Source organism: Lineus longissimus, chromosome 9 (genome assembly GCF_910592395.1).
Source record: "Lineus longissimus chromosome 9, tnLinLong1.2, whole genome shotgun sequence".
Lineage (NCBI taxonomy): Eukaryota > Metazoa > Nemertea > Pilidiophora > Heteronemertea > Lineidae > Lineus > Lineus longissimus.
Window position 1 is genome coordinate 14,495,929 of NC_088316.1, and position 50,608 is coordinate 14,546,536.

A 50,608-nucleotide genomic window follows, 5' to 3' on the forward strand; every position below is an offset into this window, starting at 1 on the left:
TGTTGTAGATCAATTATTCAAAACCTATTGTCGTTCTGTATATTTTTCCTATATGCGTACTTTTCAACACATCTTGCTTGCGGTTCGATCAATTTATTTCTGCTGTTTGAATTCCAGAAGGTCTCGTTCGTAAGGAAGACACTATTCCAAAGACAATTTTATTTCTCGGAATGTACAGTTGAATCTTCTAAAAGTACATGTAAGCGCAAATGGTTTAACATAAGTAATTTTTCATAAGCTCGTGTATTTGTCATTGTTATTAAGACTACATGAGGATTCAAAAAGGATTTTGTAGAGATATAAATTATGGTCACAAGACTATTACAATAAAATGATAACAGTCAGGAAGTGAACCTTTTTTTGAAGAATATAATTAGCAGAGCGTAGTTTCGATCTACGGACCTCTGGGTTATGGGCCCAGCACGCTTCCACTGCGCCACTCTGCTTCTTGAATGAACTGTGAACACACAGTTGAATGGTTCCATCACAATCAAACGATAAGGATCACCTTCTTTACTGACAAACCAGTATGGTAAAATCAAGCTACATTGGGAGTCTAACTTACGTAATGAAAACACATTGGCTCTTTTAATTTAAAACAGGGTATAGCATTTTTCCGCATCTCTGGTCTGGTGACATCTCCCCTGAGACCCCTCCTCCATTGTCGCTAATGAATCGAGTACCTTGTCATACGCACTTCACCATCCAAGAGGCAGATTAAAATATCATTTCATTTGTCGGCCGTCCCAGGGCACGTCCTCGGCGGTAATATTCACCGCTTAGAGAGGATGTAGCTGATATCATACGGGTGGGTCAGCACGTGGACATGGATTCCCGCCTCAGATGATTTGGTTGTTGGCAGATTAAATGTCATGTCCAGTAGCGTGATTTATGGTCGCATCAAGCAGGTACATGAGGGACAGTTCCTGATACCTAAAGCACATTTGATACGTATATGTCCGTGATACTGGAACTTTATTCTCCGTTCTTTCAATATACTGTCACGCAGATGGCGAGTAACAATATAGGCCCCTACATGCAGGAGAATTAATTTTACCATCATTTGGTCGTTTTGCTACAATGCAAATCTCATTGGCAAAGGTTCTAGATTGGAGTAACATTCCCTCTTCTAATTGCACAAATCAGAACGACTCCGCATTGCCGCTTGTAACATAAAGAGATCTCCCAGCATACACCTCTCTTGGCTAATTGGCCCTGACACACCACAATTTGCACTACCTCTGTAATGGTCGGTTACCGCTCTTGCGTTATGGAGATAAACGGTAAGGACTATCATCTAGATAGCTTCTGATGCGAGCAGTTTTCTAAACGTTTGTCCCTGTCAGTGTGGGTTAGCCTCAAAGCAGCGGCAGCGGTTGGGTCCCGCAGGTTCGCTGTGGGGGCGAATTGCCCTGTCGCGTGCTCGGGCGTCGGAGGGCGGTGTAGGGACGCTTTAGGACCCCCTGTAAGCCCAAAGAACCCATTACGGAAAAAAGATCTGAAGAGTTTACGGACTAACATGCAAACCATAACCTTTAAGGTCATCTCGCATCTGCCTCGAGATTTTATGGTAAATCTTTCTCGGTAAATACTGTCGGAAGTAGTTGCTTTTTACCTATAGGTGTCACTTGTCATTTATCTTTAAGGGACATTTTCTTTAAGGTGTCGAAGAAATTAACGGTTTGAAGCAAGAACGCACTTGTTTGCTATGATTATTTACAATGTTCACTACGGTTTCTGAATTTTGCTTTGCGCTTGGCAATTAACTTTGTAATGATATTTTAAAAGCCGTGAGTCTCTCAGGGAAAAAAATCTTGTGCTTGAACTCTCTAATGAATATCCGCTGTATTGTTAAATGTAGTAAGCGGATTTGACATCATAATTAAGAGGAATAGCCCATTGTACAATACCAGCAAATGTTGATGTTGAGAGATTGCTAATTGGTATAGCTGTACGATTGCTTTAGTTAAGATGTTAGTTTAAATGGCGGTTTTAGTAAGGTTTTCAAATCAATGTTCAAAACTCACTCAATACTATAAACAAAATTCAATTCTCATTTTTTTGGAATTACTCCTGTGCGTGTTCATACAAAGTGTGATTTGTGGTGCGATCAGCAAAAAGCTATTATCAACTGAAGCTTTATCAACATTTTTGACTCGTGACAGGAATAAAGTCGAGAATGTTTTGGCAGTTTGTATTCAAATGAGAAATCCGTTTCACTTAGCTAGCCTAGCGTTGGATGGGAGGACACGTGAAGGAGTTCAAAGTCAATGATGCTGTCGTTTGAAGAGAATGGGAAATCAGTTCTTTCCCTAGTTCTTTGTGATAAATCATTATAGAGACAATAGGATGGTCGATTTTTAAAATTTTTCCAATGAAGAATGTATTTATAGCCGCTGCGTTGCATCATACTAACCATTGAATTACTCGAAAAGCGTAAATAAATGTACATTATCGTCAAAATATTTGCAAATGCGTCAGGTTCGAATGTTTTTTGTCCCAGAAATGAATTCAGCACCAGAAGGTAAATAACTCACTACAAACTGTCAACAGTGTTTCGTCGTCGTATAGATAGATGTAACCCCAAACCATTTTATAATAATGGCATATGCAATGGTTAAAATTTCAATTAAATCTCGCTAAATAACATTGAGAGGGTTAGCCGAAGGGTTTCATAAGAATATCAATAGATTGCTATCGATAGAAGCCATTATTGCTAAACTGTGTATGGTGCCGTTGGCTTGGGGCTGTGACTGGGGCCCGAATTTGTCAGGCAAGGGATGAGCACGGCTGATCTGATCCGGGATAGGGTTGGCTAGGTTTTCTCTTGAGGAAAATTAGTTATAACGTGAAAGGAGTTCGATGTAGGCAACCTAGGTATTAGACATCTGAAACAGCATTTTTTTAAAAATTAGACCAGGATGTATTTTAATATCACAAATCAAAAGGTGAAAGCAAAACTATTTACGCTCGCCTTGTATATTTTTGGTGAAAGTGATAAAACTATCAAAAGTAATAAAGCTAAGTTTAGCTCAGCACGCTTCTAACAGTAAAACTATGCCAATTATTAGCTGTTCATGGTGTTTTAATAACAGTTTAAAAATCAAAGGGAAAATATCATATGAACTTCTTTACATCCACTCCTCGTCCAAGTCCCATGAAAACATGATTTTTTTGGTCAAAAGCGTGCGCTTGTTAAGAATAAATCCGCAAACATGCTAATATCCATCCGTAGTACTCCCTTGAATTACATCTAATTTCTATTCCAATCGGAGCCCTCTCCGTTACTTATAATACGATGCCGTATCTGGCTCTCAGGCTGTACCACAGTACTTCGTGGTAATCCACAGTGTCTTCGATATATAATCGGGAAAACATTATCCATCACAGTTGCAATACCATGTGACGTCACTATCTACATCCTTGTACACTCCAGAAAGAAGATGTCACCAATAATCCCTTCACAGATGTCTACAAATATCGTTGGACTCCGTCTGATACCTTTCCGTGGTGCCATATTCTATGATTAAAGCATTTCAGACATCTCCTCATATAGTTCCCTAGCTCTCTGATTATTAATGTATCCAGTCGACTAACACACATTAGAGCCGTGTACTCGCTCACTTTCTCATAAATGTTTTAAAAGCGACCGGTTTCCATTTTCTAACTATTAAGCTAATAGCGTTTTGTAGTCTCGTACTCGAAGTGTACATCCACATGTACATGTACACGTATGGTCGAAACAAGTGAATATTCGACGAGGGTGAAACTCTACGTCTAATTCATTTCAGCAATGAGCCGTTCGTAGCCAATTTTCACAATCATAGTGATTACGTTTCGGTGATCTTAGAGGGTTCGCGAAATATCGTGTGATATTTGGATTAATGATGAAAGAGAGATCCTTAATTCGCTGTTACAGTATTACTCCATGACTTGTATTCAGTTCGTGTTAATGCTTTGTGACCAGACAGGATTTGACCGTAAGCGCTATCCCTTGCTAATAGTACAAGACAATAGAGAGTGGACATAACGTGTCTCAACTAAGAGGTTCGGGATCAGTTACTATTGTAAAAGTTACATTTGATGCGTGTTTGGATTATCTTTTCAGCAATGACAGTCCTAGTTTTAGGACTGCATCATTATGCTAAATCGATGCTTGTCACACATTTCTTAGTGGTTTCAAAAAGGCTCAACTATTGCGGATCGGTCAAACTCCGTACTGCATGTCATCCCCGAGACTCGTCCATTTATTTTTCCTCAAAATATTGTCCTTGAAATTTGAACAAGGTTGAACAAGTTGTTCAAATCGAGAAAGTCATAATATACAATTATCCAGGTGGAGGGACAATCAGCAAAACTTAACGCACATAGAGTAGAGTTTGTTATCAAATAATGAAATGATGAAATTGCTTCTTCAGAATGATGTAAGTGGGTCGCGTATATTAATAAAAACAATCAAAGTGGGTCGCATATATCAAGATGAACAATGATGACACAGGTGTAGAAATCTATTATAATGGTTTTATTAGCCTCTCAAATAGAGGAAGACCTGTGGATGACACTTGCAAATAAAAATGAAGTGTCCTCATCAAAGATACGCAACAAATCTATAGCTCCGATATGAGGCGAGCGAGCATTCTGTAATCTGTCCATGCAATGTATCACAATCACGTCTGCTCTAAACTCAAAGATAAACAGAACGCAGGTGGTATGATAACCGGAACAAATCATTGCCATTCAATGGAGAGGAGGAGGTTTGTGTCAAAACGGCAAGTAAATATTCCACTGATAATGAAGTGGGCAGCCCCAGGTATGACAAAAGCTCGACAATAGAGGGCGTATTCCGTGGTTTGAGATTTCGTATCGGAACCTATTCACCATCAAGTACCACTCGGGGTAACAATGCCCCCAGATTTACCAAAGTACTCCACGGAACAATAAAAGTACCCGAGCACGTGCGTAAACACTTGATGATCCAGTGGCTTGGGGACAGGGCTCGAGTAGAAAATTTGTGAGATAAGCTTACAATGTACTTTAGATGGACCTTCATAATGCTACAATAGCAAGACTAAAAAACCATTACTTCATCACGAAATATGAAGAAAAAAGATATCGCACTTTCATCATTCTATCTGACATTGGCGCTGATCTGCAACATGGGGAGGCTCTATTGGAAAAAATCTTTGCTGGCAAAACGCATTCTTCGAAACATGGGACTCAATGGAAGCACTGCGAGTGGCTTGCATCCCGACCATCGTCCAACAACCACATTCGTGGATCCACGAGTGTCAACAGGGCCGTTTTATGACCCAGTAGCATTGAAACGTTTTTATCTAATAAATCCCAACTATAGTATTTGCCCTGAATTGCAGCTGGATAACCTTTTGGCAAAATTTCATAATTCCTGCGGAATATTATGCTCCACACTGCCTTTCCGGTGATGACAACCAGCCTTCCAGTAGAGACGGAGGATGCTCCCGCGAGTCGCGTGCATTTAGACCATCTGCCAATTGTCTCCCAAGCGAGCTTATCACGGAAGGTGATAATATTTCAAAGTTACACTCATTAGGCCATTTCGTTCTCCTAATCAAGGCGGGTGCTGACTCTACTCACGGAAAATTGGAATTTTTATGAAATTAGTTTTTCATATAATGTTAGTTCTTTGGAAGTTGATCATGATGCGGTTTGTGTTACACGAACTGGTTTCATTGAAAAGCCTTGGGCGTGATTAAAATATTGAATTGGCGACCTTGCCATGTATGATTTTGTACTTATGTTTGAAGATCATGATACACTCGCTGTAAATTTTGGATGTCATAGTAGAATTTTATGATACCTGGAGAATCATGTCTCGCAACGTTTTCATTTTACATATTTACAGCCGTCTTTACAAATCAGATGATTTCCGCAAAAGGCAAAGGTACTGGGCGAGGAACGACGCATCATCCTTGCAGTGAAACCGAATTCCTCTGCAGGCCATGCTCCACTAAGAACAGCAAAGCAATGTCGGGAGGGATCTGGTTGGCGAATTCGATCGTTCGGCGCTTGGCTGTCCCTGTGTGTTGGCAAAAGTCATCACCCCTGACCCATAATCACATAGTCAAATTACTATCTAATATCAGAAACACAAGATCATTTAACGCCTAACAGTCATCCAATCAAACGTATCTGTTTCATACAAGTTTAGTGTTGATAGATTTAGGAAGACGGCTGAAATCATCAAATTTAGCAATAACAGTAGTTTGTGAAAGCGAATCTGTGGTTAGATGGTAATAACTAGTAATCAGAATGATTGCGGTGCAATATTGACGGGGTGAGTGGATTCGGTTTCGCGGGTCGCGATACTGATGTCAGTTTGGCCTTAAAGGGTGGCTAAGGGCGACATTTGTCGACGATAGAAGATGAAACCAACCTCATTAGCCATTTACGAAGCAATTTGAGCAAAGAAACGATTCGACAGAGATTTCAGACCTGGTAATGGTTTTCAGAGATAGATTGGTGCTTCTCACCAATGAATCACAGAAAAAGGAAGGATTCGCCGTCAATATTTCTTTCTAATTTTGTCAATTTTGATATTTTATACGGGCAGGCCTGGTTATATTAGGGGTCACGGCGAAATTGACAAACCAAAGCATCGAGTCCTCTAACTGAACAAGGGTGACGGGTTTCAGGTGATAAGACTGGGTTTCGTCCGGCCTGAGTATGGTGGTGTGTTCCTGCAATGAAAATAGCCATCTCGGTGAACGTTTTAACTTCAGCTTGCTGCCGCTTCCTCTAAGAAAGGTGTTGGCCCTCCACAGGCAAATATTCAGGAAGAACACAGTTGTCATACTACATATAAACCTTGATTACAAAACGCTATAGGCAAACAATTTGCAAATACTTTGACATGATGATAAATCGTAATTTATCATCAGTATCACATCTCATCAAATATGACACCTAATTGTAGTTTTAGATTTATTGAACTCGGATGCTGATTGACTATCGTCAGCCGACTGAGACGGAGCTTTTATGAACCAATAACCTAATTGAGATCTCTATTACCCGCGGAAATATGGCTCAACTTCTCTGCTTTTCAATGGGTCCGTTGTTGGTAACTGACTGCCAATGAATGGATCTCGCAAAACACGCCCAGTTATCAGTCGCATGAACATGTATGATGTCCCGAGCTTCTCAGTAGTAGCTCAGCTTAATCGATCTGATAACTTTGGAATCCTACATGTATCTTTATTTTAAGGAGCAATTTAGTGTACGTTAAATTGTTTTTTGAGTTCACATTTCCCACAGAAGAGTTGGCAGCATGATGTTGTAGTCCCTGCCAAGCTGGGAGGCCAATAAGTAGATGATTGGCGATGCTGAAGATACTGGTGACGATGATGATGATGATGACGACGACGACGACGACGATGATACAGATTCGACCAATCAACCAAAAAAGCATTATATTTGAATAATGATTGACAAAATAAATGACGGAATTTTGATAGAAAGAAAGTAAAATCAATAATTTCACTGACTGAATAAATTCACAGAAAAAAATCATTAAAATACGCTGGTGCACACCCAGAGGCCCAGCGAGACCACTAAATAGCCAAAACCACACGCTCATTCCCACCTTTCTCACCAAGACAAACACTAATTAAAACAAAGCTTGAACTTTGCCTGGGGAAAGAAGCAGCTTTAATGAACAAGCGAACACAAGTTGTAATCGCTTTAGCCCATTGTTTAGGGGCGACCTCCCTATTGTTGTTACGCCTCAAGCGTGGCGAGTGAAAGTGGGATTTCTATGGCGGCACGCGCTACCGTGGACTTGTTTTCTTTTGGGACAATGGCGCCGTATGCCCGGCGCAGGTAAACCTGCCCATGGGTCGCCCCGGAGGGGGCACCCCATTCAACCGGCTCGTGACAATGTTTGGGGTGTTAACCCAGCTTATGTTGCTGTTTCACAATTTGGCGTCCTCCTGATCCAACCATGCGGCACGCGCCGATATGAATGACGCTTAATTTACACGAAACCAAATTCCACCCGTCCACTCTCACCTCCGTCCAATCTCCATCACAGTGCGGCACCAGAAGGGGTTTTCCCACGTGGTTTCTTTATTTATCATGCGCACTGGAGTTTAGTCAAGTATCATTAAATTCTGCGGTGCTCGCCTGCGCATGCGCGCGTATTGGTCACGTGACGTGTTCGGAGAGAGAACAGGTGCAGGTTGCATTCATAGCAATGCCATACAAATCCAAACGCCGCCGTATCGGGTTATTAGTTGTAAGGCAAACACTGACAGGTTGACGTCGAAGGAGCAACGGGACGCGCAGTTTTTGACTAGGGAGTTTCACATAATTCGCAATCACGGATTTTATACAGGCAACAGGAAATATGATGAACTCCAAACAGCCTTTAGGCATACATCACGGAATGAACTCGAGTCCTATACCTGGGCGATATTCGCCACCTTATCGTCCGCCGGACCCAATGCGAAGGATGTCAAACCCTGGAGTTGGATTGGCGCTACACTACGAAAACGTTAGTTAATTTTTATTCATTTGCTCTTTTCTGGCACAGAGACCGTTTTTGGATAAATTTTTGATCAGGTTTGGCAATGGTAAAGTAAATACCTTAAATTATTTATACTCTATCCGCAGTTATTTATCTATCGTTTGGATTAGATGTTTTAAAAGTTTCATCATGCGCGAATGACAACACTTCATTGACACATCGTTCTTTTACACATTAAATTTTCAGTCCCTTATCCATTGCTGTGATCAAGCTGGGAAGAGGGACTTCAATAATTAATTCGTTTCACGAAACTGGGCAAAAGAATTCGATGGCATCTTTGAACAATGTATCCCTAGATATTTTAACTAACTATTTATTTCATTCGTACAATTGTAGCCTACATCAATTTCTGCTGGTAAATTTTAGTTTGACATTTGTGCCTTGCGTTAGCTGGCGTGCTCAGATAATGTGCAAAAGTTTTGCAATCTTACTAATTTTAGAATGGGAACTTTTATAATTGATTAATTGATCACATAAAATGATTTAAAATACGCGTTCATGGAATTAGCAAAGAATTTTTAACTTGTTAACTACATGTGTAATTTGGTGTTAGTTGATGAAATCGCAAACACAAAAGTTAAGCTTGTCATTTGTTACCCGGTTTGCTATCACCATTAAAATAACCAAATAATTGCATCATTCATTTAAGTTCAATTTTCTAATGTTTTGAATGAATAAAACTATTAGAATATAATAAAACATAATAAAGTTAGGATGTAGGATTTATTCTTAAGTGCGTGGGTATTAGATAGATTTGTTGAGAACAAAACGGTAAAACATGAATTTAGACTTCATACATTTAAATGCTTTTATAGTAACGACCTTTGTTATCAAATATGTTACTGCACGCCAATGAGAATTACATTTGAATTTCATATATGAATATGTCAACAATTAATAAAATGCGCAAAAAACATTCGATAAAAATTGAATTTCGCGTTCAAAACACGTAGAACAAAGTGCCTCAGCATAGACTTGTCAGATACTGAAGTAAATGTAATTTGAAAATAAACCATTTCGTATGCAACATCACTGCATACACTAAGTATAAATTCTAAGCCTACGTGGCCTTTGTTTGTTAGTGAAAATCCCTATGAATAAGTACAAAAAGCATCTCCCAATACAATTGAAAGCTTTTAACTGTGTGTATAAAAGGTACATGTATTATTGTTTGTAGACTATTGTATCTATTTGATGACAATGAAAGGGTAATTTCACTTAAATAAGGAAATCCTACTGGTGTACCCTCCTGCAGTTTTCGCCAGATCTGTCACCAGTTCTGTACTGTGTGTCCTTCCCCACATGTTGTAGTTGGATTGTAATTTCCGAATAACCGAGGAAAAACTATAATTTTCAAAGAAGACGCTTTTTATTCACATGCAACACAAGGAACGCTTTACCCTGGAAGCATATTCCAACATTTATAATATTTGACAAAATACTAAAATTCCATCTCTTAAGTTTTTCATTTTGGTGAAATAATTGTCTGACGAAATGATCAACAAGTATCTCAGTGATTTTCCGGCTTTTCCTAAATTCATCTATACCTAAAAGTGACCAAATATACACGGCCTACGTAGAACAGAAGCCTCCATCATTCCATTTGGGCCCAAATGGGATAACATATCACTTAATTAAATAGTTGCGCCGGATTCAACCATACCCAAACACAAAACTCTAAAAAAATACGCATCACCTCAAAAGAAAAAGTAATATTTGTCACGAAGGGTAACAAATATCAACGAAATTAATATACATTAATTCATCAGAGTTCCAGCACAGATTAATTCAAAGCTAAAAAACACCAAATTATAAACGTTACATTTAATCTCCAAAAGTATATATTTGGCAAGAATGTGATAACAAATATCATTGAATAAACTATAGCTCCATCAGCCATACCTTAGAAACACAAAATTATAATGTTACACACCATCTCAAAAGTCGTTATTTCGTTCACTAATGCCGAGCACCATTTTGCCTGCATGATCACTGTACATCTTATTGTTTCTGCGACACGTTATTTTTTCCCGGGATTCCCCCAGATTCCCCAAGAGGATTATCTAAGCAGATTAACACTGATCCAATTTCTTTCTGCTTAGCAATATGTTCCAACCAGGCCGGGTAAATCTAAAAATTGAGTAAATGTACACAAGTATGTACAGTATTCTGAGTGTTCTTAGGGTGGCATGTACGCTTCACACTGATGTTGTGGTGTTCCGTCTGCCTTGCGTACTTCAGATATTAAGACCAAGTTCTTTCGAGTTAATAATTTACATGTGTCCTGCTAGCAATTAGAAATTAACATCATGATGCATTAATGACCCAGGCACGCCAGCGCTAGGAAACTCGACATTATAGAACGTTTCTATATAAATATAGGCTACTTTTCACACAATCATCAAAGAAATTAATTTTCAGTTCGAATTTATTTAGTTTGACAATCTCAGATACACAAAATTCCACGAATGAACCTTGCCTTTAACGTTTCGTGGGCCAAACCGCGCAGGGGACGGGACACTGTGAATCACGCATTTAGTTGTCTCACCATTTTCGCGTTGAAATTGACGATAATAAGGTAATGCACTGGTAATTGTCTTCTGGGGAAGAGGACCCGTTTAAATGATGTTCTGGAGATGATTGATTGGGTGAAATTACTGATAGTTTCGCGACAGCTGGATCGTGTCCTAAAACAATAGAGTGCCATAAATGGGAAAAGATAGCGTCCATGTGCCCGGGGTCTTGTTGTTCAAAACAACTTAAGTCACAAACTTGGCGTTACCTTTCACTTGGCGTTATTTCCCAATGATCTTTCGCCAAATCAGAAACATCAACGAAATAATTTCAGCTAAATCGGACAGTATTGTTCTTCAGAATGGTACATACTAAACTTAGTCCAACGTTACCATGGAATTGAGCACAATAGAAAAGAAAATCAGTCGCATTTTTGCGTATTGTTTCTGTGTCATATATTTTACGTGCAGTTACAGATAACAGTGCCTATATATAACAGTAACAAAAATGTATTGATCACGCATTTTGTCATTGACTAGTGATGTAAAAATATGCTGCATCACAGGCAAAACCTTGCAAAAGCGTGACACCATGACGCCAAAAAATTGATAGTGAGTTTCTGTCGTCTCTTATGTCAATCAGGGGTTCACAAAATCATCAGACATTTCCGGTCCTTCTCTCATTTGGTCAACTGTTGACTGTCTCTTTGCAGGAGCTCTAATTAATTTATCTCATTGAGTCAGTGTGATTCAACTGTTTTTGGCTCATTCGTTTGATTCTGACGACTTCTCCTCCAAAACTATGTTGATTAAAATGCTGTTAAAAACCGTGTACGATAACTATCAACTTATCTGATGGTTACCTATTCTCCGGTATAATTAGGAACCATTCTACTGCTGAAATAGGTCTTGGATTGGCAAAGAGCTGTTTTGCCAAAATGTTGTCCAACCTCTGATTTTCTTAGAATGAATTAGACTAAACTCTCTCCCAGAATCTTCTTCTATTCAAATGTACATACCATGAGTTCAACCTGCGTGCGTTCCAGTGTAGTCTTAAATACGCTCGCTACTGCTTGTAGCACATTACCAAGTAATTACGTTGCCATACATCGTGGAGAGGTCCCACTAGAGACATCATCATCCGACAGGACGAAAGCCGTCTCCTTACTGTAGAACACCGCCAGACAATGGTGAAGGTTCTCATGAACATACGTGTGATGGTTGTATTGAGTTTGGCGTTGAAATCTTGTATTTTCTTATGCCGATTTATTAGCGATCTGCGACTATCATAAAGTCTTCAGTGGAGGACGGATAACGACAAATAACGCCGACGGATTGGCATGGTCTATTTTTCTTAGTTTTGGGCCAGTTACGTTAGAGATCATTCTACACTTCTGAAACAGTCATGTACCTATATAAGCATGGTCACTGGCACTACACGTAATACCTTAGTTACCAAACATCAATTTTCTCGTCTTATACCATGGTACTGTGCACCAAAACCGAACATTCATATTCTGAAGTTTCGAACATTTTTTTAAATGTTCGAAGGACAGGGCAGAGGGAACACACGTGCTGAAATCTCAAAATTGTTGGCAAATAAAATCAAATCTTTGCATCGTAAAAATATTGGTTTCAACTTCCTTGTTCGGATTAGCCTGGTTTATCGCATATTCCTGAATCTATCGACCTCTATCAACTGGCATTATCAGCCAAATACAGCTTCTCATACATTGGCCATTGATATCAAATAATGTTGCAGCGAAATCGATAAGGTACAAATAAAGGAGTTCAATATTCGATATACTGGATGGTTTCATCACACTCAAATATTCTTGAAAAAAATGATTGATGGAATTTTTTACCGGCAATGCTTTAGAAGGCCGTATTTGCCTATACATCGCTTTACATGAAATAGTAATTCGGTGTGGTGTTTGGGATCGGCAACACGTGCGGTTTGTGGATCTTCGTCACTACGTATACAGCATTTATACCGTCAATCCACCCGTTTTCTTGTATTCAAAAATTGTAAGTAACGCCTGGAAGTTGCAACTAAACCTTGATTGCATCGTGCTCAAAATATGTGTCCCCTATCTTTCCATTAGAAGTATGTATCAGCACTATTGCCTTTGAAAAACGATCGATCTATTCATACAAGCTGAAATTCAGAACAAGAATTGAATAATCTCGTCACATAGACCAGTACAGCTGCAAATCCAAACAAACACTGTAACCAATAGTCTACGTAGACTCGTTACAGCTTCCCGTTCATCTCGAGATCGCTCTTACCTAAGGGCTAATCACTTAATTGCGATAATGATGAAAAACCAGGACACACGACACCGGGTTTTGTCAAGGAATTATCCCCCCGACCCGAGGGAGGCTGATCTGAAGGTCTCCAGGTGCAGCTAGCCTAACGTTAGACACTGCTTAGCCACCCGACCATGATTCTCCGTGGATATTAGGCAGAAAGGTATTAATTGAAAACAATGGCTTTCGGGCGATTACAAATAGCTTTTACCAGTGTTGAGATGGACGGATTGTGTGGCTGTGGAATCCTTAGTTTGTGCACTGCTGGTAACGGTGGTTATAACATGGCTATCGCTACACTAGCCATTTTAATGATTGTTCTCGGATGCGTTGCTATCCGACAATCTGAGAAACGGTGTTAGACACGACGTAGGAGGGGTGCATACATCTGTTGTGTAAGAAATGAAATGAAAGTTGCAATCAACACTCTGAGGCCGTTCTGAAACAACATGTCGTAGAAAAACATTGTAGTTACAGTCAGACAGTTGTTGCTGATTGCGCTTGCCCAGGACATTTCCTTCTCATGGAGCCTCAGGTCGTTGAAAAACTCTACAAAGTTCTGTTCGACAACCTTTGTTTCAGTCAAACATTAGATTATATGGCTATCTTAAATGGGACCCTTCTTTTAACTGTTAAAACAGCCCTTAGCATTTCCGCATCAATCATCGGCATCGCCCCATCGTCACCCATGTCTCTTGAGCGTTGTACCAGAAGTTAGCATTCACATCCTAAGCATCCCCAGTCAACTTAACGGGTTAATAGTACACATGTACTGCGTCTGAACCCCATTTCATGATCTGAATGTAAACAGGACATCATAATCCGATTCCTTCGATGTAAATGTCACTTCAAATGACCAACATATGAAATTGTTTGTAGATTTTATTGTATCACAGGTTCCCTGAGGAATGGTGATATTTTCCATGGCCTCAGGTTGGAGAAATTGGTTGCGATATGAGTGCTTCAGCGCATGTTTAAACACCATGTACAGATGTGAAGAAGATGTATTAGCTTGATATAGATTTGCAGGTCGGAGTGGATGGAAGTTGAGCACATGGTCGACTCCTTTGATTTGTATCAAGTCAGTGAAACAGCAGGGTCTACCTGGTAAGGTTGGCTTCGACCAATACTTTCTCTTTCTTCTCGACGAAAGGGATTTCCATATACTTAGTTTCTCAGAAAATTGCAATTAAAATGATAACACCCCAAATTCGTTCAATATTTTACCAAGGCGACCATCTAAGGATGTGTATTGTCGATTTCAAAAGCATTTTAGTCATAAGAATGTTATGGGATTGAAGTCAGCCATTATGTTGATGTGGGACTGGACTCTATCTCAAATTGACAGACGAAAGGGTAGTAACTATTTTAATTGACATTTTAATCATTATTCAATTAGTAAGATTTATGTTCTGGGATACTAGTGACCTTGTACATGTACGCTGATCAACAGCTAATGTTAGGCGAGAATTTGATTTCTAAAACCCTGGAGAAAAATTCCGAAATACCAACCTCCCAAGGCAATTGAAAGGACCTTCAATACTGTAGACGAGATATTTATGTTAGTGAAAATATAGGGAACAATAGAGTTAAATAACACTATAAATTGCACGAGTGTCTCATCCATCAATTAACTTTGTCTTTGACTAACTAAATTGTCATAGTCTCGAATTGTCTCTCTCAGCTGATATGATTATAGTTTATTTCAAATCTATAAACTGTTCAATGTGGGTATTTGATCGTGTGTGTTTCGTAACGGATGTATACATTTGAGTCTGGTGTCGTTTCTCTAAGAACAAATCTAGTAATCTAACTCTATTTCACAGGCGGGCTATCTCTGGTTGATTTCCCTGTTTTACTTCCTGTGAGATATGCTGGAATACATCGAAATCTGTAAAGGGCCCATTTCTTTCCGATAACTTCAACCAATTAAAAGTTTGATTCGTTTATCGGCAAACATTCTTCGACTTTCATTGTTGTTACTGATGATAGACGGTAGCCGAATCTGTATTCATTGCTTTGTCATTCACCAATGAAACTATTAATAACTTCCAATACATTACATCAAATTGCCAATGTACAAAGTAAATATCAAAATGTTATACCTTTTTGGCCAATAATGACTAAGAAATTTGGTCAAATCTAATTTTGTAACAGAACTCATCTGATTTTGCAAATCCAATGGCAACATTCTCTTCGTACGTACATGCACTTGCATTGCAGACATGTACAGCATAGCGACTACCTCTTGATGTACATGAACATGCACATGTCCACAACCAATTCATAACATCTATAATGGATATTGAAATCGAACCCCGTCTCGTAACAGTTGTTATTTATTTATCACTCTTATGAATGCAAATGCAACTCGTCTCATATCGACTGAGGTGAACCCAAGCTCATTAATTTACAATGTCACGTCGTTCACCATGAGATGTAGTGAGATACAGAAGATGAAATGGCCTTGCACTGTTCCTTGACAGACACTCTTGAATGGTAATTGCGTATCGTACTTCTTGAGATAAATATATGGTAGACTGAAACGATGATAGCAGATGAAACATTCACCTTACTTTTTTTTAAAGAATAAAAGTGGCGAGTGTCTGGCTATTTCTATTGAAATACACTTTTTAAATTTCAAGTTAAAAAGCAATTTTGTAAGCGGGCAAATTATCAATAACTAGAACTACATGTAATATTGATAATCAATAACTAATTCTGATGATACTAATGATCAAAAGTGATGTAACAAGTCGTTTGTAATTCATTTCTTTCATTATTGGCGAAGAGTATAATTATATATCCATTGATCTGTGTAAAAACAAATCAACCTATGAACTTTTTAAATATTAAGTTTCGCTTTCTCACGTATTGTTATGGTTTCTGTCTATTTAGGACATGTATGGCTCAAGATTTGGTCCTGATGGCTGGGCAGTCGGCACACCCCAGAGCAGACACCGGCCTATTCAGGTAGATACCATTTTATATTTACAATCAAAGTCGTGACGTGTCGCTTTATGGATACTACGTATGTGAATATGTCTGTGACGTAATTAGATTGTGCGTATGTGATTCATTTTGTCGTCGAATTCAATTCAGTTTAAGTCCTTTTGTTCAATTCCACTTATTTTTATTCTCTTTATCAATAAAATGTGTTAAATTGTTACTCAGATATATCAAATTTATTAGATGTATCAAAAACTGTTATAAAAGATCATTGTCCCCATTCAATTTTTTCCTTATTTCTGCATAACAGTTTTTGATACACTTTTTGATGTACTTTGGGAAAGAATCATCAAACTAATTTTTCTACTTCACTTAAATTTCTAAAAATATCAAGTAAAACAATCAGTAATACGTCGGCAAACTATGCTAGGTACATGTATATAACTCTCTTTGATGTAAATCGTTTATGTTAATGAATAATTGATAGAATACAGTGCAAAATTATATCACCAATATTGCACTGAAAGCAGTTTTTACCTATGTAATACAAATGCATGTGTATCAGCTGAAGTACAATTAAATAATGGGATTTAGAAAGAAACCTCTTCATTGCTTTCGGTAGTAAATAATATATTAGCCAAATACAAATATTATTATAACTGGCCATTTTTCTAAAATATTGGTGCTCTAATTTAAACTTTTCCTCCTTCTTTTGAAAAATCTAATTTTATAAAAGAATTGTACAACTGGTGCCAGTACTCATGTCGAACTACTTTCAACTGACGCTTTAAAGTTCTTTGAAAGTTCTTAACAATTTTTGGAATGTCAATCGAAATTTTCCATCTTTTGATCCAAAAAAAGTTAGTATTACTGTTAAGTCCTCTATCATCAGGGCAACATCCGAGAGTCTCATACGCGATCATTACATATCCGACTTTCTGCTCGACCAGATACAGGGCCAGTCCAACATATAGTTATCAGCAGAGCGTAATCGATACAATGAGGGACAATTTCACCAGGTTTAATTACATTATTAGGTGTAAATAATTGGCAAAATGGCCACATGGATTGCATCTCGATTACAATGGCTACACACGCCACGTATCGACACAAATGGCATTAATTGCGAGCTTTGTCATAGTAAACAATTAAGCGGGGATCTTTTGTAATTACACATGTGTTTTGGTACGGAACGAGCGTCGACTAAAGTGGTTAAAAGATATTTGATACCGTTCAGGTTTTTTAGTTGAAATGTGCTGATTACATGTGTTTTACTATCTCTTGCTGAAAATTAGTTTAGCCAAATATTTATCTGCAATTTCGTTTTCGTTTTTTCTCAAATAGTTTTACTTTCATACGATCATGTAAATCCTTCACATATCTTAAGTATATTTGTTTTCGTGATAAACAGTTATCAACGTTTCGACATTTAACTTTTGTGTTATAATTATACACAGTCGCTGCTTTAGGGTAGAGCACCCGGGGTAGAGCAATCGCATCGATAAGAACATATCTTACAGAAAACAATTTTCGAATGAAAGGGTGCATAAGACATGACAGTACAGCTTCCACTGTTAGTCACATCACCTGCCCCTCTTCCGTACCGGACGCAGGTTAATCTAACCTTATGTCCTCGTATAGTGCTACACGGCGTTATCACTGTGCATTATGTGTCTTGTGTAGTGCTATACGACAGAATGACCACTAGACAATATAAGATCCATTCCGTTTCATCTCAAAGCCAGGACAATCCACTATTAATGTGCCATTACAAATTACTGGTGTGGATTTATCTATTTGCTATGTTGGGTGTAATAGAATTGAACTGCCTGTGTACGTTGCCAGCATGTAATTATCAAACATAAATTCAATAGTCAGACTAGTTAAGATCTCCAGCATTCTTAATTGATATTGATAGTAACAAAATTCTTTATATTACACGTATTATAATTTATCATTGGATGGTGGGATCCACTCTTTTTGCGGCAAAAACCAATAACATTGTTTGTAAAAAGATTTTTATGCGTTCTGAGAAATGTTCTAACTAAACGAACACAAGTAATACCACTCTTATCAATGTGGGCCTGAAATCAAAGGTTTATTGTTACGTAATATAAAGTGAAAACTTGCAAATAAAAAGTGAGACTTTAGATTTCGTGACAGCAGTTGTCTACTGCGTATGTCGATATGTTGTTGTGATGTATTTAGGAATGAATGAAAGTCAAAATTGAGAGACGAAAAGGCTTATTAAAGAGATCATAAAGTCGACACCTGATTCCCTTGTTTCAGCACAGTGTAGCATAAAACATGACATATTGGGACCATAGACGACCACCAGGCGGAACGGTTGAATATAGGGGTGGTACCGCCAAACTTACTGGTGGAAGACATGCTTCGCGCCATACCTCATTGCACAACAATGAAATGATGGGTCAAATATGATGCACACCCGGCTGGTGGTGGCGTGAAGGGTTGTCATTCAAAAGGCCATATGTCAATGAAAATCTATAAATTGTAGTTTGTCGTTCTTGCTGTTTTTTAGAATTGTCGTTGTCTTTAATGTTGTTAGAATATATTATTTTCAAAAACTTCTAAATGATGACGTTCTTTAGAATTACATTTCTAGCCAAACAGAGCACAGTTGTGGACTTTACGACTAGACGTATCCACAGTAGTCATTTATTTCATCAATTTAACTTGTTTTCAAGATAATATCTTATGGTTATCTCCTCCTATCATTTCAGAGCAACATATTTGGTGGTCTAGATGATAGTTTACTCGCGCGGGCAGAGGCCCTGGCGGCCGTCGACATCTCGAAGGCAAACTCGCCACCCTTAGTGAAGCCAGACAGTGTGTACTGTCATACGGACATGTCTGGCCATACAGCAGCTACCTCAAGGCCACAGATGGGACCCATCCACGGGTTCTCGTCCTCGGACTCTATGCTGGACCAAATGTCAGCTTCTATGCCCTTATCATCGATGACGGACCATCACAACAGCCTGGGCGGGATGCACCCGAACAATCACGGGGTTTCTCAGCCCCATCACATGTACCCACCGGCGTACTCTCACCCGGGTGCGAACACTATGAACGGGCACCATGGTTTACCTACTCACCATTCCATGCACCATACCATGCATGATCAGGAGTGTGACCCCAGGGAGCTTGAAGCATTCGCAGAAAGATTCAAACAGCGTCGGATAAAACTCGGGGTGACGCAAGCTGATGTTGGGTCAGCTTTAGGGAACTTGAAACTCCCGGGTGTGGGCTCCTTGAGCCAAAGTACAATCTGCCGATTCGAATCCTTGACTTTGAGCCATAATAATATGATAGCTTTGAAACCAGTGCTTCAGGCTTGGTTAGAAGAGGCTGAGAGAATTGCCAGAGAGAAAAAGACAAATCCGGATATGTTCCCGAATGCCGCAGAAAAGAAGCGGAAGCGTACGTCCATTGCAGCTCCGGAAAAACGGTCACTGGAAGCATACTTCGCAGTGCAACCACGGCCTTCAGGTGAAAAAATAGCACAAATTGCTGAGAAATTGGACTTGAAGAAAAACGTTGTGCGGGTATGGTTTTGCAATCAAAGACAGAAGCAAAAACGGATGAAGTTCTCTGCACAGCAGCATTGACTTTAGGAGGGACGGTGTTGTTGTATATATATGATGCTATGGACTTTGTATTATTATGTATAAAAGTGTGTGCAATATTTCGTCTTGGGCCATGTTCGGTTCAGGAGAACTCCAATTGTCCAAACATGTTCTACAGGTTCAGTGCTACCGGCTCCCCTCCATCGACCTACTACAAAAATCGGAGGCCCGGCCTGCCACCTAAGGTTTGTATACCTCTGTCGTTCAAATTAATTTACATGATTATACATTTACGTCATGACACTACGTTTGCATTTACTATAAAATACATAAGAATAGGCCTAAAGTCGTCTTGTGTATTTGGCATTTATTACATTTCTACGCCAAATGTATTTTAAAAGTTTTATAAATTTTTATATTTTGTGATACAGCCGGTTTGAATATCATCGACAAGCGAAATTTTTCCCGAGCCTGGTATCTGTCATGCCTTCCCAAGGGGCAGTAGTGTGCCTGGCATGGTCTACATCAAAGATTCGATGATCTCTTGAAACGTCATCTGTCACACACTAATAAGATTGATGTGACCATCAAATCATAACCAGAATGGCATAGTTGTATGGAAAACAATGGATTACATCCACAAAGCATGAACAGGCAACACATGCGGGCAAAACACTGACCACCACTTTGGAACTGCGTGGAAACAAACTGCTGCATAGTGAGACTGTCATTTTTCAGCCATTTTGTTCCTTGTGAACAATGCCAATATTGTTCTGGACTGACTATGTCTTGCATGACACTGAGCGCTTGACCAAATATAAAAAACACCATTTTATGGTTGAAACCGTAAGGCCAGCTCCAATTTTTATCTTTGAATGAAGTTAAATTCAGAAATGAATTGCCTGATATTGTATCAGCCCCAAACCATATTCTTAAATCGCTGGCAGCTACTTTTGCAAGGGCTGATATAACAGAAACAGAATGTCAGGCATATTAACCCAGTAATTGATATTTGTTATGTTATGATGTTCATCATTCCGGGAACCGATTGTTTACCAGTGTAAACATGTCGCTCATTGCAAAAATTCCCCTGAAATTAGTCTTTATCCTATATAAGATATGTTAAGAAAAGTATGCCTGCTAGATGCATTTTTCTTCCGAACACTCAACGTACACTAGCAATCACGTTTTCCATGTTTGTTGGTGCTTATTTTTAATCGCATAAACCCATCGACTTGTATTGTCTATGTCTCGTGAAGAAATGTCAACTTTTGCCAAGACTTTTGACAAAACTCGTCTGTTCAGTTGTACGTTCTCCGCCTGCCAAACAGCAGTAGATTCATCTTTCTAAATGTTATCATTCATCAAGATGCGGACCATCCACGGTCCACACGCAATTGGCCACTTGATGTTTATCACCAGCGACAACCTCCATTTTTTTCAAAATGTCCTACGTCTGTAATAAACTACTGCTGCCGGAGTCATCAGAGTAATCTATGAATTAACGTCACCCTTTTTAGAATTCCTTTTCGATGATATTCATACCAATTCGTGTACATGTATTTTGTTGATTAGTTTATTGTCTTTTGTAGTGTTAAGGGATTATGCAATGGTACTCATACGTGGTATAAACTTTATCGTTATGCTCATCCTGGAAATTAAATGCAATGGACATGTGCTTATTTTTCGTCAAGACAACCCATACCATTCATGAATGATTTTGTCTATTGGGTATTCGAAACATTTTATTATTCTTCCATTTTGAATAACGACCTATGTTTAATATGTCCTGAAATGTTCACACATCGCTGAGATGCTACTAAAAAGTGGGTTCCTCGGCAAGAGAAAAGTCAGCCAATCTGAGAATTTTTCCTCGATGTTGAAGGTATGAAGGATCAGGCAGTAAGGACATCACGAGCAATTAGCCGCATTGTCGTAGAGGGATGTCATGTTATGTAGGCCTGAATCCCAATCGGGAGGTAGAATACTCCCGATTGGGGTGTAAACAAACATTTAAATTGATATGCACAAAAAATACTTCAAAATTTTCTGTGTTGTTCGATCCTGTGGAATGTGTTGGTTAACCGTCATCAGGAAAACGTGCTTTACGCACTGAAAGGAAAAATTGAATATTTCCAATCAGTCAAATATTAGGAAAGTACGTGTAATCTACGTTTTCACTGGCAATATCAAGTTAGAACTCACGGATTTGTGGATTTCGCAAACAGGTGTAGAATCACCAATATACAAATTCAATCTACTAATAACATATCAAATCCAAATGGTTTCCAAAACCGATTTCCAGTCGATTCAAACCTTCATCCCTCCGTTGATTGGTCACTCATTCCAACGAACTCGAAAGCGACGTTTACTCAACAAACCACTCGCCTTTTGAGTTGGGTTCAAGCCACTATTCTGCTTAATCTCGTTGGCTTGTGTAAACTTCATGCAGATCATCAAAACTCCAAACTGTCTTCAAACAATGCAGGGTGTTCCTTGCCAATTTCATTGTTTCTGACAAACCCTGACAGGTGGATAGTTAACAGATTATCATCATGTATACATTTGCGAATATTGGCTTGTAATGCGATAGTGGTTTCAACAGTGTTCATATTACGTAAGAAGTGGTTTCAAAATTACGATATTTATTCAACCGTGTGCGAGATAAAATGTCTTGCAATAGAAAAATTACAGAAGATCAAAGTTTTATTTTTTACAGTATATGCGATAGTGTATGACACGCTTTAACATTCTGTACTGTTATACATTCCTGCAATGATATTTTGCGATAGACACATTAGTGTAACGTTCTAGTGTATAAGACGCACTTTTCTTTACATTGATGAGCAATTTTTGTCTATTTTAAAAAAGTTTAATGAACAGGGGTTCGAAAAGAAATTATTTGTTCTATCAAAAACTTCCGACCCGGATTGAAAAAGCTCCTGTTTTCTGCTGTTTTTAGTGAACATATTGTACAAACTATCGCTCAGTAAAGTAAACTATAAGTGCGCCTTATCCACACGAATTGCCAGTATGCCATAGTGCATAACTGAATACACTACGCAGGGTGCGCGTAACCGGAGAGGTTCGGCGGCATGAAATATTCAAGGAATCTTTACCACTAAAAAATTGATGACGACCACTCGGTGTAGTGCAACAATGTGTACTACGTTCCTAGTGGAAGCCATCAATACGGCCTGCGGTGGAGTTCCTTGGGTTCACACTGGGAGTTTTTTTTCGAATTTCACCATTTCCTAATTTTTTCAATAGGGAATGAGAACAAGGATCATTATGATAAATTGTAGCCTACGACATGCATATTGTCAAGAAATTGTTCCTCTCGATGAAGTCATTATCGCTGCTACGTGCTCCTCAGTGATGGAACGCCTTCTAACTTATAACGTATTGGAAATGTTGGCCAAAAAGCGTGCAATTTCTCTCTATCCTTTACTCTAAGAATTAATAAAGACTCTTTATATACTCTTGTTTAAACTGATTGAGGGCGATTTGGACAACTCTTTGTCAGATCATTGAACATTTAAATCCCAGTGTTTGCTTCTGAACTCCCTGCTCGGTCACTTTTTCATCCGTATTGTCTCCGTAGTTGCAATTTTTGCAACCATATTTTCGAAAGGTTGGTATATTTATGGTTTACATGATGAGCGAAACGTAACACAGTGATGTATTGGTGGTGACTTCGTAATCAATTGAGATTAACAAGTATTTATATGATATTACAGACCTTTCTTGGCATGACGTAATCAGTGACGTCAGAGATATATTCAGGATTTCGTTCATTTACATGTTCATGTTTAATTGGGCTAATGTGGTTTGTAAAGATAATTGAACTAGCGCTACAAAATATTTATTAAGTTCCATACATTTTTTTTTGTGTATTGATATATTTCAGTTGTGTTCAATGATCAATCAAATTCAAAGAAAATCTTTGACTATGTGCAAGTATTTGTTAGTTTATTGTGTTACAAATTACTGCTAATGTGATGAAATGATGTATACGACAAATTGAGTTGGGATGATGCTATTAGATAGTTCGCGCGTGAGAGTTACAATACCTTTCAGTAACAAATTGTAAAAGAGCAACATACGTTTATTTAATGCTGAACGTAGTGTATCAAACTGTACATTGTACCGGTACATCGTATCTAAGTTGATTGTGAACCTATAGGCAAGATTTAATGGGTTATCATTTACACTGAACGTAGTGTATCAAACTGTACATTGTACCGGTACATCGTATCTAAGTTGATTGTGAACCTATAGACAAGATTTGATGGGTTATGATTACACTATTCATGCTCACTGAGCAAAAATGCCCACCTTTGAAAAAGATTTTGTCCCATGTTACAAGATAGATTCAACATGTGATTCATTTGGACGTAATGGAATGAACATTCCAACAACAGCTTATTTGTGTTTAAACTAAAAATAAAAAAACACGACAAATTGTGAAAAGAAATCCTGGTGTGAATAAGCTTGCCAAGGTAGAGAGTGTTCATCAACCCTTCTCTCAGATTTCTTTGTGGTGTTGTCTTTAAGCAAAGTTATGTGTCACCAGCAGTATAATGTAGATCTTCTGAGAAAATGGTTATAAAACGTTGATATCATGATATGACATGCAGCTAAGTGGAGTCCATTCCACATCGCTGTCTATAATTTCTTCCTAAATCCAATCTTTAACGAATATATGATGAATTTGGTCTTCAAAGTACTTGGATAATTTTCAGTTTCATATCCCAGGAATGAGAGGACTTATTCAAGAATAGTAGGCTGCGACTAATCACAAATCAAATCATATGATATATTGGGCCTCATTGCATTACATATCACTTTAGATTCCAGCTCGATTTTCTAGCAATTTTCGACATCTTTTTGGCGACTTGTGGCAATTTCTTTATTCTTTCCTGCAAGGAGATGTGAGGTTTATTAGATTTCTGAGGATTTGGCGAAATGTATTTAATGTTCACAACAGAAGCATCCGGAGAACTCCCAATTCTTTCAATTGCGGTTAAAATGCACACAAACACTGGCTATCATTCGTCAGGCTGCACCATTCTTGTTCCACAACAAATACTCTAATTTCACTTTTAAAAAGTCACCATCAGATATTCATTTTGTGCCACTATCATGATGAACTTTTTACATGAATCAGTTTGCATGAGAAGTACCATATTTGGCGCTATGATTAATGGAATCAATCAAAGTTGCCTGGGCCAATACAGAACATCATACTTGTGCAAAGCATTATCTTTTGCAAATTATTGTCCATTAAAGCTTGGTGTGTCATGTTCCCAAGAATCTCCACAATATTCTCCAAATTTGGTTTGTCTGTCCTGACCACCGCCAAACTTTTAGAAATCTACCACATTCACCCTAGAAACGTCCAAGTTCCCCCACTTTGTCCAATTAGCAATTCGGGCCCCTGGTCATTATTAACCAATCAGAAGACATCTAACATGCTTGTTCGGCCCATGCCAGAACGACGCTTGATCGCCCTATGGATTAGGAAGCTCTCGATTGGTCAATACAGGCCAAGGGGCAAAATAACTTGCTGTATGACAGTGGCGAATGGAAGCGTAACAAGCGATCAGAGAAGAATCGCTTTACGGTATTCTACAAGTCGTTACATTACTGATTCTTGCTTGCATTTATAACGTCTCCTACCGATCTCCGTTTTACAAGTGTATATAATGTGAATACTGTGTATATTTATTTGAAATTTATATTTGAATATTTTGTACTTGTTTATTTATTGATTATCACAGGAATAGCATTTAACGTATCTCCTATGGCATAATACTCTTACATTGCGAGTCACACGAAACAAATTACATGTATCATTAATTTTTGTCACTTTCTTTTTTATGGAAGTCCTATGTATATGTTCTTACTGCGGAATTATTTATACAGTGCTTGGATATATGGCTATATTTCAAATTGGTCTGTGGAATGATTCCACCTTTTTTGTTATGTTATGACTGCACAGTGCATAAATGGCTTGGTTGATAGCTGGGAACATAATACACGTTCTAGTAATTTGACCAAGAAGGCTCGTGTAGGTGATAAATGTAGAAATTTGGCAGTGATCAGACCTCGCGTAAAACAAATAAGATAAGTTCAAGCTGATTCATCAAATGCATTATACTAGTTCTGGGTCAAAGCAGACCCGCCGGAATCCTTTGTCCAAACGATTTTGTAGGGCTTTTGTCAGGGCCTTTCACCCCATTATAATTATATCAGCCACTTTAGAGCCCGGCGAGCCCGTTGGCGCCCATAACTGGCACATTCAATTTGATGAACCGGTGTGAAGATATCGACAGATAAAAATGTTATGAGGCTTGTGGGTTGAAAATCAAACGACTGTTGAACACGGAACACGTATTTGATCATGACGCAGGCACTCTACCCAGCTGGATACAGCCGTGCAGTTTTTAATCGTTAAGAAATGGCAATTCTTTCGCGAATGTATATATATTTTCTCAAATTTAAAAAAGAGGCATGTTGTTCCACATGTTAAGTTACATTGGCCTTACATATTCGAGTTGTCTACTTTCCGCCATATCAAGATCAAAGAAGTCTGAGACTTTGGAAGTACATTGTAATACATGCATCATTTTATTCACCCTACCAAATATTGGTTGACGATAGTAGACTTCTACAAGATAAATCGTCTTCTTTTCAATGGCTATCGCTACTGTTGGCTGGTTGTTTCCTAATCTTTGTCACAAAATACTCGCCTTGAATCCTTTTTACTAGTCAGTAGTAGCGATTCTAAGGCTAATAGGGAAATGGCATTTTAATGAGGTTCTAAAACCCCTTTAAAACGCACGAGTACCAACCATCACGCCCTAGTACGGAAAAGTTAATGAACTATTTTATCACTGCACTTCCGAGTCCGACAAAATACCCTGTATTTCCTTCGTTCAGAGCTACGGTATCGTTCCGTGAATTGATAAAAATTACTCTATAATCGGAGTTCAAGGAAAATGTAATTTTTTTCTGATTCATGTAGTTCCAAGGTCACAACTGCCCTCGCTGAATTACAAATTTAGTAGTCTTGATTACAACATATACATTCAAGTAAGTTGATACCGGTGTAATATATGTCGGGTAGTGTTTCGGTTTGTCAGTGTTACCTCATTATAAAGTAAAGGCTGGAACACGAAATTGATGTCTACTAATTGTGAAGGAAGGGCATCTTCCCACCGTCCAGTTGGTAGGGAGATACGGAGAATATCAAAAATGTTACACGGGCTGAAGTCATAGTGTGGTGACTGCAGAGGTACATGTAGTTAAAGTTGCGTAATTGCGTATCTGAGAATTGATGGGGAATATACTTTTACAGAGTCATGTGTATTTTACTATGAAACGGAAATTTACTCGGAATGAGGACTCGAAATGAATGCATTTATTGTGATTTTATCATCAATGAAATGACCTTATAAATTGCTATGTCTGGTGCGCTTGGCAAGAGGCAATGGCCATATACGTAATTGAGAACACTGGAACAGCACTGTAGCTACGATGTTATATTTTGAGTGTGCATCCTTTATACAATGTATGTTGCATTTTTCAGTAAGGTCATGTTTACTTAACATCATGCTAACTTAAACAGTCACCTTAAATTATTCACGCCATTTTTATCAAACATTGCAACACTGAAGTAAATTGACACACTCGGTTTTAAAAGTCCATCGGAATCACAAATGAGAAAATTATTCCGTTAATTAATTGATTAATTTGATTAGTCAACAAAATGTGATTGTGATCTGAGCAGTAATCAACGCCATAAAAATCTTGATATATAGTGTCTCATCCTTACCAAAAAGTTATGTGCAGTTATACATGTGCATCAATGTCCATGCGATAATGTGCACTTGATGTCAGGTTGATGTACATCATGAGTGCATTTCGTGTACATACGATGTACAGTTAATGTACATACCATGTACCGCTAATGTACATGCGATATACAGAAGATGTAAAGCTAATTTACAGACGAGGGTCAGTTACTGTAATGCACAGTGATGTACATCCACCTTATCTCTTCTTAGGGTGCTGCAGACTATGTTCTAAGTAAATCTTCCAAATAACGAGACTGTAGTATCCTGGCCACAACTCATTCAAATGCAGTAAAAGTCAGTACAGCCTTGCATTATTTATGGAGTAGTAAAGTATGCCGAGGAACGAGGTAAATTATACAAGGATCTACTGTTCTCTTTCTAATTGTTTTTTACCGTTCATGCACATGATAATCTATGTTTTGCTTAGCACAAACCCTGTTTTGTTGGTCTTCTTAGAGCCGGCCTGCACCTCAATTTGGGCCAATCTTCCACAGTATGAAATAAACCAAGATGTTAAATATAAAAACACAGTTTTATCTATTTTGTTTTGTTGTGTTTTGATATAGGTTGTCGGAGTACAAAGGCTCAAGCCAGATTTGAACGGTGTCATATCTTTCGAAGTGGATCACAAAGAAAGATTTTTTCCTTGAGGCTAAAGGTGGTTTTAACTCAAGAAAATGCCGAACTGTATTGCAATTATTTTGCGGAACATCTATGCAGCCCAAGTATACATTCCTTTTGAACAGCATGTGTTGCATCATAAAGCACTGAAAATCATCACAAAAACGCTTAGAAAACAAATCACAAAAGCTATTTCTTCATAAAAACGTCCCCATTGATATATACGCGCATACAATAGTGTATTTATGCATTATATCATCCTCCAAACGATACTGTCATTATAGAAGATCTTTAATAGGCCTTTAGGATGCTAAGGCTGACGTGTCCTTCGTGATATGTTGGTTCAAGCACAATGGGCCTACTCTGCCTCAGGCAAAACTGATAGATAGTCAATTAGCTATTCACTTTAAGGATGTTAAAGCAAACTGCGTTCGAGACTCGAAGATTCCACAGTAGAGTGAAAAGAGCCCATAATAGGCTTGCATGAGTATAAGTAACTGTACCTTTGCGAATGTAACGAGTTTAGCAGCAGAAGAAATAGAGTGGAATCAACCGGGAAAAGAGTTATGAAGACCACCAATCCTCCCTCTCAAAAACATGGATACCAACTCCGAAGGAAATGAAACTCAAACTCAAAAGCATTAAATAAGGACCTCTGGCGACATCAACCAAATTCTCTCCCCATCATTGTACCGGCGGCTTGTAACAACGTTTATACATATATGCTATCCGAAGTACTGCCGAAACCATTCCCTCAATGTAGGCTACGTGCATCTCGCGTACATCTACTTGCGAATAGTAGTGGACTCGAGCAGCACTTATGTAGACATGCCTGCCTCCAGATTCGAGCAATTATAGTTACGATTCCCCTTGGGTCCAATATACCTCTATCATGACATGTCCGACCTCATCACGGTATGGCCTGTTCTCAACCACCCGACGTTTTGATGCTAAGGAATGGCAGATTAGGTATCCCGATTCAACTATGACGCGTATATTAGGCAATGGCTTGTGGCGAGAATACGGCGCACTGGGGTTGAATATGGACTCAGACAGGGTACTGGTAAGTTTAGCTCTGGTAAGTTTCGTTCGAATAATGCATGGCACTAAGAGTGAGGTGGATGAAGAGACTTGCATTGCTAAATTTACTGTCATCGTAAAACTATGCACAGCAAAATCTGCAACATGCTACCCACGAAATCATGTCCAAACTTGTTTGGGCTTTATATAAAGCCAAAAACCATGGGCGAATTTGATCTTTGATATAAAGGGGTTAACCGCTGCTTAAAAAACTTTCCAACATAAGGTCATTAATTTCCTCATGAAATGCACATCATGTGCACACATGCCATCACAAATCATGTGGGATAATACATTAATTAGTGAGACAATACTAGGACTGGTGGCACCCTGGCGCAGATAGGCGCCGAACACGACTGATTATCTCCCCGATGTCCCGCAGAACTGCTCCAGTTAGTCGCTAAATGGTTGATGACAAATGAAACCATTTTGTTTTTCGTTTGCGTTATGCTATATCATTCAGCGTGCTATGTATTTTATTACGTGTTGGAAGATGAGAATATATTTTTTCGACTAGACAACTGTTCGTATCACCAGAGTCTTTCAATAAATTTATTGATATGACTGTACGGAGCAGCCGGACACGTTGTATTGCCTGTACCTGCACACTGCTAGAAAAATTTCCAATGGCGTAGTAATCTGTAAAATTTGTCGCATTCCGAAATATTTTGGCACGAAAAAATCAGATCAGATTACTAGATAAACTTACCTCGCCCTTCCTTTTTAAATGCTCTGTAAATAATGTAATTGCACTCATTCGAATTCGCCAACGCACTTGGATGGACGATGTATTTTCATTTGGTGTATTCACTGTAATTTTCACATTCTAAGTTTATTTACAATCATTTCTATTGACGTTGGCATCTTATACCTCCAGCTACCAATTTGACAAAACGCATTCCGATTATTCTTGGCAATTTATCCAACCTATGCTTTTTAGAAAGGCCTAGAGCCATGTGCACTGTTTATCGAGATTTCTATTGTTATGTTCTTCATGAATAACGTTGCATTGCAGTTTCAAATTGAAAAACTAAAGAAAAGAGATAGGGGACACGTAGGCCTAAGTTTGCCGATGCTACAGAGCCTGCTTGGAGGGAAAACATTGCTAAAGAAAACCAGTTTTTCTATAAATGTTAACAGGTATAAATCATATAATAAGCCTAGTGTTTACTTTTCTTGAGCAACATTTATCTATCGTGGTGTTACATGTGCATACACAACATCAATGCCATATTTGATAAGTTTCATGTGTTTCTAATGAGTATTCATATCATATGATATTTATGATATGGTTAATAAGTTTCGTTTCAGTATGTAAACGATTTAATCCTTGCTTTTTCAGTAACGGTGATTTAACGTACAAGATCATGAGGGCAGCCATGGTATAATAATACATCAGACGCTTTGAACCTGTATATATAGACACAATCAAGTCCGCCTCCGCACACCCAATAAAGTTAAGATGACCTTAGGATGGTATACCTATATCTAGAATGGAGTCACTCCCTTGGCTTTTTAGGCCTACGTGAAAACTTAAAAACAAAATTATCACTCAGCCTAGCAAGCGCATGCAATAGAATTTTCATCGCACCATCCGTTTTAAAATGCCACGTAAACCTTTATAACATTCCATGAAAACGTCGCTTTCGGGTTCTTGTTTTCACAAAAAGCCCAAATAATGCTTCACGTTTATATTAGACAATAAAAACTCTTAGGGCTATGATGAGCGCTAGGAATAGAACGTATACATATGTACTTAGGTAAAAAATTCAAAAGAACAAATGAATGCCATAGAAAAGTATATACATTTGGATCAATAGAATCCATCGATTTGAAGCTGAATGCTTTTACATGGGAAAACATGGATGTGATCCATCTCTAGTTTACCAGAATCTGCTACATGTCTCATAAGAAGATAGCATTCAAGGATGCATGCCTCTCTTCGGCACCTTTAGTTGAAGTTGATGTGGTTAAAAGCCTACGTGTACATTTCGCCAGGCCCCAGTCCTCATCATTGAAAGATGAGCGTTTTTGAAAAATTCGCCATGTTAATCGTTTCTCAGAACGCCTGCGGATGCGGAGTGCAAGGAATAATGTGGTCGGGGATAGGAACGCTTGGAAGAACACGTATTTGATAATTGATAAGTTTACATTCGTATCCACATATATATATGGCACGTCCATAAATGTTAATTTGCGGTATTTTTGCTATAAATGTACATTGTATATGTCACATCGAGATTTATTCATTAGTGGTAAACACTGCGGGAATGCCAATTGGGGCGTGGGCACAAACTTTTCAAACCTTATAACTTATGGATCAGTGAATATTGCGTCGGCCCAACGACATTTTGAAGGAGAGGGCGGTGAAAAATTCTAAAAAGAGAACTGCTTATATATTCAAGTGCAACAGCAACGATTGACTGTTCGTTCGCCATGCGCAGACTGTCACTTGAATTACCACATGTCCTCGATTAGCACTGCAGAACCCTCTGCCTTATGACCGAAATGACCTTGACATTCGCCTAACCAAAAACCCCGTAGCGTCAGGGCCGGGAGAATCATACTTTAACCGATTGAAACAGACAATACAAAATTCAGACCATTAAATCATGTTTCAAAACATCTTAAATAGAAATACAATATAGATTAAGCTAAAACCTGGTTCCTAGCTAATTCTACCTTCTTCGTCGGAGATGCATCATTTGGGTTTCCCCGAGGGATGGGGAACGCATCTGCGCTGAACTACCCTCCAGACTCCTTAAGATAATTAATTAAGAACACGCGATGTATAAAGAGGTTGTGTGCGTGCGTTTCCCTTAAGCACAGCATGATATGCATTGTCTGAAAGATACTCTGGAATGCTTAATCCAAGTAATATGACCACTGATTCCGCTGGGAGGGCATCTTTTAAAAGCTATCGGGTATTGATAGGGAGGCTCCTTATTACCATTAGGAAAGATTACATTGATTTCGGTTTGGTTAAGCTTTCAAAGATTTCAGATCAGTCGGTAGTTTGTTGAGCTGGCCGCGTCGTGCACGGATGAAGCCTTCTTCATCGCCTGGTATTGCTAAGGTACAACATCAGCCTGTGTGACAAGACAGCATACATAGTCCCGACAAATTCTGATTGAATGAAATCTTTTTTGCACAAAATGTAAAAGCCTGCGAGGCATAGTTTCCTTTCACTTCCTCCATTTTCTATACATCAGCAAAATCTTAAAGAAAAAAAACAAAAAAGCCGAACTTCCAATAATATCCTAATATGGAACCCAGTAATATCTTCACAATAAAATACATGTATCAAATAATCTTAAATGTTGGATGTTGTTTTGGTACAAGTATATCGATGAGATACTGCAGCACGTCAGAATTTTCAATCCATTCTCGTTTATTCAAACACTTATGATTTTTTGTTTAATTAGTCACCATCAATATAATTGGAAACACCCTTAACTTGGTCAAAGAACGCACTTTTTCTCTTCGAAAACTTTGCAATACGTCAGAATTGTCAATTCCTTTTGCATCTATTCGAATATTTACAATCGAACTTTTTCTGCCGTTATAGATATGAAAATTATATCTAAGGAATTTCATATTGAACTGAATAGAATACATTATACATTGTATATTCTTCTTACGTCAGATTTAGCAGCGGAGCGAAAGTCTATAGAATGTCATTATATAAGGTTAGAAGATCGATAGTTTCAACTTTGCACTGATATGTTTTTTTCTTCAGATTGTTGGGTGGTTTTGTTCGTTAAGGCGACGTGTGATTTCAGAAGGACGTTCTGTTTGTTTGATATAATACTAGGAGACTTTGGAAATAAAGGTATTAGACAATTTAAAAATGTTTTAAACATTTTTTTCGCTCTCTCTCTCTCTCTCTGTGTGTATATTTGTTGAATTGAATCTACGTGTTACACTAAAATACGAACATTGTACTTTGCAGCCACAAAATCAAGCATAAGCACCATTTGCTAAGAAAGTGGCCAACTCTGTATCCCAAAATTCATCACCCCGCACGATTTGACTGAGATGCTTCATCACAAATTGGCAATTCGGTAGCCGAAAAACACTCCCCCTTTCAACTCTCGACAGAGCGGGACATGCTCGGGTGCTGTGTTGATATCTGTGCATAATTCATCCGACATGGAAGTTCCATTCGCCAATTTCATTAAGCTATTTACCCAGCATCACCAGAGTCTTTCTAAAAGGTATGAAACGTCGAGCTAATCTGATCAGGCGTGGTCTGTGATTGTCCAGGGTGCATGACACGTTTGAATTATGTATCTCATTGTCAATAGCTGAAAGAGTAACAATTCTCCAGTTGCATCACATGTAGCTTTATATTGTATTTTAGTATACAAGTATACATGTTAATACAATACAAAATAAAAATAAAAATTTGTGAATACTCAAAGTGTACTTTAGAGATGATGTCGTATGATCACCAAACTATTTTTTTTTGGGGGGGGGGGATATTACAAGTCAACACTGAGCGAATCAATCCAGTATCAAATAACCGCGGTCGCTGCACATGCGGGCTATTATTACGTTATACGGCAACTCATTCTCTGGTTTTGCCATAATTTACCACATCTTGTTGCAATCAAGTTCAGCCCTGACATAATTTAACGCGTCTCCAGAGAGCTCTCCCGCTCGCCCATTGCGGGATGACTAGTCACTTAATCTACTCGTTTAGCTCGTACCTTTCCCGTATAATTACGATTGGAGCGTTGAGACAAAGCCCGGGTACGCTCGGGGATGAAATCACAACGCGCTGCTGGTACTGTAGATTCCATTTTACTCTTTGGCGTGTTGTTCATTCTCTAACATTGCTTAAGCCAACGTTTGCCGGTGTGACAGCGGATATAGTCCCCCTGGAGTCATAGTCCGGTAGCATTGTATTTGACCAATTAAGCAGCATGATCTATTGTACCGCTAACCCTAACCAAAACATTTAGCAATGCGGGCTATTGTTACACGGACTATCAGCCCTAGGACTACTATCCCCGCCACACCGGTCCGACAGAGTCATAGAAAGACGCTCTCAGTGGTACTTCAACCATACATTCACAGAGCCGCATTGAGAAATAACCGTCCGTCTTAACAAGATGGGCCGAATTTACGAAGGGTGTTTAAGAGTTAGACGCGTGTAAATTCTACATAATCAGTTTCAGGGCCTAATGCAGTTTTCATGAAGAAACCCTGCAAGGCCCTGACTCTGTCTATTCAGACATTAAACGCTGTTTTAAGCTAAACACCCTTTGTAAATTCGGCATATTTCTACAGTTATTGTTTCGGATCCTAAGCTAAAATGGACTATCTGGTGAATCCGATTGCTACATTCTACGTACATGTACGCATCAATTACGTGCCATGTTATTTCCATCTTTAGCAATTATCAAAACCATACTGATCCAACAGGCAATGCATACATGCAAAAATATAAAAAAATTGATACACGGCAGGTACATGTACATAACCTAATGTACAGCTCTTCAAACCCATGCCAACTTGAAACGGACAATAGCCAGAACACCACTGCTCCAGTACAAATCGCGTACCTCAATCTCTCAACCCGATAATATGGTGATGAAAATTTGATAAGTATTGATGAAGCAATTGTGGTGACGGTCGGTGTCTCTCAAGACATCCTTCGCCGACCTCTCCGATTGCCGTCGGCACGGGCTCAGTCTGTTCAAGACGTTTGTCGGGGTCGGATTCGGTTCGTGTACACTGGCAACCTTGATGTACTGATGACATACTGTCTGTGTAAGGATCAATCGCTGTATTGGGATGGATCTTTCTATGAAGTACGCTGATTATTATTTTGTTTTTATTTCAACTTGTATCATTTTCTTGCGTTTATGGAAATTGTCGGAGAGTGTCCCGATTAAATTATTTTCATGAAATAGGCCCCGGTTGTCAGAAAGCGTGTCAGCACATAAAATTGTTTTGACCTGTCGTTTGCTGTACATCAGGATAAATGTACACGAAACAGCATGGTATAAAATGAATATTTCAGTGTGGCTTTTTTTTCGCGCTGCAGCGTCGTTCGATCCATCTATGCGCACCGGGTGCGATGACATTTCAAACTAGTTCCTGGCTTTTGTTGCATGTAAACCCTGTACCTGTCTAGTCAGTGTGGCCCTAAGGTACAAGTTTTCCACTCGAGGCAAAATACATTTTTTTATCTTAATTCATACACTCAACAGCACTTTGGAAAACAAGTTGCACAATGAACGAGGTACCATATTCATTTACAAGCAGAAAAATTTTATTTGTACCCACAAAATCCTTTTGTAAGAGAAAAAGCGATCTCTCAGTTTCAGTATACCATTACAACCAGATATAAGAGATATTCTAGGGTTCAAATCCCGGAGCTTTCTCTCAGTGATTTGCTCACGTTACGTTTTGTTGACAGCTGATGGCGTACCCCTTTAAAATGATCCTCATTTGATGACCCATGAGGACTATGGGGCTGCGAATGAGGGGGCAGGTGAACACAAGTTCAGTTCTGTGATTTCATAAGCGTGGGTGGATCTGTGTCGGCCGAGGTTGTAGACTGGTCGCACGAGGAGAAGCATTCATAAAAGAAACAAACATCTGACGTTCTGGATTAATCAGTTCCTTCTTCACAATCACGCCTTTAACAGTGTCGAGAAATGAGAGGCCGGCTCCAGCTGGACGCGGGTCATTGATGACCGCATGGCGTCCTTACTCAGACACTCCAAGGCACATCACTTGCCTTGACGCTGCGAATACCGATTGCATATCAGAAACCATTTAAGAGCTTCTCTGAGGTGGAAACGACTCGGAAACGATTACTAATGTTTACAAGGAATTATGTTACCAGAGCCGGAAAATCTGTATTGAACATAATGTAAAGATGTTCGATTTTTTTCGCTGCCGACTGAGTGTGCATTGAGTGTTTCGCTCGATTCGCCAATGAACGGGATAGGAGGTCCAATAGCCGAGACCCCGCAATTGTCAGCAGTGTTTTTACCTCCGAGATGCGGCAGAGGTTTTTTTCCGGATGATGTTTCTCATCTTGAACTTCATATCTTTCCCAGTGGGGGCTCCATGACAATTTTCTCCTTTTGGTAATTGCGCAATCGCGGCGATGATTCCATCCCTGATATATCAGGCGTCAGTTCTATAGTTGATTCAAATTTTGCTGGGTACACTTTATATGGCAATTTGGTGGGTGTTTCAAGTGATGATTTTTATCCCGGGGTTTCATATGCGTCGCATTCTGTCTATCTAGTCCCTCCTGATTTGTCAACGATAACGAAAAATGAGGACATGAAACAATAACAATAGTTTTGACAGTGCCTTGGGAAAAATAAATCCCGTATTCCTGGCGTCCGTAGTGCATTATGTCATCTCTGGGCGGCACTTGGTAAGGCGAGCCCGAGATGGATGGTTATCAAACACAGCCTGTTGGCACTTGATGGGTTCTCATGGCTAGCAGAGGCGGTGGGCATACGCTAGGTTGCCATGAACGTAGCACGGAAACACCGGCCATAGCTAGCATGTAAACTCTAACTTGCTCTTCGTTTATACTTCATTTTCGTCTCGTTGTGATTCTATAGTCTGTTTATCCCTACTTGATCAATAAAAACACAACATACGCCTAAGGTTTCTCGAATCTAGCAATTAATTACTCAACGATGCTACTATATGCCAGAACATTGAAGATTCTTGAACGTTCAAAATGAAACTTGGTTACATACGTCTCTGTATTGTCTTACATGTACATGTAGTACAAGCAATAAAATATTCTTATTCTCCAGATCGTGTTGTGTTATGAACAATTTGTAGAATTGCCGCTGCAGGAATTCTGTACGATTCTACAACATTCATGCAGTTTCTACGATTTTCCATAGCAAATTGCCAACCCAATAAAGTACTATATATAAGTTGACTCGTCAAGGCACTGTGTGTTTCATGGATGCAAAATTGATAAAGTGTACACGGTTTTGTAAGGATTTCGTTATTGGCACCATTAAAGAACATTATGGGTCTTATAATTTATTCACCCGTGTGTGCACTGCATGTACACGAATTGTGCACTCCGTGCATACAAATCGATGCCGGGCTGTGTACTGCAATTTACGTGTACATTTTTAATGCTGTCGTTTTCAGCCGTTTGATCTACATAAAATAATGATGGAGATTTTTATTGAAAAACACAACAATTTGATGAGGAATAACAACTCTATCAAAATTGTATCTGATACCTTAGAGAACCTGATACGTTTAGGATTTGGCCGTAGGGAATTGTGATTGATCTTAACCCTTTTAAAGTAGGGCCTCATTAGATGATCTCCCAAACGGAGTATTTTTCATAGCTTTTTAATTTTTCAATTTCAAATGTCGAACATGGCTGATCTTGGTAAGCTGAATCACGTGAGCAAACGTAACACAATCACATGTTGTCCATGATATTCTTCCAGATGAGAACAAGGGTTGCCATTTAAATGCGCAGACTATGTAATCCCAATTTGATGTTTACAATATCAGTACACAAACTGCGCTGTGAAAAGCCATCCAGAGAAACGAGGTTGTGATATCAAAACCGTGTTGATATAACAAAATGGCCGCAAAAGACTGAAGGTGTTTCTTGCCCTCGTCTGCTCAACCATGAGGGAGCGATTCTCGCGGTTGGATCACCATGAAGATGAAATACAGCCACACCTGGGTGCAGTTTATTAGAAGATGGAGATTTAATGGCGCAAAATACCCGCTCTTGAAATATTAACTTTTTTTCAATTTCCATTGGATGTGCGGACTGAGACGTGACCGGAGTTTCTATGATGGAATCTCCGCCGTTTTTTCGTCTTGATCCGCGGAGGATTTTGTGAGGGATGTTTTGAATATACAGTGGAAGAGTGATGTATGGAAGAGAATAAATGGTCCTGTGCTTTCTCGACACTAGGCCTATCTTAGAATATCTTTTTCCTGAGAACGTTGTGTCAATGTTTGTGCGGAAGGAATCGTTGAAGAGAAAAAAATTAGTCAGATACTTCCAATTCCTTGCACGATTTTTGCCTCATTTCTATCAACCAATCAGTTCTTCGCACAGTTGTTTATCTTGACTTTTCTACCAATCAAAAATCTTTTTGACTGTTAAAATGTTTCTGACATAATTGTGGCATATATATACTTGGAACTAATCAGACGGCCATCATGATTTCTTTCCTTCTTGGAAGGTGATGCATGTATAGTGATATTCTATTGTTATTTCCAGATCAGAAAAACACGAATAGTTCCATTTCTTTTCTCCACCTATACATTTCACGCGAGCCTATTTTTGTCTTATGATTTAATTAATCATCTTGACGGCCTGATCATTAATTTCTCTCCCCAGTTTGATGAATCATGCATGTCGGGTTAAGCATATGACTTCACAAATTGGGCGGAAGACACGAGGCTTGTATGAATCTTTAATAACGCCATCAAAATAATTGCTCCAGTGTACATATACAGTGCAAGTAGTCCATGTTCTTAGAATTAGTATTAAAGATAAGATGTCTCATGCATAATCATTTTTCGAGAACCAATCGTAGGCACATACACTATAAAAGGCTACGTCCCGGCGAAGAAAGATATTATATTTCAAAATTTCCAACGTCTTTAGAACACCGTCATGTGTTGGCATGACATAATTTATTGTCTTCAGCAGGGTTGTACAGTCATCGGTATAATATTATTTTCAAAAATTCAATAAAGAAATAATTGAAAGTAGAAATACAGTGTAATCAAGGCCATTGCAATACGCCCGTTCGTTCGAAAGTTTACGTATTCCTAGAAAAAGTACATGTACTCCGCAAAATAATAATCTGAGAATATTACCCACACCAGGCGCGTGCCAAAGAGGATTATAATGAACCTATACCAAATTTTGGCAGCTGTCCTATTCGCAACAGATGTATTACCGTCACCTCTGTTTTGTCATCGGCTGTAGCTTTAACTCGCGTCCAGTTTGCACGCAAAGGTTATGCGTGAGGTGACTAGGCGGACGCGATCTCTGTACCTGGCCCAGCCGGGAATGGGAAGACAATGAAAATTAATCAGAGATCGAAAGTTCAAATGTGTTGATCAATTCCCGTGACGTGAGACTGTAAGCCGTCAAATTTTCGAGTGGACACGGACCAGGAGGAAAACGCACCTATTCGCCTCCATGAGCCTCCTCATGTAGCGACAGACTCAATGCTGATCACTAATAACGATTTCCGCAAGTGTTGTGGGATGGTTTTGGACATGTCTAGGAAATTCTACAGTTACATTCAGTTTGGGTGTGATCTTCGTTATAGTCTGAAATCAGTGTGTACTTGAGTTTGTGAAGTTACAGTTTCATGGTGGCCAAATTCGCTGGGATATCTAATAATGTGACATCAGGGCTGAGGCGGAAGGTTGTGCACGGAACGACGGACAAAAACAACCAAAAGTACATTTGACTTGTAATTTTACAATTGCCGCCGACAATTAGCGAAATACACACAACACAAGAGAAAAAGCTGGATATATGATGATTGGTACAATGACCGGTATCGCTACGAAAACACACATTAATAATTAGCCGGGTAAATAAAACGACATTACGTTGGGGCCACGTCGCCATCTGTGGGTCTCCCATGGATTGCCGAGCTAAAAACAATGGCCTCGCATCATGAGCCGGACTCAGTATTTTCTTTGGACCTCACAGCTTAATTCAATCTTGGTCACTCAACCTTAGCACAACAGATGCAGAAACAACAAATGTTCTTGATGTTTTCATAGCAAGGCATTACAACGCGAGTAAATTCCTCCAAATCACCGCGCCCTGCGACTTCGAGTCGCTCGAAGCAGATGCCACTGGTTGGACCATATGTTGAGAACTGAAGTTCGCACGCGCATTGGCACGAGCTGGGCGCACGAGCCGTGTTGGCCCGCGACTCATTCTGCAGGCATGCGCACCCCGACTCGGTTGGTGCCCAGAGTTATTCATTCATGGTTTATGATACCTGCCACGCGACACCTCAAATATTACCCAATAAAACACTCTATTTGCAATTATTGAACATATGTCCGGTACTGGTTACGCCTGGTGACCAATATGATACATCAATGCAATCGAGAATCGGTTGGTTGAGTCGTTTCATTTTCCGACACAGATACAATGTGCTAAACAAACTATCTCTCCTCGGAACTATGGGGCACCAAAACTCGGCATTGCGTCGACCAGACAGCGTACATTACCGCAGATATTAGCGATATTACCTCCATATGGCCAGCCCAATTAGCGAGGTAAATGAAGCAGGTTGTCTAATTCCAATCACAACAGATAAGTTCAACCTTTTCAAGTCATAACCTAAAACTTCTGTCAGCGAACACCAAATTGATCAGCACTTCCTATTAGTAGATGGCCTGTCATCATAATACTGTCCTCGATTACAGTTGGGATATACAATGTATATTCCTTAGCTTTATCTTGTTATTTTATTCCAGAACTGCAGAGTTTAGAGGCTGTCACTTCCATTACCTTTAACATCTTGAAGACCGTGACTTGAGGTCTTCTTGTGAACCTTATCTTATCGCTCGGATCCATGGTAACATTTCTTCAAGGCCCTATACGACGAAGACGAGTGCTCACTTCGTTACTGGTCGTTTCTTCTTAACGTAAATGATACACAGCGGCCCAAAAGGACAGTGACTACTTCTGAAAAAGCCTACAGTCTCACATGCCACAATATCTCAGCAAACTGGTGCTTCGGCAAGAGTTAATGCGTACACGAAGGGTACCAGTTATGGTGGCATTCACGACCAATCATTCAAACACCTCGAAACTGAATTATTTATAAGATGCCGGTACTGGTGTGGGGTTTCAGCGCTTTCACTGTGTTAATAGAGCCGTATGATAGAGCGATGTGGTCTCCTAGTGCACCCTTAGCTAATGCTAACCCACCGGGGTGACGTGCTTGCTACAGCCTGATGAGGTGTTAAGGCGGCTTTGATTTCTACCATAAAGCATTTTACGAGTGTGATAGCGCAAATGGTATATTTGTACTATTTCCATTTTAAAAACAAGAATGCATGCAAGCGTTATCAAGCATGGATTTCCTTGTCAACCTTTGACATTTAACAAGCTTGCACTTAGCAATGATTGTTATTGAAAAGTCGTCGTTTTTTTAGTCCATCGTTCCATGGAGGTACTATATAAAACTTTTTTGGTTGTCCTCACTCCATTTCCTTGCTAGATTCCCAAAAACACACCTGGCCCTAACCCAGAAAAAAAGCTATTCCACGTTAATCCGTAGGAAAAACACACGATTTCCGAATTCTCCCCCACAGGTGACCACGGGCATAACAATGGCCCTAACGATGTAACCCAACAATGGTCCAGGCGTCCACACGCCATGCTGATACGCTTGACCACCGCCCGGATCGTGCCCATCTCGTGCCAGACTAACAATAATGGGAACGCGACAGAAATGTTGGGGTCGATTCTGATGTTTACAATTATGAATGATTGTTTAACTTCCGATAATTGAGTTAAATTAGAATTGGATAAATTGTTATGGGTAGGGTACTAATTGTGTGATGCCTGCCCGGTGGTCCATGGTCCCGGAGAACTCTCAGTATGGGCCGCTTGCCATCCAACAGTGAATGTCCCAGTATGGCCCAAACGACCGAAAAGGGGACTTGGTCGATCGAGGATTCTGCCATCGGGTTCATCGAATACAAAATGTTCATCGAATCAATACAAAATGTAACTTCATATTTCCCTTTATCTTGACCACCAAGGTTGCATCTAATCAAAGTTTAAATACCCGGCTACGTATCAAGGGAGTATAAGACCATGTGGTTCAGGATGATTTGTATTTTGCCCTTTTGGTGTCGCTAGAAAGATCTTTGAAGTAGGTGATCTCACAAGTACCCCCCACGTACCTCGGTTGCAGCGATTCCGTCCTCCCGGAGAGTCATAAAAACGCGTGACCGCAGCGCAGCGAGTGAAAACTTCTTTAATTGCACAGTGACGATCATCACTTGGCCGGCCATCCCGTATTAAGTTGGCAAAATGCACGCATCAAGCTTAATTAAGACGGTGTACCTCATCATAAACACGCAAACCTTTATCAACTTCAATGGGATGCAGAAAGGTAAAAATGAAGAGGGACAATGGCGGGGATCTCCTTAACGAGATTGATGATGTTGTATCCATTATGTTTAATTAATGTTGAGGAGGATTTTGAGAAGACACGCATCCCACCCGGGTCAGTCCAGCGGGCCGATTGTTCGGCGGCGCTGTTGCTTGAGCGGACATTTATTGTTGGCATGACCCGCCTTTCTCAACGAGACCTTGCCAGATACGTACAGTCAAAGCAAGATTATTCATTACAGTTTGTCTTTCGTGGGCCCCAGCAACATCAGTCCAATTCTTTACTGTTTCTTACTGAAGCGTTGGGGTGATAAGCTAACCATGTGAAGGAAAATTCAAGGAGTCTGTTGTTAAGACAACACAAAATACAATGCCGGATACACGACCGGAGAGGGGCTAATCAACAGACTGCCGATGAAAACTACATGTACTAGTGTCAAAGTTATCAAAAGGATAGTGATTTAAGAGCAAAATTCAACCCGTTTGAAAAGCACAGTGTTATATAGTTTGAAATGGCGGGATTGTTCCTTTGCGAAAGGAGTCAAATTATGCTTCCCGCCCGTTGCTGTCGTGTCAGTATGCGTCAGATAGAATCTCCATACCACCACTCGCCAAACAATGGACATGCAACTAACAATAACCAATTAACACTTGCTTCACGTTGAGCAATACGATACAATTTTCTGCATTTTATTGTATAATTGGTAGAATTGTCTGATCTGGTAGCTTGACTGATGCTCCCCGGTGATGTTGGCCACGCGCCGCCTTTATTACGCCAGAAACGTCGCTTGTTGCATATTATAGTCCATCTGCTTGATTGTCGAGGTCTTTTGTCATGTTTGTCAGTGATCATAATGAGAGACGATGCAGAGTAAACCTGCGATCCGTTTCAGGCAAACTAAGATAAACCCTAAAAAAGTGAAATTTCATTTCTTTTGCAGGCGAGTGACCTGTTTTGGTCCAAAGTAACGTGATAGGGAAGCTCCAGTGAAAGAATTGTGAACACTCCCCGTCTTCAATTGGGGAGAATGACTCCATGTGCGGGTACGGAGAACATCGGGCCCGGGAAACACTATACCACACGATCATCATGCACCATGCACCATCAACAATCACACGTACGCACAATTTCTGGCACCAAAAACTCATAGAATGGCTGTACGCATGGGAAAATAAAAACTGCAGCATATTGCTTAATAGTAGGCTCTTCTTACATGATGGAGTTAGGGCGTTCCCAATGTACAACCAAACTCCAATTGAAAGCATAATGACGGTGATAGCACTTGAGTTGAGCAGGGGCGGGGATAAGTCTTAATGTCATTCTTACCGCTTCCGATATTGTATTATCATTGGGAATTAAAAGGTGTTATGCAGCAAATGAATCAAGAATAGAATAGAAAAGGTTATGATAAAACACTTCTTGGCACAATAGGTCAATCTGACGCACTGATTTCATTATTTCTTTGTGTTTTTGTTATATCAAATTGTCATTAGGTTTCCTTCGACAAGAACGGGTCTATTCATCTACCCTGGCCTTTCTTGTTGGGCAAACAAAAGGCTCCATTGGTGATCAGATCACGATGAAATATCAAACCCCATTCACATATGTGTCTGTGGAAATGAAATGCAATTGCATGGACGATTGTTTGAACAATACAATCCGTCAATTCACTTGAAGAACGCCATAAATCTGAGATAAAAAATCAAATAGCTTTTGCTCAGAAACATTGCTCATTCTATATTCTATACGATGCACAGGAGGAAGAGACTATTGCTCATCTCTGGCGGAAGTCCTTTGCTAAACCCAACCATTATCCACACAGCTTCCTGACACTAGACACTCGACACTAAAGGCAGACCCATTAAAAATGCAAGACACAAATGCGTACCCTCAGATATTTTGTGAGATTTGTTATTCTGGTAGACGCCAAATAGCGCCGAGAGTACTATCATCGCCAAGACAAACCGTGAAGAATTCTCTAATAGATTTCGACATGACAGAAATACTTGAGTGACATTAAAAATTGAAGGTATAAACACAGACAGAAGTGTACATTGAGTTCAATATATTGCTCTCGCGGGAAGAGACAGTGCATTCTGATTGGTTGTACTGAAGAAAGGAGCACCACCATGGTACAAACAGATGAACTAATTTTGGCGATTCCGCGATTTTGGAAAGATGGTGAATCCGTCGGAATAGGTTTATAAAGGGGGTTGAATTGGCGTGCCTTTCACAGGCAGGCCTCCTGGACAGGTATAGTTCATTCTAGTGTCCTGTTTATTATTGCAGTGATATATTTCCAAGAATCCTGTTAAGATGAGTTCCGGACTTGATGGCATTTTCTTTACTAAAACCATTCAACATCTCACACGTCCTAGTCCCCTAAACATTGTTCATTGCTAATGTATACGACGTATACGTTACTGTGGTGATACTAGAGAATCAGGAATGGTTTTGGTTGGAGTGCTGTCGCGGCGCACTGCAGCAGTCCCCAGAGAGGAACAGCCATCAGGAGGAATTAGAAGAAAACATGATCCTTTATTTAGAGTGTTCCGGATTCCGCGTAGGCCAGTTGGGAACAGATCGGTAACATAATTGAGAGATATTGTCTCTCGATGGGGAGGATGTGATCCTATTTACTGTTAGTGCTAGTTGCGTTGTCTGTTCTGTGGTTTGAATGGTGTCTTTGAAGATCCATGAAAACTAATTATCATTCGGTGGTCAGAATCAGAGAATTGGGCTAGGCCCGTAATACTTATCTCAGCTGGGTAATTTGGCTTTCTTTAACAGTATACAGGTGATTTGTGATCGAAATCTCTTTGCGGGCTGAATACGAGACTTTTACATTAAAACGACTCGTTCCGTCCACAGACCAATCAGAAACTGGTCAAGAGGAGAGCTTGAGTGTGGTGGGACATTCGTCATCGGGCAAGGCATCACGCTACACCCTTCAATGTCGTGATAGATCGGTTAGGGACTCTGACCGGTTTGACTAATAGGATTGAGTTACATCACTAGACCGGGATCTCTAATGGATTTCACTCGGAATGACATTGCAGATATAACGGATGTGATGCATTGCAATGGATAGACGGGCATATTTGTTGACCCTGATATTTTGCGGTTTTCTTCAAAGTGATTTCTCGACAAGGAGGTACGGGTTTTTCCTAATGCCTGATTTGGCAAGACTATCAGTCCTATTGTCCAATCGGAGTAATCCAATCCTGCTTCACTAAAATCAATCAATCACCAATCGCCCCCTTTTTTGAGATTCTCTTTCAGTTTTTATTAACATGGTGGCGGAAAAAGGTCAGCTGACAAACTGATAAGGGAAGGATCGTTCCATCTCGCATCTTTTATCCCCGACTCCACTGTCGATTCACGGATTTCCAACTTGGTGGACTGTCCAATCAAAAGTGCCGAATTGTACATCCCTGACGTGTTCATTTGCAACGAGCCAATTGGAAGACTCTTTGTGGGGTCAACTTCCTGTCAAATTCTGCCTTTGGAAACTGGTGAATTAAATTCAACTAACGCTCTTTACTTGAAATCAAAAACTCGTGGCGCTGAAATGTACAGAACGATAAGCCGGCAGGTAAACTGGTATCTGGGCTAAATATCGATAAGCTGTGGGAACATTGAACAATTTACCATTGTGGCCGCCATCTGGCTCTTGGTTGAATGTTGCTATAAGACCTTACAATAGTACTTGGAGATAGCAGGTTAGCTCGAGCACAAATCAACGCAGGTTCTGAAGTTGTGTGTTTGTTGAGTGCAGGCTATCAGGACGCGAAAGAAACATGCGACAAAGAGGCATGCTAAGGGAGTCCACTCTAACTATCAAGACCCTTCCATTGCTCCACACCGCTGGCTGCTCGAGGGACTGTGAGAAATGCTAAGTTTGGCCACTGACTGGTATTCTTCTCACATATATGAAGCTACAAAATAACATGAAAGGTGTTGTTTTGATAAAATGCAGGATTTTGCTGTCTCTAGTGTGATAATTTCTTGTCACTGGCGCGAAATCTCACTCCGGTGTTCTTAGCGAACTGTATTTCGGCTAAAACTTAGAAGAACATTTAAAGGTTGTTCTTCACGGACTTTCATACATGTACATACGCTGTATATAAGTCAGTGTTCTTAATTTTTAACTTTCTGATCATTTGATGCCTTTTATTTTATTGCCAACCGAGTCATGCGTGCATATATGACTGCGAGACCAATGCTCAGAACTGCTCAAAACGACTGTGTGGAACCTTGTTCAGAGAGACAGACTTCTGGAGTGAACCAGCAAACTGCCACAAGAATCTTTCCAAACACTCAAACTGCCCGCTAATTGGCACTGATAGGTTTGCTCAGCCAAATTAGCCCGCACTTAGAGGTCGCTTTTGATGTCGTTGAATTCTAATTGGTAAGTTCCGAACAGTAAACGTAACATCAAGTCGAATTAATGGCCACATTGAAGATGAGAGGAAAGCATGATAGCCTAACTAACTAGCCCCACCATGGGATTTTCCGACAACATCGTGAGGTAAATTTGCCGTGATTGCTCCAAACATTGCCTTCCCCACTCGCCTTGGTTCGTGTCATCTTTTATTTGTAAACAGCGGATGATTCCCCGCCCAGCGTTCGAAGCTGGATGACATCTTAAAGACGGGAAGCGATGGATGCCTAATGACTAATGGCTGGGTCTGTAAGGCCACGCCACGGATGGTAGGAGCCCACGCAAGGAATATTAATGAGTTAGAGAGGCAGATAGCTGGTTAGGCTTTTAGTGAGGACTGCTTTTGAATGTTCAAGTGAGAAATGACATTAAAATTCTGTTATTTCATCTTAGATCTTTGAAACTGAAATAATTTGTTATCACCAAGAATCGTAAGACCATCGACAACTTCATGGTATAAACGGACAGCCATGGAACCAATCATTACAATCGACTTCATGCCTAAAAGGTAGTCATCGTTGTAACCATCGCCTGGTGATTTTGAGATGAACTTGGCATTCGGCCAGGCAGGAATTGTTAGTGCTCGAATAGTTGACAATGGTTGGCGACTTCTTTCTAAACGTTAGGAAAAACCCCTATACATATTCCTAAATTTGACTCAAATATATGTACCTTCCTAATTTTCTATGGCCACATGCCACGATTATCACGAAAGTGACCTTGACCTCATGAAAACGAGGCCAAGGTCAGATGCCGCGTCTTCATCAGGGAGGACTGATACTTCCAGACAGACTGCAGCCATCAAGACCACACTCTCCATTTGATATCCATCATTTGTCTTCATCAGAGTCATTTTATGATGAAACTATCAAATACCTTCTCCCCGCGTTATCGCACACCATCGGCCGGGTCCCCGGACCTTAACCACCTCACGTCCCGGGGAATGCGTCATGATGGTGGTGCCTACACCTAGACCGTCCACGTAAACTCGCAGAACAGTGGCAGAGTATTCCCACAAGGGTACCAAGACTGTGATTTGAATCTTGACTTATATAAATCGCGCTGTTTTAGACCAGGACATTGCTACCGTGGGTGACATCAAAAGTCAAGGTGACATCCTCGCCACATTCAGCCCAAACAAACCCGCAAAGGAGTCTTTATGAGAAAGATTGGACTTTATGATTTTGATTTCGTCGGAAGAGGAGGAGATGTTTGCATTAAAAAGGAATAAATCGTGGATACCGTGCTCACAATGCGTTGGTCATAATTTTGGCTTACAGCTGTTAGTTGTTAAGTTTGTGTTCGATAAGCAAGAAGGCCATCATGTTGCGTTTTACAATACAGATGTCTCAACCCGTTTCATTTCTAAGGGGTATGTCCTCTTATTACGACGTCGCGTGGCGAATAGAACCTCCATCTCGATTTTCTATCGGAGTAAAATGTACCTGGAGGATTATAGTCAGAAAAACCCACTGCGATATTTGGAGACACAGCAGTTAAACATACATGTATATATTATGTATTCAATGTGAGACTTAAAGTCTGAAATAACACATCAAAAACAATCATTTGGCCAAAACGATTAAACCTGAGACGACTGTTTTGTAGTTGAACAACCTGTTTGATGAGCTTTGTCGTAGATTAATAGTTGTCAAGTCCTCAGTATTGTTCATAATCTGTAGCTAATCTTCACGTTAAGAATGTCTTCCCATTGACAGGTTCAACTGAAAGAGGGTCACGACCCAAATTATCACAATTAACTCGAAATTCTCTTGTCTCGCCTGTATAAAGAAATGCAATACGATGAATGATTACATTACGGTGCTAGCTCCGTGCGAGGGGAACCTGGAGCCCTTGTCATATTGTCTCCACTTAATCAGCGTCCATTGTCCACAGCAGGTGAACAAACAGATGCTTAATACATTGATTCAAATCATATTGGCGAGATGATACTGCACATCAGAGGCTGCATCACACACGGGAGATAGAACAACAGAGATTGATGTACATGTTGGTCATTACTTGTACATTAGAATTTCTCTGGCAAGGATGGACACTTTTAGCAGGGTGTGAGGCTTTCATAAGAAAGGTGATTAATTGGAGCAAATAAGAAATTTGTGTAATTCCTTCGGCTGTATCTGCAACGGGAATGATGTTAATTAACCCTTTCATGTATTACTTCAGTTTGCCGCTAGAATTTGTATCCACTGACATCAACTCTTCCTTTCTTACTTTCAGTTGAATCCACTGTTCATTAATTATTACTGTACGAGTTGGTTACACGCTGTTGGATTTACTTTTATTACTTTCTTGGACCCAATACTTCAATATACGGTTAGAACTTGATAGAGAAATATTTTCGTACCTAGACAGAAAAAAATCGATAGAGAGTTTAATTGATTAAAGCGCCTGTTTATTTTTATTTTTAGATGACATTCCCATCACTTGGCCTTTCTCTGACGTGAAGTTGGTTTCTCTGACGACAGCTAGAACAGTCAAGGGCGGTCGAAGAACCGGGAAACTTCTGCTGGTGGGCCAAGATGTGCGAATCAGCTGGATTGATCTTGGATTGGTTCAGCCTGATAAAAGGATTGATATTACAATGTGAATTCGTATTTTCCGTCTGCGTAAACGGCAGCCCTATCCGAGGCCGATATAGACCACTGCTAAGGTCAATGTTTTATGTCACGAGATGTCGCCAGTTTCTTAGTATCTCCAGTAACTCGCACGTCCAAGAAGATAGTCGTCCACTCAGAATAATCAGGGTTAACAACATGGGTGTGTCTTAGCAAAATCACTGTCGTTGACCCGGAGACTGCTGTAGGAAATGATGTACGTGAACAAGAAAAAAAGGATGCTCTTCTTGAGATCTGGTTCACCAATGCATTCACAAGGAAGCCATGTCGGTCTGCACCTACCAGCCTGAGGCCACCTGCAAATCTGCCAACATTTTATTTACGTGTTTCGTCATTCAATCGCCAATGGTATGCAATTGTCATTAAACATTCATGGCTTTCCAATCGATCGGCAGAGTACAAGCCTTCGCTAACATCAAATACAACGGGCAAAGAACTAGATTTAGTTAATCAGAGAGCAAGGAATGGTAGTTCCGCTGGGGAAGGGAGAGAATTTCCTGGCCAAAGGACTCAGTTAACAATCAAATGCGATTCCCACAGTATCATGTAGACTTGTACAATTCTGTGGTAGCTGAGTTTAAAAAAAATATTATCAACATGTCATAGAAATACTGAGCATCATGAAAAATCAGCTCGATTCATTTCCACGCACGTAAAAGCTAACTGGTTGATTCCATGCATTTAAAAATCCATTTCTAAATTGGTGACTGTGTTCTTGCAAATAGCGCTATCACCAATCACTGGTATGCCAGGTTTGGACGCCACTCCGATAAACATTACTGAACCGGTGAAAAAGCCATTACTATAGCAACGGAATGGAAGAACCAAAGAGGAAATGAAGCCCCGGCCAACCTAGAAGATGTCAACCACTTTGATACCTTCCGTTTTTTTT

At 39.7% G+C, this 50,608-nt stretch overlaps 1 protein-coding gene and 1 non-coding gene across 2 annotated transcripts; one reads left to right on the top strand and one right to left on the bottom strand.

Moving 5' to 3' along the window:
- Positions 1 to 374: 374 nt before the first annotated feature.
- Trnam-cau (transfer RNA methionine (anticodon CAU)) lies at positions 375 to 446 on the bottom strand. The gene has a single exon. It is a non-coding gene; the product is annotated as a tRNA-Met (tRNA).
- Positions 447 to 17,885: 17,439 nt separating this feature from the next.
- On the top strand, positions 17,886 to 28,289 carry LOC135494078 (POU domain, class 4, transcription factor 3-like). The gene is made up of 2 exons (XM_064781828.1): positions 17,886 to 17,945; positions 19,077 to 28,289. The coding sequence occupies exons 1-2, from the start codon at positions 17,886 to 17,888 to the stop codon at positions 19,962 to 19,964; spliced, it is 948 nt and encodes a 315-aa protein (XP_064637898.1). The 3' UTR covers positions 19,965 to 28,289.
- The last annotated feature ends 22,319 nt before the right edge of the window (positions 28,290 to 50,608 follow it).

Coding starts and splice junctions, on each gene's coding strand:
- LOC135494078 (XM_064781828.1), top strand. CDS start 17,886: ATGACAGTACAGCTTCCACTGTTAGTCACATCACCTGCCCCTCTTCCG. Junction 17,946..19,076: donor CTCTTCCGTACCGGACGCAG/GTTAATCTAACC, acceptor CTATCATTTCAG/AGCAACATATTTGGTGGTCT.